Here is a 72,089-nt window from a genome sequence, read left to right as displayed (position 1 = left end):
TGTTGTGAGAACGCTGAGGCACTTCTTTATCGGTGTTTGTGGACTCTAATGGCGCGTTTCCACTACAGCCCGCAGCCCGGTTTAAGAGGGCTGTGACGTCAGCGGCCCGTCTTTGGTTGCGTTTCCACTTGGCCTAGTACCGGGCGGCGGGTCCTAATTCACAGTTTTTCTGGCCTCATAAAATCGTGGGGCCAGGGCCAGAGACAACGAGGCTGAGTCGGGCTGAGTATGCTAAACTAGAGAGAGCGTCGCTGGCAAGGGGGCAACAACTACAACAAGATGGACATATTTGACCGTGATTTAATTGTAATACACGTTTCAAAATGATGCCGAAGTAACAACATACTGATACCGGTTAGTAAAAACCATGAATTAATGCTTTGTCAAGTCTGCAGACAGACGGCAGGCGAAAAACCTTTTAAAATGCTTGTTTTCTAAATGGAGATTGGCTAAGCTAACGCAGTATATGATCCGACCGTCCACACTCACAACAACGGCCTATACAGACATAAATAAAGCAGCGACTGTATTCTCCATGACACAGGCAGTCTGTGGTTTGTACTTGTTTAACTTTTGTCTAGTTTCTGAACATATATGAGGAGCTGTGAGCTCTGAGTGCTAACAGCTAACGGCTGTGTTGTTTTTCTGGGGTCCTCTGAAGATCACGTCACGGCTCCGCCTACACTGCGTTACTATAGATACTGCCCCAGTTCCTAAACTGTAATGGAAATGCGCCATAAAGTGAGCCAGTCCTAACGAGGCCCAGCCATACCGAGCGGGGCCGAGCGAGGCCGTGTAGTGGAAACGCGGCATAAGATGTGAAATCCTTGAGGCCATGAGTGTCGGACGCAGGTGGCTCAGTGTTCCCAGCTGTTTAGTCTACTCCTTCAGAGATGTTGATTTCTCTCTGTGAACCAGTTCAAAGGTCTAGCATAGAGAGAGGTTCTTCAGAATTGACGTGGCAACTCTACCGTGTGGTCAGAACCTCTGACTCTTTGATTTGTGATGTGAATCCTCCGGCCGAATACTCTGAATAAACCCATCAGTGTTTGACATCAAAGCTCCAACTCTCACCGTGTCTCCTTCCTGAGTCGGTGACTCCATGCATTGCTACACAGAAGTTTCCTCCACAAATTGGCGTTGTCGGCAGGATACCAACAGATCTTCAGAAACTGGTAAGTGTGATTTCAAATCTACATTTGGACATTGCCTTACCAGAATCTGTGATTGACGGTATCCTAAAATTATCTGTGAAGCTAAGCGGCTGCGTTTCGTTTTGGTTAGTGAACATTTGGGGCTAGTAACCCCAGGGGATCATCCAGGGACTCTGTCTTGGCTGGTTCCCTCTGTGTGTGCTGCTCGGGACGTATGTGCCGTGCAGGCATACACGGAGATGTTTAAAAAGACCTTAATGAGGGCAGCAGTAAAGTGGAACTTCTGTGTGAAATCAAAATAGAGATTTGTAATGAACAAATCGCAGAGATTCCGGGGGTTTCAGCGGCCAACACTAGCAGTTAACTCAAGCAGCCAGAGATATTACCCCCAGCGCCTCTAAAAAAAACACGGCTCCTGCTGCGGCTCCGGGGAATGTGTGTAAAATACCTCCCCGTATCTGCATGAGCTGGTGAAGTGAACTCAGAGGGAGAAAGTCACAGCTTTTGTCTATAGCTTTAACTCACACCACCGCCGTCTCTATTAAAAACGAGACGGTTTAAAAGCACTCTCGTGGCCGTTTACGACGAGCTGGAAAGTGCGAGGTGCGTGCATTACCTGATGCGCCACAGCTCCCTACATTGCTGGAGGAGCTGGTGCCGGTCCGGGGTGCATACATAAAATGATAGGATAATTGATCATGGGTGGGCAGTGGCATGCAAGTGTAGAACAAAACTGTGTTTCATCGTTGTGATGAACATGATGGCGTGTGTATAGGCTGGTCGAGTAGGACTACAGTTAACTGTGTAGTTTCGGATAGAAAGGGTAGCGGAGAAAAAAGTCTATGCGCTCCAGATCGGGGGGGCATAGCACCACTAGAGCAGAGTCATGGGGTCGCAAGAGGATGAGCTAGTTATTGCTCTTGGACGGTCTTCAGGCACCGATCTAGGACTTGTATACAAGGGTGGGAGCGCGAGTCAAGGTGCCCCACTGGATTACCCATTGAGGGAGAGATAATTCCCTACCCCCTCTGAAACCTCTTTAATCCGGACTAAATTGAGCTGGATGAACTTTGCTGTCACGCTGGTGTTTATTATGAGTTCATGTTTGTTCGTCTAATTGCAGTGTGGTTTTTCTTGTACTAACCGCCGTCTTGTGCATGTTTTGTAACAACTAATAATGAATCAGTCCATAGCCAGGGTAAAATAAACTAAGCTTTAGTTAACTCACCAAAAGTAAATGACTTGAGAAAAATAAATAATATATAGTGTTTTGCAAAATTCTGGTAGTATAGATGTGCTGCAAAATGAAAATAAATAGCAAAAGAGTGTTTTATGTCCTGCATCTGAGTGTGCAGAGGAAATGTAAACAAGAAGCACACTGTTCAGGGTGTGCGCTGTAGGTGTAAGAAGAAGAGAAGATTATATTACTTTAAGAATACATTCTTAAATTGTATTGCTGGTATGTTAAGATATGTTTGTGACCTTTTATAAACCCTATGCCCCGTCCTGCACCCTGAGACCCTCAGAGGCATCACTGCTGGTCGTAAAGACCTGCCTGAGGAGGTCAGGGTGGCAAAATCTGTCTGCTGTTTTAGGTCAATGTTGTATTATTTGTTCCATTTATTCTTAAATCTATGTATTGTATGGTAATAATGAAAAAAACCGTAATGTATTGAACACATTCCGAAACAAAGCTGATAAGACAGAACTAGACTCAGACATAATACAAATTATTGTTGAAACATTTTGCGCTGTTCCTGCAAAATGGAAACTTTGTTGATTATCTGTTCCAACTGGCCACTGGATTCAGATAATTAATATAAGTTGAAGTTTAATTACCGTTTTAAATATAGTTTAACATTCTTTATTAAACTGCTTCAAATGATTTCTCGTATCAACCAATTGGTCTCCATAGACATTACTAAAATTAGGGATGTCCCGATCACCTTTTTTTGCTCCCGATCCGATTCCGATCATTTGATTTTGACAATCTGCCGATACCGATTTTTCCCGATCCGATCTTTATGCAATGCATTAAGAGGAAAAAAAAGGTAACAGATAACGGCTGGTCATCCAACGCGATGAATTCAGCTATCTTGGCTGTTATTTTGTTGGCCTTTTCACTGTTCTGGGGCAGTTTCTCTTTCCTTTTAAAAGTCTCTGAAAGTGTTGGTTGTTTCAGTGCCGTTACCTGAGTGGCCGCTGTGGACTCGTCGTGTTGTTGTTGGTGGTGTTTGTATTAGATTGGTCATGTTGAACGTAGCTCTGTTCTTTCCACCACGCGGAACCTCCGCCTTGCAAACATTGCATCTGGCTGTTACACTGCCTTCGCTTTCAATTTTATAATACTTCCAAACTCCTGACATTTTCTCTGTCCCGACTCCTGAGGCACCAGCTGAACGTAGCCTCTTGTTAGCTTACTGCTACTATTAGACACTGCGCCCACTGTTGCCAGATTTGAGAGAAATAAGCAACCAGGTCTATGAAAACAAGCCCAAAAGAAGCAACACATACATGATGTTGTGTAATTTTAACCCAAAACTAAGGCCTCAGGATGACTTTAAGACGTGAACATGGTCATTTTTGTTTTGTAACATTAAATAAAATGTATAAAAATATTTTATAAAAAAAATAAAAAAAAATCCGATCCCCGATTTTTTTCTCCCGATCCCCGATCACGTGAAAATCACGTGATCGGCTCCGATCCCCGATCACGTGATTGGATCGGGACATCCCTAACTAAAATGATAATAGTTGTTAAACTACTGACAAGTTTTCTGAAACCGAGCTTATGAACAAAAGAGTAAAGGTCGCTGGTTAAGCCAGGATCAATATATTTGTTGACGTTTTCATTACAGTGTGCATAATAAATGTGTTAAATGAATTGAGCAATTCTTTAAAAAGTATAATGTTGCAATCTCTTTACAATAAGTAATTACAGTTAACAAAGAAGTAGATGTTGTTTTCCAAGGGCCTCTCCTTCACAGCCCTACACTTTAAATCATGAGACTTTCAAATCATAACAGACAGAGATCGGTATCACTTTGTGTTGCAAGCCAAATCCATGTAAAGGTTCTACTTGAGCCCAATTTAAATACCATAAAGAAAGTATTGAACCCAGCTCAAGCTAAATGTCAAATGTATTTAATTAATGTGCAAGTGTTTTGATTTATTTCAAATGTTCTAATCTCAGCTTCTTTTGAGTTCAGTCTAAACAACAAATTGTTTCTCATAACATTCTCACTGCTGTCCCAAATGTTTTAACCTTGGGCAGACAAGCTGTTCACACACACACACACACACACACACACACACACACACACACACACACACACACACACACACACACACACACACACACACACACACACACACACACACACACACACACACACACACACACACACACACACAATCACACACACACACAATAAGTATTCACCTTATCCACATTGTAAATTGTTGCCTTCTTTAAAGTTATTAGTAATTTAAGTAATTAATTATTAAATTAAATGTGGTACATAAGATAAAATAAATGAAATAACTTTGACTTGATCATTTTGTTCACAACATTAGACCTGCCCTCTAATCTCTACTAGAATAAGATAAGTGTGCATGTTTGGATGTTTTATCACTCCTGTAATGTACCTAATCTTGATATACTTTTCATTACAGAGCTGGGAAAATGGTGTATTGATTAGATTCTGATCCGTGCAAGTCCAATTTTGACTGACTTTAGTTCTAATGTTAATGTTAATTTGACTTCAACCCATAAGTAATTATTTAAATTAACTCTAAATGTCACATGATGATGGATTAGTGTTCCACATTTCTTCCACTAATTTGTTTTACAATCAGGCCAAAGGTAAAGAGAGACATTGATGACCTTGTGTCCCTTTTGTTAGTACGTGGTTCCATTTTGTCTATGGCCATGGACGGCTTCACTAAAAGTCACCCAGTTCTGCCCTGCTGCAGTCCGGCTGAGTGCAGTCACAGAGATGCTATGGCTGCTCTACATGACATTAATGGTCTGGTCTGAATGGACACCATTTCCTGCTCCCAGAGAGAATGACACTCCTCAAACTGAACATTACAGCCGTTGATACTGTCTCACATGGGTCTGCTCCCCCCCACTGAGCCATGACCTGAAAGCATGACATCTGCTATGAACACTTGGAAGCCTCCATGTCACACCAGCACCAACCCTTGGGTCAGTCAGATGAGACTAACGGCTTCACTTAGGGCATTTGGTTCAGATACATGACTCTCGTTACCGCAGAGTGGGTTGTTTTTAAGGCTATTCATACTGCTATGATGCCTGTAAGTTGGCGAGCTGGTAAAAGCCCCTACTATTGTTCAAATAGGCCTAATGTCAGGGGTCTCTTAATGTCTAGTTCTACATGTATTCACAATAGCCGCGTTCACACCAAGTACTTTCCTGTACTTAGTTCCGGCACTAAGAGCCCTGGCGCTTTTAACCCCAGGGTACTTAGTACAGATCGCGTTCACACCGGAGTACTTTTCCCTGAGGGAAGATTACAAGTACAGTAGGTGGCGGTAAGCACCTTAAAGTTGTTTGCAACCCGCTACAAAACAAGAGAAGAAGAAAAACTGATACAGGATCTGTTTAATCGCCATGTAGGTTTTCTTTATTGCACTCTCAAGACATAACATTAAATAGAAATATTTTAAATGTAACTAAAGTGTCAGTTGTACATGTCAGTAAACATTGTCAATATAAAATAAAGTGTCAGTTGTACTATATAATAACAGTAATAATAATATAAAATAAACTCCCAGCTGTAGGGAGTCTCAGCAGCAAACCCACCTTTATTATATATCTTCCTGAGACCCACTGCATCCGTCTGCCATAAACACTATGCAAACATACATGTTAGTTTTGGCCCATAGTGGACTCCATGTTGTGTTGTGTGAAATGGGGGGGAATTAAAAGTTTAGGTCAAATAATATTTAAAATGATATAAATTGTCATATTTGTGTATGTGCCCCTGCCATTCCCCCACAAGGTTGCAACATTGATGATAAATAAATGACAAATAAAGCTTTGCCAGTTTATAACCGATGAAACATGATGGTATCAGAATAATCACTTACATGTGATGTATAGGATGCTACACAGGTCACTAAAGATAAAGTGTCAGGAGAAATAAGCTTAATCGCCATGTCGGTTTTCTTTATTGCACTCTCAAGACATAACATTAAATAGAACAATGTTAAATGTAAATAAAGTGTCAGTTGTACATGTCAGTAAACATTATATATAAAATAAAGTCATAACAGTAATAACAATATAAAATAAACTGTCCCAGGTGTAGGGATATTCTCAGCAGCATGCACACCTTAGTGCAACGTTGTGTGTCGTGTGTCAGTATTTACAAAAACTATACCAAATAAACTGTTATTAAATGCAGTTTGTCGCTCATCCTGCCGCTGCGCCGACGCTTCCTCATGGCGCAGCGCCCACACTTCATCCTGGTGCTGCTGGCGCTCCATCTGCTGCTTGAACACTTCTGCCTGGCGCTCCATCGAGGTGAGCATCTTGTCCTCCGTTTCCTGGGCCTTGGTGAACAGCACCATCTGATCTCCACGCAGCGACTCATTCACCACGGCACGCCGGTCCTCCAACGCCTGGGCGGTGTCAAAGAAATTCGCATCCCGTGTCCGCTTTCCTAAGAGGGGAAAATAAGCAATATACAAGATCTGTTTAGTCGCCATGTAGTTTTACAACATACTAGGAATGTGTTTTTTGTATTTTCACAAATAGAATTAAGGTTTCACAAATCTGAAACTGTGTTATAAAGAATGTTTAGACCCTCTGGGATAATCCAGTCCAAATAAATCGGCTATGCAGCGATTTAAGAGGTTCAAACACGGAGGATTGTTCCTTTTTGAAGAGTGCTTCATGTATGCTTGAACTTTGTTTAATGTTGTTGAGGCAAGTTAAACATAAAATATGATGAATATTATGAAATAAACATGATTGTGAACATCAGTTCGATGCGCAACGTTCTTTCAAGACAAAGTTACAGTGTGTGTGTACTGTGTGCTCGGGGCCGGTGTTAGCCTATTATGGCTAGCATGGCTAGCTTGATCTACTGAGCAAATAAAAGTACATCTGAGACCATTATTGTGCAGATTAAAACCCCAGTGCATGTAGTTGATTTTACCTTCGTCTTGGTCGTCATCGTTGGCCACTGAATCCGCCGTTTGTAGTCCTGCCCGAGTTTCTTTATTTTTAGCCGGTGTGCCGTGGGGCTGTGCACATTCCCAGGTCGAGTGAAAGCTACTGAACTGGCTTCAGTGCATTCCCTGGGTCACGTCCTCTGCGTAGATCTCCAGAAGCGCCGACACCTCCTCATCATTTCTTGATGCTTGCCATAACTGCTTTCAAAAACAAACACAACGCACGGAGCGTTGTGTTTTTGTAGCGAGGAAAAACAATGGCGGCTCTACACAACATTTTCAGAGTTGTACGGGCGTGGTTTGCAATTCGCCCAGCCAATCAGCACTGGGGCACTTTTGGAGAACTTTTCACCCACAGAAAAGTACGCTCTCTGAGTTGGCTCTAAAAATGGGGGTAAAAGTACCCGAGATTAAGTACGATTTTTGGTGTGAACGCGACTCACGGAACTAAAACGCGAAAAGTTCGGTGAAAGTACTCCGGTGTGAACGCGGCTATTATATAGACAATGTTTCCACTTGGTAAAACTAAAGGCTGCACGAAACTCAGGCTACAATACAACCATTCTGTTCTGCTCTAACGATTCAATATATAGATTCTACATCAAAACAATTAGCTTTTATTGTTTCCAATGATAACGTCACCTTCAGTGGAGGAATGCAAACCTGTTTTCAAATGTAAGGTCTTGATTTTGTTTGACATTTCTCAGTAATGACACCCTCAGACACCCAGTATCATTCATGCTATGCCTTCAGTAATAACTCAGATGTTAAAGGGGTGAAACTTTTCCTCCCAAATCAGATATGCTTTGTTTTTCAACAAATGTATCCATTTCCTGCATAATATATGTTTCTCACAATGGGCTTTTGTGAGCTGCACACAGGTGATACTGAGTCTTCTCGATTAATAGATTATAAACTATACCATGTTTAAATAGACTCCTAAGTTATTATTTCATATGTACCATATGTAAGAAAAGGGAGGGAAGAGTCAATTATATTGAGTAATTTATTTTATATTGGGTAATTTATTTCTCAAACCTATGTTTTATGGAAGAGACAAAATATTTCTGATAAACTAATATTTTATCAAAAGGTAAATGGTGAATTAATATACATTTAGAATCATTGAGAAGGGGTTATATCCACAGGGACAAGCTCACCTTTAACTTACAATAACATGTCTCTGCTATGGACTGATGAGTATATGATTCTTGCATGTTCAATGACTAACACAAACCTTCAAAATGATAATGTGCATGTGTCAGGAAGGCTCCCAAATCATTCTGAGGGGCCTATTTTTGTAATTAAATGATAATGTGCTAATCCATTACTTTGAGTTGTCTTCACTCAGAAAAACATCCCTATCAGGTGTTAACCCAATAACTAGGACATCTCTCAAGGCCAAGGGTCAGAGAGAGAGAGGGTCACACTCTCCGGGTGCAGAGAGCACCCCCAGCCACGTGCAAGGAAGCACGAGGTCGTTCGAGATGAGATGCTTCTCTTCACCTTTCTGATAAGATGGGATGCCTCTCTTCACCTTTCTGATAAGATGGGATGCCTCTCTTCACCTTTCTGATAAGATGGGATGCCTCTCTTCACCTTTCTGATAAGATGGGATGCTTCTCTTCACCTTTCTGATAAGATGGGATGCTTCTCTTCACCTTTCTGATAAGAGGGGGTTCTTCTCTTCATCTTTCTGCTGAGAGGGGGTTCTTCTCTTCACCTTTCTGATAAGAGGGGGTTCTTCTCTTCATCTTTCTGATAAGATGGGATGCTTCTCTTCATCTTTCTGATAAGATGGGATGCTTCTCTTCATCTTTCTGCTGAGAGGGGGTTCTTCTCTTCACCTTTCTGATAAGATGGGGTTCTTCTCTTCATCTTTCTGCTCGGTGGGCTCTAGCAGACAACCCTGCAGGACGAGCGAGGGCTTCAGAGGCTTCTATAATACAAGGTTCCATGTTTCTTGGAGGAGTTTGATGTCTTCCTAACCTCTCCCATCACGGGGGGGACACCTGGATGCATCAGGAATACGCAGTTGCTCTCAAGCAGATAGCAGAAGGAATACCGGCAGGTGAGCCTCCGTCTCACTGGGGGGTCAGCTACAGTGCTCACTGAATGAGCCACACAAAAGCAGAGCAATTGGGGGGTTGAAATATGGCGCTCTGATGAAGAAGAGTTTGAGCCAATCAGCACCTCAGTGCTAATCTACAGTATCAGGATGCCTTTACACACCAGACACTCGGTGTCATAAAGGGAGGAGGAGAACGAGTCAGGAAGCCTGACGGACATGTTCTTCCAGCTCTCGTACAAAGATGAACTTTGAATTGAATGACCAGATGTTTAAAGATGTACAATTAATGATTGTTTTTTATATTTCCAATGACCAGACATGTGTTAAATAATGGTGATAAATATATTTAGTCAGATCAGATTACACTTTCACACTAAACAAAATTAATAAATAAATATTTTCAGATTATAAGGTATTGAATAATAAGATATTTCTAATATTATAACAGATAATGTTAATATCCTTAATCATCCAGCAATCAGGCTTAACAACACTACTCTTTAATGTATTACCCATGCACAGACAGACCTAAAATGATGTTTCAAGTACTGGATTCATTTCAGTTTTGGCCCAAAACAAATATTTATAATAATTCATATAACAATTATGCAGCATATTTGATCCTCAAATTAGAGAAGTATAATTTAAAGAAATTGATATTCTATATTCAACATTAGATAAACACAGAAGAACCCTTTCCAAGTACCATAAGTAGATGTTCAGGTAAGTATGGCTAATAAGAATAATTGATAGACTTAATTTGGTACAGATCAGTGGTAGCATTTACAAATGCATGAATTAAAGTTTTAAGAATGTTTAACTTTTCCTTTTCAGATTTTGAACAATGTACTTGACTAAAATGAATGTACTGATTTTTCTAAGACTAAGTGCCTTACTCTTGACTAAAGCGTAATGAAGTAAACGTAAAGTAATCCTAAAATTGAGGACACTGCAACTTTGTGGATTACAGATTGATCAAATCACCTGTGAATTTATGCCTTAGCTGGATCTCTGATGATCCTAAGTTTTAAATGCTTTTGACTAGTGATTGCCTTAAAGCAAATCTTTAAGCTGCAAGCTGGTTTTGATTTTATAGTTTGATAAATGACATTAACTAATGGTTTAAATGATAAAAGATATTAGTTTAGAACAAATATTTTGCTATTATGTATCTGTGTTTTATGTGTGTTCATTATTATGCTTTTGACAAAAGATGCTCCAAACACTGATGAGAGATAATTGTTCCTATTATGATTGCCTGTATCAATCATTGTGATTGAATGTTTCAATCTTATTCTACTTTGTGATGTAATTGAATGTAAGGTGAGACCACGCTCGAATCTGAAGACGCCTATTGATTTAAGTATTGACCAGAATTATTAGACTAATGTTTTAAGGTTATCAAAAATGATAAAAAGAGAGGAACTGTTAAGGAATAATTCTTCTAGATATCTAACCTTTTGCTCTGTGACGTTTTATGATCTACTCTGACGTCTGTTATCTCCTTTAAGGAAAGGCCTTGGTGCCATATGTGTTGTCGTCACCAGTGTGTGACCGGTCAACTTGTCTGGCACGAAGGGTAATTGTTGTGAGAACACTGAGGCACTTCTTTCTCGGTGTTTGTGGACTCTAAGATGTGAAATCTTTGAGGCCATGAGTGTCGGACGCAGGTGGCTCAGTGTTCCCAGCTGTTTAGTCTACTCCTTCAGAGATGTTGATTCTCTGTGAACCAGTTCAAAGGTCTAGCATAGAGAGAGGCTCTTCAGAATTGACGTGGCAACTCTACCATGTAGTCAGAACCTCTGACTCTTTGATTTGTGATGTGAATCCTCCGGCCGAATACTCTGAATAAACCCATCAGTGTTTGACATCAAAGCTCCAACTCTCACCGTGTCTCCTTCCTGAGTCGGTGACTCCATGCATTGCTACACAGAAGTTTCCTCCACACTTATTATATGTTGTACTTTGGATTCCTAAAGCTTTTAGTCTACTAACCCATCATCCAAGGGTAGTTTTCACTATAAGTAAAAAAGAATTTTTGGACGGACACTATCATTTACAGTTTTTTACTATGTAAAATCTGAATTTTCATTAAAATAAAAAACATCGATATTGATTCTGACTTTTCTACATCCAACTCACAGGTTTATCATTACTTTGAGAACAAAGATTATTAATTTAACCCTTTTAGAAGGGAAGATATGGTCATTTGTTCTGGGAATGGCATTTTCGAGCCTGAGACCTGAAAAACAGGCTCAGGGCTTAACAGGTTAATGGCGCGTTTCCACTACACGGCCTCGCTCGGCCTCGCTCGGTATGGCTAGGCCTCGTTAGGACTGGCTCACTTTATGGCGCATTTCCATTACAGTTTAGGAACTGGGGTAGTATCTATAGTAACGCAGTGTAGGCGGAGCCGTGACGTGATCTTCAGAGAACCCCAGAAAAACAACACAGCCGTTAGCTGTTAGCACTCAGAGCTCACAGCTCCTCATATATGTTCAGAAACTAGACAAAAGTTAAACAAGTACAAACCACAGACTGCCTGTGTCATGGTGAATACAGTCGCTGCTTTATTTATGTCTGTATAGGCCGTTGTTGTGAGTGTGGACGGTCGGAGCATATACTGCGTTAGCTTAGCCAATCTCCATTTAGAAAACAAGCATTTTAAAAGGTTTTTCCCCTGCCGTCTGTCTGCAGACTTGACAAAGCATTAATTCATGGTCTTTACTAACCGGTATCAGTATGTTGTTACTTCGGCATCATTTTGAAACGTGTATTACAATTAAATCACGGTCAAATATGTCCATCTTGTTGTAGTTGTAGCCCCCTTGCCAGCGATTCTCTCTCTAGTTTAGCATATTCAGCCCGACTCAGCCTCGTTGTCTCTGGCCCTAGACCCACGATTTTATGAGGCCAGAAAAACTGTGAATTAGGACCCGCCGGCCGGTACTAGGCCAAGTGGAAACGCAACCAAAGACGGGCCGCTGACGTCACAGCCCTCTTAAACCGGGCTGCGCGCTGTAGTGGAAACGCGCCATAAAGTAGCTTAATTCAACTGATGAGTGCAATGTGAATACATTTAAGCTACTTGCGATGCAAGTAGCTCTTGGCCACTTTCATTTTTTCAAAGTAGCTCTCAGATGGAGAAAGGTTGGAGACCCCTGCAACATTACTTTTTTGCCAGCTTTCTTATTTCAATGTATTGAAGGCAAAGGTTATTTAACACACAGTGAGAACTGCTACTATTTATCGCTTTATATTCTGTATGTGGTAAAAGTGATGATTTCAGTGAGACAACCGAACAGAGCAAGCTTCTACAGTTGCACTAAGTTTTGATAACAGATCAATATTATTTTGATAATAAAATATATTTGAATGTTGATTAACTTCATTCATAATCTGATTGTCTTTGTAGCTCACTATTGAAAAATGGATTATATCTAAACACAAACACACCTCTTTCATAAATAACACACTTGCTCTGCAATAATGTCATGTTTTATGTTTCCTGTCATTTCTGTTAGGAAAGGACATGCCTGAAAGACACGACTCAGCTTTTTCTCTTTCTCCGAGGGTCAAGAAGAACATCCACGGGGAAAAAGGTGGATGTTATGAGATTTAAGACCAGTACAGGACATTCACTAAGACGCTACACTTTTATTGTGAAAACAAAGACCTGCACACTGAACAGTTTTGTAGTAACAGGACCATCATTTGTTTGTGACGCTGCACAAAGGTTATTGCCCATAATAAAGAGAGAGATAATAAAGAGGGAACATACCTGCTCTGTGGATCTGAAGCTGAGGCTGTAAAACAGCGTCCAGTAGTTTCCGGCGTCTCTCGTTCTCCTGTTTTGAGCGAGACAGTTCCTCCTCGTACTCTGCTATCGTTCTTTCAAACAGAACAAAGATGTCTTCAGCAGCCGCAGTGAGTCGCTGCTTCACCAACGAGAGCAGCACAACACTCATGTTTACTAAATCACCACTTCCTGTTAAACACACTGTTTCTCCGTGTGCTTCAGTCTCTGTTAAACACACCGTCTCTCCGTGTGCTTCAGTCTCTGTTAAACACACCGTTTCTCCGTGTGCTTCAGTCTCTGTTAAACACACCGTCTCTCCGTGTGCTTCAGTCTCTGTTAAACACACCGTTTCTCCGTGTGCTTCAGTCTCTGTTAGACACACCGTTTCTCCGTGTGCTTCAGTCTCTGTTAAACACACTGTTTCTCCGTGTGCTTCAGTCTCTGTTAAACACACCGTTTCTCCGTGTGCTTCAGTCTCTGTCAAACACACTGTTTCTCCGTGTGCTTCAGTCTCTGTTAAACACACCGTTTCTCCGTGTGCTTCAGTCTCTGTCAAACACACCGTTTCTCTGTGTGCTTCAGTCTCTGTTAAACACACCGTTTCTCTCTGAAGCTTCCTGAGCTGCTGTTCAGCTGGACGGCAGGAAGCAGAGGTTTGGGAGGATGATGTCTCTGATGCTGTTTAGATTTCTCCAGCACCACACAGGGTTCTGTGTTGATGGCAGCTCCTTCCTCAGCAGATCCAGTTCTCCAGAATTGTCCTAATAAAAGAGAAACAAGAGAAAAATAACAACATTAATTAATCTTAATTAATTATTTTTTTGGCAGATTGATATGATGATCTCCGCGCTACGGGTGCTCCGTGCGTGCATGCAGTGACATGTAATATCCAAGGATTAGAGACGGTTGGATGCTGCTGTTTTGCACATTGCAATATATTTATTTTCACTATGTTATTTATTTATGATTATCTTTAGGCTCAGCAAAGATTTGATGTCAGCTGTTGCTGTCTTTTTTTCTTTAGTTAAGAGCCCTGCTGTTTTGTTAGGGCTTTTTCTTGAAATACACTTTTAAAATGTCGATACAGTAGCTGTCCTACAATCATTTATATTAAAAATGTAATTTTTACTTTTGAATACTTCAGTACAAAGGATGTATTGAATAATGTAAGTGATATATGTGTACACATATAAATCATTAAGTTGAGTTAATAACTGGAAAAAGTGCCCAAGCCTCCTGGACAGCCACGAAAAGTCTCATTTTCACAGAGTGTGTTTAAAAACAAAGTGCGCTTACTTCAGTCAAACACCAGTCAACATACAGCTTGTCAAATAACAGCGTATTGAGCAGGAAAAAAGGAGAGATGGAATGATGGAGCAACTGCGCTGTCTGCAGTTTCTAACCCGACAGGGCCTAGCAATCAGGGGGCATGCCAAAAGCTAGTCGAACTCGTAGCTGAGAAAAACCCCACTCTGAAAAGCTTCTGCTCGCCGGGAAATATGCATCACATGAGACAATCAATGAAATTATACATCAAATGTATCGGGAGTCTCTCACCCCTCTCTTAACTGAAATGAAAAGCAATGCAAAACACTATGCAGTTATTGTGGATGAAACAGTTGTCTCTGACTGTACGATGGGTATCAGCTGATTATATCTACAGGCACTAGCGAGTGATTACCACTCCGCTAGTGCCTGTAGATTTAGCATTTCTTGACCATCACATACTTGGACACAATCGTGTCCCTGGAACACCGGGGACACATATTCATGTGTAAAAGACGTACAAAAGTGCATTTTGCATGATAGGTCCCTGTAGCTCCCTCCAGTAAATGACACGAGGCTGAGGTCTTGATTAAATACGGGGTTTATTCTTGTGGGACCTATTCCAACCCGTGAGAACTGGGTTGTAAGACAACAAATATATAAAGGGTGAACAACAAATAAATATGGAATATATACATATGTCATCACTGTTAATGCCGCTAAATAAACAATAAACGACACGCATATCCCACACAGCATGTAGCACAAGCTAACAATAGCATGTAGCACAAACTAACAATAGCATGTAGCACAAGCTAGCGCATAGCATACATACATATATATATAACCTGCAGCTCAACCACACACATTTACACAAACAACCAGCACAAAAACGTACCTCGTAGGCTGCTAGTCATCTATAGGGGCTGATCACTTTAAACTGCATTTTCCCATAGTTTCCTTAGATTTTCTCTGAGACCGAACCGACATTTTCTTTGTTTCCTCGTCACCGGCGCGCATTGCATCCTGGGATACGGTGGGCTACGAGGAAGAGGACTCTTCGGGAAAAGAAGAAGGCCGTATTCCAACCCGTCCCTCCCCCCTCTCTTCTGTCTGTCCGCAGAATCAGAAGTCCTTTATTGGTCTTACAGAGGGACATTAACATGGTTACAGCAACAGTGGAGATAGATGCTGCTCCCAGACCGTAGTGGAGGAATACAGGGGAGGACTCTCTGCAGTCTTCCCGGACTGAAGCACCAGGCTTCGGCTTCAATAACCCCAAGTTCCTTGGGAGGCCACTGTGTTTCCTCAGGACTTTGTTATACAGCTAACTGGAGACAGACTGATCACTGCTGCTACTCCCGCTCTCTTCCGGACACACACTACGCTCCTCTTCTTCTTCTTCTTTTCTTTAATGGCGAATTGCTTCCACTTGGAGCTATATCGCTATATAGCTATATATATACTATATCGCCACCTACTGTTGATTTATTAAATGTTTATATTAAATCCTTGTCCTCAGACCAGTGCTTTTGAGGAATTTGAAGATCAGCTTGTTTGCTTCATTTCTTGATTTACTTTCGTATATTGACTTGAAATCCATGTCCTTGACGTTGAGTTGTTCCAGTGCAGTTTTCAGAATGAGTCTTTGTCTGTTATAATCCGTGCAGCTAAAAAATACATGATGTATTGTCTCTGGTTGTTGGCAACCATCACAATTGCCATTTGTATGTTTTCCAATCAGATGCAATGATGAGTTTAATCCAGAGTGACCCACTTTTATCCTGCTGTTAATGCTCTGTTCTCTTCTACTACTCCCTCAAGTGCTTCCCGTTCCTACTTCCCTTTGTATCTGGTATAAATGTCTTCCTTTGGTGTTACTGTCCCATAGTTTTTGCCATTGTTGCTTGATAACAACTTTTGTAACAGATTTTACTTCTGCTCTACTGATGGGTACCATAATATCAATCTGGTTTGCTTTCAAACCACATTTTGCCAGTTGATCCACTACCTCATTCCCTCTAATACCCACATGCGCTGGAACCCACACAAATTGAACAACAATTCCCAGATGAACTAACCTAAACATGATGTGTAACATTTCATGTAAAATATCCTGTCGACATTCTGAAGAGAAGTTGTTTATACTCTCCAGAGCTGCACTGGAGTCAGAGCAAATGACCACTCGCATTGGCTGTATTTCCTCTACCCACTGAAGTGCTAGTGAGATAGCCATCATCTCTACTGTATATACTGCGATGTGATCACTCGTCCGCTTTCCCACTTTGACTTTTAATTCAGGAACATCAAATGCACAACTAGTTTCACCATTTTCTGGATTTGTGGATCCATCAGTAAATATTTGTATAAACTGCCCATATTGTTCATGTAGAACAGTATTCACATAAACCTGTACATTAATTTTGTTTTTCATTGAATGTAACCATTTCAATAAAGATAAATCTACTATAGGTTGAGGTAGCAACCATGGTGGAACAGCTGATAACAACACCGTCGGACTAATATTCCATTCTTTAACTTTGAATTCCTTACATAACTCCGAAACACAAACACAAAAACTTTCTTTTTTCATTTTGTTACTTTCCCAACTTGTTTTTACAGTTTGTTTAGTAGGGTGAGTATCTTTATGGCCCTGTAGATTTGCCCAGTAATTAACAATTAACTGTTTTCTCCTCAAAAAAATGGGTATTTCTCCGACCTCTACCTGAAGTGCCGACACTGGTGTAGATCTGACTGCCCCACAGCATATCCTTAGTGCTTGTGCCTGGACTCTATCTAATTGTTGAAGAGAAGAGTATGCAACTGAACCATACACTATTAATCCGTATTCTATGGCTGATCTAATTAATGCTGTGTATACGTTCCTCAAAGCAGCTTGATCAGCCCCCCACTTAGTGCCTGCCAAGCACCTCATAACATTTAAAACCCTTTTACATTTATCTACTACTTTATCAATGTGAGTACTCCATGTGACTCTCTCGTCCAACCATATTCCCAGAAACTTAAATGTCTTCACTTTCGTTAGTTCTTGTCCATAAAGTTTTACCCTAACCTCCTCACCTATCCTTTTCCTCGTGAAAAATAAAGTTTCAGTTTTTTCCACCGACAATCTAAACCCCCATGTCAGAGACCAGCTTTCAATTTCCGTAATGGCTTCCTGAATCTTACCTACAATATAATTTACATTTCTGCCCCTTTTCCAAATAGCTCCATCATCTGCAAAAAGTGACTTACCGATATCAGATCCTGCTTGTGTATATATATCATTGATCATGATAGAAAACAAAAGAGGACTAATTACACTCCCCTGCGGGGTTCCATTTTCAACTTCATGCCTTCGAGAATAAGAATTGCCAACTCGGACTCTGATGGCACGGCCAAACAAAAAATCCATAATCCAATTATATACATTACCTCCCAGACCCATAATGTCCAGTTTTATTAATAATCCTTCCTTCCACATCATATCGTAAGCTTTTTCCACATCAAAGAATACAGCTACAACACACTCCTTATTCGCTTGGGCTTTCCTAACTTCAGATTCCAGGCACAGCAGGGGGTCTAAAGTACTCCGCCCTCTTCTAAACCCACTCTGATAAGGAGTCATTAGTTCATTTTTCTCAACGTAGTATGTCAGCCTTTCTGTTATCATTCTTTCCATAACTTTACACAAGTGCGATGTCAGAGCTATAGGTCTATAACTGCCTGGACTAGTTGGATCTTTCCCAGGTTTTCTGATAGGAATAATGACAGACTCTTTCCATATTATTGGCAGCTTCCCTTTCTCCCAAATCTTATTATACATCTCCAACAGCTTTCCTAATGCAAAATCACTTAATTTGGTCAACATTATATAACATACATTATCTTTCCCAGGAGCAGTCATTTTACACTTACTTAATGCTCTTCTCAACTCTTGAATAGAAAAAGGTACATTTACAACACTCTGCGACGAATGTCTTTCTTCATATACATTAGGATGCTCATCTAACACTTCCTGCCTCCTGATCTTACCTTCTTCTGTCAAATTTTCCAAAGAATGAACTTTGACAAAATGTTTAGCTAGAATTTCTGCCTTCTCCATAGCACCTTCCCTCCAGTCTCTAACACTGGCAGGTTACTCTGCTGTCTAATTCCCCTCATCTTCTTAATCATTCCCCATACTTTATCTAATGGCGTAGTTCTCCCAATACTTGAACAGAATCCTCTCCAACACTCCCTTTTTGCTCTTTTAACAATGTTCCTTACCTGAGCCTGTGCCTTTTTATATTCTAATAAATTGTGTAATGAATGTGTCTTTCTTAGCTTTCCAAACAGCCTGATTTTGTTTCGGATTGCATCATTACATTCTTTGTTCCACCACGGTACCATCTTAACACATTTACTAAGTTTACCAGTTTTATTCCCAATAGATTGATTAGCGCTTTTAATTATATTTGAAGTAAATTGCTCATTTATATCATCAATACTTCCTGCCATATCAATCTGATCAAATTCATTATCACACAATTTAGCAAACATCTCCCAATTTGCTTTAGAAAAAGTCCATCTCATGATACCGTCTAGCTCAACCACATGACTTATATCAAACTTGATTATAATCGGAAGATGATCACTCCCAATACTGTTATTTGTGCGAATGCTGTGCCACAGCATTCCACTATAGTTCTTCAAATCTTTATTCTTCCCCTTATTATTATTTCAGCCAATACTTTGGCTCTCCATAACTTCAGCTTACTTTCAGCTACAGAAACCATTCAAATATCAAACTATTCAGCCTGTTCAGGAATCGATGGGAAACCTTCAACTTTTAAAAAATATTTTATACTTTTTGAAATATTCAGCTTTTTAAACTCTTTTTTTTAACATTGAAGTCAATGGGAGATGCCTTCAAATCCTCTTTTCCTACACTTTGCGCCAAATGCTACTCCTTCCACATACTTTCAGCTAGACACTTCATTCCAACTTTCAAATGATCACAACACCTCCAGCTATTCAAAATTGACTTTTATTTTTGATATCTTTTACACTCTTTGAGATAATTAACTTTGTTTGGAGCTTGGTAAAGAGGCTTTCTTCAGATTTTAACATTAGTGTGGATGGAGCAGCTCGTTAAGTCTAGAGTGCTTTGATCTCAAAACAGAGTGGAGGGGTGCTTCAAATTCTCCTCAAAAAATGTTTTAAACTTGCCATAATTCCCAAACCCTACACTCCTCAGACATAATCTTTCATGAAAAACGTAGGAAAACCTCTCCTAGGTTGGAAAATAAAAAAGAATTAAGAAAAAATATTAAACAAAATGCCTCTTGAGGGCATGAAGAGACTTTTTGTCCAGCTAGCTCCCAATTGATTCCCATGTTAAATCTTTCCGGAACTTTCTTCAGAACAGAGAGAAGTACACTTTAGACAAACTGCTCCCATCTCCACATTTTACACACAAAACCAAAAAAAACAACATATATCAGTTCATTGGGGTTCCCTGATGCTCACGGTCTGGTATTTTTTTGATAGGAGCCATAGTTTTTTAACAGGTGGCAAAATTGTCAGATATAATCCTCAATGCATTCTTAATGGCACTCAGTGCTGCAGTTGGTATATCGTCATAAATCGTCACCATGGTAACCTTTCATCTCTGGGTTTACACACACAGGTGTTTGTAAACATTCATTCACTACTACATTTAATGTCTTTATTTAACTCCTTCAGCCTAATTTCAGCTGCAGGAACCATTCAAATATCAAACAATTCAGCCTTTTCAGCACATGATGGGGAAACTTTCAACTTTTTCAAAATATGTTATACTTTTTAAAATATTCAGCTTTTTAAAGTCTTTTTTAACATGGAAGTCATTGCAATGCATTTGAGCTGTAACAATTCACACACCCTCTCTCTCTCTCACAGACAGACAGACAGACAGACAGACACACACTCTCTCTCTCTCTCTCACACACACACACTCTCCCTCTCTCACAGACACATCAAGAGAAGTGAGAGAGGGTGATAGAAGAGTGATAGGGTGATCAAGAGAAGAGAGAGGGCGATCAAGAGAAGAGAGAGAGAGGGCGATCAAGAGAAGAGAGAGGGCGATCAAGAGGAGAGAGAGGGGCGATCAAGAGGAGAGAGAGAGGGCGATCAAGAGGAGAGAGAGAGGGCGATCAAGAGGAGAGAGAGTGGGCGATCAAGAGGAGAGAGAGGGCGATCAAGAGGAGAGAGAGAGGGCGATCAAGAGGAGAGAGAGTGGGCGATCAAGAGGAGAGAGAGTGGGCGATCAAGAGGAGAGAGAGAGGGCGATCAAGAGGAGAGAGAGGGCGATCAAGAGGAGAGAGAGGGCGATCAAGAGAAGAGAGAGAGGGTGATCAAGAGAAGAGAGAGGGCGATCAAGAGGAGAGAGAGAGAGGGCGATCAAGAGGAGAGAGAGAGGGCGATCAAGAGGAGAGAGAGAGGGCGATCAAGAGGAGAGAGAGTGGGCGATCAAGAGGAGAGAGAGTGGGGCGATCAAGAGGAGAGAGAGAGGGCGATCAAGAGGAGAGAGAGAGGGCGAGCAAGAGAAGAGAGAGAGAAGAGAGAGAGGGCGATTAAGAGAAGAGAGAGAGGGCGATAGAAGATTGAGAGGGTGATCAAGAGAAGAGAGAGGGTAATGTAACCTCCTAATGTAATGTATAACTACTATGAAAATGTTCAAAAAGTGCTCAAACTTCACATGTGTGCTAACAGTCCAGCCGTGAACACATCTACGGGACAGTTTTGAGATTTCTTCAAATGCCGTTGCCATGGCAACACAATGCTCACCATGAAACACGGTTTTCTCATAACTTCAGTGAAAATGCTCGAAATGGCCCAAAACTTCACAGGTTTGGTAACGATGCAGCCATCAACACATCTAAGCGTATTATGGGGTGTCATCAAATGCCGTTGCCATGGCGACAGATAATTCACCATCAAGTTAGTTCAAAAGTTTGTAGTTCAAATATTCTGCTGCTTTCCCAAGCCTTTTTACTTTCTTTTCTCATCTTAATACAAATTCATTCACTACTACTTACATCTGATATTTAACTCCTTCAGCCTATTTTCAGCTGCAGAAACCATTCAACTATCACATTATTCAGCTATTTCAGGACATCAAGGCTATACATGTTTGTTTAAACCTTTTCTTTTAAATATTAAGCTTTTTCTCCATTTTTGTAGCTAAAAGCAGCTACCATTCAGCTAATAACATTCAGCTTTTTCTGCATTTTCAGCTAAATTCAGCCACAAATGTTCACAGTTTACAGCATTCGCACGCATTTTCTGCAGGAAATGCATTTTCTAGTTTGCCAATACTTCCCAACTGCTACCAGAAGCTAGTTCACTTGTTACCAGAGTTAGATCAATCGCAGACTCTGTTCCATCAGTCTTGTACCTTGCCCATTATTTAAACAAACTAATTCATTTGCCTCCATTAAGTCCTCCACCACCTGTCCGTTGTAATCTGTTGATCTCCCTCCCCACATTGTATTATGTGCATTCAAATCACCACACCATATTATTTCATTTCCTTGACAAAGACTGTCTAATTCCTCTATTTTGAGTTTATTACATGGATTATAAAAATTCAGGACACTAATTTTCCTTTTATTAATCCAAACTTCTACACCCACTATTTCTAAATCATGACTGCTCTTAAATGTTAGCCTACTATAAGACATTATTTCTCTGATAAAGATTGCACATCCCCCTCCCTGACCATCATTTCTATCTTGTCTTATAGCACTATATCCCCCAATAATGAAGTTCAAATGAGTCTTCAGCCATGTTTCTTGAATACAAATAACGTCTGGTTTTTCTTTTAACTGATATATATAGGTCTTGAATTCTTGTCCATTTGCAATAAGGCTTCTAGCATTCCACTGCAGAATGAGAAACACCATCAATCTACTCACTAATCTGTGAATCATCATTATTGGGGGCTGGCATATCATGTATCATTTCAACCGTTATATCCTTTATCCCCAAAACTTCACCTGCTGCTTCCACTATTGTTTTCAGTCTTGACCTCTTTTTTGTTTGTTGCAAAGCAACATTCACCACTTTTCCAATAAAGGCCACAAATTTGTACTTATTAACAATCAATGCATCCTCTCCTATCACGCACTTATGTGAACACTTTGTGGAGCTTTCCTTTGCCTGTGGGAGTTTGGGAAAATCTTTTGAAGAGAATATACTTGCTGCTCCTTGGGATTTCCTAGCTATGTTTAGTGATACCTTTTCTGTTGCTTCAGAATATGAGACTTTATTTTGCACTTTGTATCTCTGCACCTCCTTGGCCTTTCTCTGCACTTTGTATCTCTGCACCTCCTTGGCCTTTCTCTGCACTTTGTATCTCTGCACCTCCTTGGCCTTTTTCTGCACTTCGCAGCCCTGATACGCAGCACTATGTTCCCCACCACAGTTACAACATTTCACCTTAGCACCTGCAGCACAACTACCATATTCATGTTCCCCCGCACATGTTGGACACCTGGGCTTAGTTGCTTTGCACTTGTCTGCCACATGCCCAAACCTTTGGCATTTAAAGCACCGCAGAGGTTTAGGGATGAATTCTCTTACTGGAAAGCTCATGCAACCGATCATTATCTTCTGTTGAATTGTTTCTTCAAACTGAAGAAGAACAGACAAACTATCCACTATCTTACCCTGATACCTCGTAGGAAGACGCTTAACTACAGACACTTTTCCCCCTTTCATTTCTTTCTTGAGTTCTTCTATGCCGATTTCTATCGGAACTCCACTGATAACTCCAAGTATTTTCCGATTTGCTCCAGGAACAGGGCATTTAATTCGAACTTCATTCAGGGTCTTCATTTTCAGTAACTTTTCCTGTTGTTTTGCATTCATCATTTCAACCAACATCCGTCCTTTGCTCAGAAATCTTGCTTGCTTTATCGATCCAATTTCTTTGTGAATCGCTTTAGTCAGGGCCACTGGATGTAGCTTAGCTGCGGATTGCTCACCAAACTCCACAATCACTTTCCACTCTTCATTCTCAATCCTTTTCTTTACTTTCTTCAATTCATTCTGCGAATCAGATTCACTAAGACTGTCACTTGACATGTCTATCTTCTTTCTAGAAGTCTTTTTCCTTACTTCATTCCATCCTCCATCTCCTTCAGATGCACTTTCCATATCCTCCTCTCCAGGACTCAAAGACGCCATTCCACCAGCTGCTCTCAATCCCCACACACTACGCTCGCTCACTCTCGCTCTACACATGCACGCGCCACATGCACGCGCCACACCTCCCTCTCTCTCTTAAAGGGATAGGCGACCCCACTCTGCATCACCCTGCTATTATAAGATAGAGAGAGAGAGAGAGAGAGAGAGATAGCAGGGTTTCCGTGAGCCTGTAATTACCGGTTTTTAAAAACCAAAAATAATATTCACTCTTAATAGTTTGATCGGTGATCTCTATAAAGGCCGCTCAGGAGAGCTGGATCTGATCGATATGGACATAAACGCATCTTTACAACTGTTGATGTGCTGTGTGTTTGTAATGGTGGTGCATGTTGTTCTCTCTTCTGAGGCTGAACATATGAATACATTCTGGAAAACGTTAAGAAAGAGACAGGAGCTTCTGAGATCCACGTGTTTTAGAAATGGACATTTTCAAAAACCTCAAATAGACAGTTTGTGTATCTTTGAGTATTTTTTTAAAAGCATCGTGAGGAACAAAGTGAGGGTTGGTGTGTGACTGTTAAACTACAGTGTGTGCATGGACGCGGGAAGGAGGGGGGCACCCGCAACCCCCCCGCGCCGCACCTCCAACTCTGACTGACTTCCCGCATCCCTGAGTGTGTGTGTGTGTGTGTGTGTGTGTGTGTGTGTGTGTGTGTGTGTGTGTGTGTGTGTGTGTGTGTGATTCCAGGTAAAACATTTCATTAAGGTTATAATAATAATAATAATAATAATAATAATAATAATAATAATAATAATAATAATAATAATAATAATAATTGATGGATTAATGTCATTATGGTATTTGAGCTTGTTTCAGATTAACTATTCTATAAACTTTCTCATCTGAAGTTTTTTATTTATTTTAATTGTTGGTAACACTTTAGATTAAGGTACACAAATTAACCATCAACTAGTTGTTAATTTAACATGCATATTAGCAGTATATTGGCTCTTTATTAGTCATTATAAAACACTTATTAATGCCTTATTCTACAAGTAATAAGCCATTAGTTGAGAGTTTTTCCAATAACCCTCTGATTAGTGCTGATTTATTGCAAGTAGGAAGTTGTTGAACATGAGTTTTGGTCTTAATATGCTCTGTATAACAGATATGGGCCTAATAAGGCAGTAGTACCACAAGAATAGTAATTCTCCCATAATAACACTTAGCAAATATGATCTATTCTTATGTAACAAGACATGAAACTATAAGTGTTAATTGTGTCTAAATAACTAAAAATTAGGTATTTATATCTAAGAACATGTTCCCTATTTTAAAGTGAAGTCTTGTTCATAACCAATAAGCTAGTAGTTTGACTCTAATTGACCTGAACAGGTTCCCTATTCTAAAGTTGCCTCCTCTTCACACTGTGTAAATACATTATAGCACGCAACTACTGAAATTAACCTCAACAGTACATGAACAAAGTAGGCACACGTTGAAATATCTGTTTTATTAATGAACCACTAAAGAGAGGTTCAGACACATACCAAAACATGTCAAGTTTCTCCAAGGCTGAGAACACAGCGTGTACTTTTTAATAAAAAAAGATTTTTTAATATAGTTTATGTATTTGTGATCATACTGTGTGACCTGCTTGTATGTACTTACACCATAGGTGTACTGTTCTCTCTGTGTTGTACTGTCTCAGTGTGAACATAGATTAAACAGCCAGCCAAACTCTTTTGAGAGCCAGGGAATGAGCAGCCATGCTCCTTTATTGACTTATTTGCAGTCCACTGACATTCAAACAGCGTGAAACTATAAAACAGAAGTTACAAGGCACTTAATTATCTCATACGTGCAAGTGTAACATACACATATTAACACATAGGACCGCTAAGTGTAAACAAGGTAAATATAGCTAATGCTGTGCAATAAGCATGTATACAGGCTAGTATGGCTAACGCTAGCATGTATGGCCAATGCTAGCATGTATGGCTAATGCTAGCATGTATGCTAACGCTAGCGCGAATGCTAACGCATTGTGTTTAAAGTGTAGTCAAGTTACTAATCCTTACAGTGTAAGTGCAAGGCTTACACTTACAGTCATTGCTTTCTGTCATTCTGCCGGGCCGGCTCAAATGATTGGTCGTGCTTTTTACAGTACTACAGCTTCCACAGATGACATTTTTTAATGGATTTTTTGTCAAAGCACTTCAGATATTCATTGCTATCGGGATGTTAAGAGCATTCCATGGAATATAACAAAAAGTGTATCTCGAGCCGGTTTCTCAAACTTACCTACCCCACCTTTAAATATGAACAACCTTTAAGTGGAGGGAAAGGAATATTCTGATTTAAATAAAGTATCTGAGGAAGTATATTCATTTGTATTATATTTATTATGCCAACCAAAGATAGAGGCAGGGTAATCCATCAATCAATTGATTTTGTTATTTTATCTATCAAAGGTTTGTAGTTCATGTTAACAATCCAATCTAGTTTGGGTCCAGTTTGTATTCCCAGATGTGTGAATTGATCTACCTCTTTACATGTAGAAGCTTCTGGAGAGTTCTCCTTGTCCGTCTCATTAAGGAAAAGCATGGAGGATTTAGTGTGATTGATTGTATACCCTGATATGGCGCCGAACGAGCTTATTAATTCCAACACAGCAGGAATTGTTCTATTTAGGTGCGAGACAAACAAAATGACGTCATCAGCGTGTAAGGAAATCTTATGTTCTGTCTGCCCAATTGTTATTCCCACAATGTCTGTATGCATCCTTACAGCTACTGCAAGTGGGTCGATTGCTAGAGTGAATACAAGTGGGGGCAGGGGGCAGCCCTGACCGCATCCTCTTTTAATTAGAATCCGTTCTGATGTTTTTGTTAGTTAATATTTCTGCTGTAGGATTTAAATACAATAATCAAACCCATTTAAAGAATATATTCCCAAATCCAAATCTTTCCAAAGTATTTAATAGGTAGGGCCATTCCACCTTATCAAAAGCCTTTTCGGCGTCTAAAGATAGGAGGGCCTTATCCCAAGTAACCTGCAAGCCTTGAATAATATTAAGGACCCTCCGAACGTTGTGGAATCCTTGGCGACCCAGAATAAACCCATTTGATCCCTGTGTATGACACTGGGTAGTGTTCCTTGTAGCCTTCTCGCTAAAACTTTACATAGATTTTTGAGGTCAGAATTTAGTAGACTTATCGGTCTCATATGTTCACATCTGTTGCTAGGCTTTCCTGGTTTTGGCAGTAGTGTTATTAACGCACCTGACACTGGGTAGGCTACCACTAAGGAATGCTTCCGAAAATATTTCCAACAGTGTTTTAAGTCATTTTGTTTTACATTTTGTATACAAGTCTATTGGTATACCATCTGGCCCTGCTGCTTTTCCTGCTTTCATGCCGTCAATAGCGATTGTTATTTCTTCCTCATTAAGATCTGCCTCTAGCATCTCTGCAAACTCCTTAGAAATAGATGGAATATTCAGCCTGTCAATAAATGTTTTTTGGGTCTGGGGGTCATATTTGACTTGGGATTGATACAGATTTTCATAATATTTCCTAAATTCCCTGTTTATTTCCGTAGGGTCTATTCTCGTGTCATCGTTATTGTTAATAATGGAAGTGATGTTCTTCCTTGTTTCAAGCTGTTTGATCTGCCACGCTAAAAGTTTGCAAGGTTTTCCCCCATGCTCGTAGAATGTTTGGTTGAGCCTAAGCATACTGGATGCTGCCCTGGCTGCCGATCATTTATTATATTCGGCTAAGAGCAATAGTTATTTTTCTACTTCAGGGTTTTTTCTCCTAAATACCTCGTCTTGAAGAGTTTTAATTTTGGACTCTAGCTTCTGTCTTTTCTGGCGTAACTCTCTGGATTCGGATGAAGTATAACTAATTATGTCCTCTCAAAAAGCCTTGAAGGCATCCCACTTGATACATGCCGTGTGTAGTATTATCCCTGAAATAATTATCTATCTCTGTCCCCACATATTTAATGAATTCTTCATTTTGTAGCTGGGTGGATCTCTAAAAAGGTTCTCGTCCATACCATACAACATATTCCATGGTCTGATATGAATATACTGCCATAGTAACAGTCCTGTATTTTTTAACATAACATTGCAGAGATTAAAAAGTCATCTATCCGCGAATATGTCTGAAAAGTACTTGAGTGAGACGAGTAAGTAATATCGTTAGGTGTCAGGTGTCTCCAGATGTCTAACAAATGTAACTCTTGAATGAAATGTTGAATAGTTGTTGTACTTCTAGTGTGAGTTTGATCAACACCTGTAGATCGGTCTCTGGTTGGATCTAGTGTACAGTTCCAGTCCCCTGCAATTATATTCTCCTGGGAGAGATGCAAGTGTAAGAAATACATTTGTAAGAAAGCCAGGCTCATCTGTATTGGAGCCGTACATGTTAACCACATTCAAGGTAACTGAGAGCAGTGATCCCTGGATAACCAAATATCTACCAAATGTATCCTTAATTACATTAGAAACTTGAAAGGGCACTGATTTGTGGATAAGAGTCATGACTCCCCTTGCTTGTGATGTAAATGACGATGCATCAATGCTCCCCAGGTTGCTTCACTAGCGGCCTTCAGCTCGTCTGCATTGTTGGCTCTCCAAATTCTAACTATTATCTCAAAATGTCTAACTTTTTTCTGCAAATCTCACAATTACTTTTTTCTCCCAATTTTGACTTTTACTAAAATGCAGAATTTTCCAGAAAAGTTCCAAAACTCTGACTTTTAAGAAAAACTCAGAATTTAACTTAAAAAAAAGTTTGACTTTTTTTCTCAAAATCCTCACTTTCAGAAAAATCTCATAATTCTGACTTTTTTCTGCAAATCTCATATTACATTTTCCCCCAGATTCCCAATTTTTCTCTCCAAAATCTGACTTTTTTTCTGAAAAATGTCAGATGATAGAAAGGCAACAGTAACTCAAATAACCACTTCTTACAGCCAAGTTATGCAGAAGACCATTTCTGCTGCGACATTCAGGCGGTAGGGTCAGAAGACATGAGAGCATGGATCCATCCTGCCTTGTATCAACGGTTCAGGCTGGAGGTGGTGGTGTAACGGTGGGGGGGATATTTTCTTGGCATACTTTGGGCCGCTTACGACCAATTGATCATCATTTAAAAGCCACAGCCTACCTGAGTGTTGTTTCTGACCATGTCCATCCAAGCTCCCCCTAGAGGCGAGAGGCCTCCAATCATCCCATTTTTTATTTGTCTTATTATTATTTTGGTGGGGATTGAAAATTGAGTGTGTGTACAAATCAAGTTATACCTACTTAATTATTTTGCGAATACAAATATTATTGATTTGTTTGCTGAATGGTTGTATCATGCCACGTGACACACAGTTCATCCTCCCTCTCTCTCTCTTCCTCCCTCTGCCTCTTCTTCTGGCTGCTGTCCATATATCTGTTGTTGTTGTAAAAAGTTCTTACATGAAGCCTTTTTCTAGTGTTTACATCCTGATTGCTGAGTCAACAGTAAAGCAGTTTTGGTGTTTATGGTCATAAGGCATGTGTATTTGTTGATTGGTTCATGTGTGTAGCATTTTTAATGGCAGTGTTTTGAAAATGGCAAACAAGTGAATATGTCAGATTTCTGTGTCTTACTTAGAGAACCGTGTGCAGTGTTTTGCAAAAAGTGCCAAGTTGAATTGCACATTTGGTGCAGAGCTGAGAATGTGTTTAGAGTTTGGGAGATTTGAGCTGAGGTTTTTCTCTTTGAGGGTGAGATTAAATCATTTTGCTTCATGTGAGATTTTAGTTTGTTAGCAACTGAAAAAAACTGTAATTGTGTTTTAGGAAATGATATGTGAGGAAATATGTCAAATAATAGGGTATAAGGTTTCTAAAAGTAGTTTGGTACTCTATTTATGTAAATTCACTGAGGAAATTATTGCAAGTGACAGATAGTTGATCAAAATTATGCTAATATCCAGCAAGAAAGCTTTCACTAGGACATCTGGGGTGAGGACGCACCACCAACGAAAAACCAATGGGCAACAATCATGGAAGAAATCTTTTTGATGGAACAACTGATTCATAAATTGAGATTACAAGAAACTAAACAGAAAGTGGGAACATTGGACTCAAAACAAAGACATTTGACTGGAACAATAGCTAACAGATACATGTATCTTCAAGACTATAATAACATGAAGACATATCTCTAGTCTTTTATTTTTTAATTTATTTTTTGTTATTGCCTTGCTGGCCTTTCGTTGCATGATTATTATGTTGTTTGTAAAGAGCATGTTAATGCCATGTATATTGGGACAATTAAGATATACATTTAAAGGGCCCATGTCATGGCCATTTCCACTGATCATAATTACATTGTTGAGGTATACTAAAATAGATTTATACTGTGCAATTTTCCAAACTCACATTGGTTTCGCATACAGCATCTCTGTCAAGCATGTGTATTCAGCAGTATTCACTTTCTCCACTAAACGACTCGTTGGAGCTCTTGCCCCCCCCTCCCTGTGAGCCTAGTGTGCTCCGATTGGTCAGCTCGGCCACTCGTTCTGATTAGTCAACCACCAGAGAGGCTGCGCCCATGTCAGTGCTTTTCCCGGCTGCTCTCAGCGTAACATCAGTCTTATCATGGCGTCGGTACAGCGGTATATTTTATATACATATATATTTTTAACTGTTGTTATAGAAGAGTGTGACGGCCCCAGGGCCTTTGTCTTACGATGGGGTGGAGCTGAAGAGGCTAATCAGCACGATCACGGACACCTCCGGACACTACGGCCCCAGTCTCTCTCCAAAGCGGCTGCAGGAAGACTAACTCTGCGATCCTCTCAACCACCTGTCTCTGCATTTACCACAATAAATGTGCCGTGGTTTTGTAAACTCGTGTATGTCTCCTTGTCTTTCCGTTGTGGCCTACGAGCTACTCTCATAACAAAGAGTAAGTTATTTTTACCCGTTATAAACTACTACTGTTTGATGAGAAATCAAATCATGGTTTGCTATATATGAATTCAGGGAAGAAAGGATAGGCCTACTAAGTATTTCCATTAAACTTTATTTTTAGAAATGTACAAAATGAACATAAATATACATATATACACGGTATATCATCCATTCCTCCTCCTCTTGCCTGCGCACAGCCGGTGCGGTGCGGTGCCTTTTAGCACGAGGCCTCAGTAGTAGTAGAATCCCTTCCCCGTCATGGATTGTCCGCCAGGATCTGGCTGGACGAAATCAAATGCAAATCACAAAATATTAGAGAAACTTAGTTGTTTTAGATTCGTTAGTAGTAGTTGTGTAATGAACAGCTTGCCTGCTAATATGCTAACCTAGCTTTGTTTACCTTGGTAGCTAACACGATATGAACGTTAGCTTGGAGGAAAGGCAACTATAATGCAGTGTAATAAAACTACTATGAACAAAAGCTAGTGGTTCATATTAGGCTAGCAATAACGTGTTTATAATTGCAATCGTATACGGGTATTCTGCTACCATACAATGTAACTTGCATGAATACATTGTTTTGCGCTAGCATACAGCTAGCCTCGTTAGCTACATGCAGTATATGTACGGTCACAATGTACGGTAAACCGGAGTATACTGTATGAGTATTCCGTGTGTGTGACTGCAGACATTCTCCTGCCATGACAAACATGTAAGGCCATCTGCTGACATTGTAGTTGATATATTTAAACGCTAGCAACGTAGCATCACAAAAATGTTTTTCTGACCAAAACTAGCTCTAGCTCCGTGTGTTAGATCGCTACGCCAGCTATAATGTAATTACGTTTCGCGACTGACCGGCAAATCACCCGCAGTATACTGTCAATAGGTATTTTGTGTGTGAATGCAGACATTCTCCTGCTATGAGATACATGTATGCAAGGCCATCTGCTGATATTAGAGTTGATATATGGAAACTCTAGCAACTTAGTTAGCACAGTTAGCACTGTGTCAATGGCTTAGCAGTCCAACACAGTTTACACATTTAAACAGTCTTGTTTGATAAATACACAAATAACAATGCAAACTTACAGGTTGTATACCCAGATCTTCCCCTGCTCCAAACGGTCCAAACAAGCTGTGCATATCCGGCCTCAAACTGGGCAATGTTTTGGAAGCTTTCGTCTGTGAAATGCCGGTTCTTCGAACCTCTGGAGGAGGAACACGCCGCTGCTGGTGTGGCCATAGCTCTTCGGGATTGGTCCATTTCGTTCCGGGTACCGCATGACATCATGCGGTACCCGGAAGAATCAAATGGGCAGTGACGTATCTCCAACGAGGCGTTTTGGGGAGGTATTTTCTGTGTTAGAGTTTTACTCGCTACAGGGTGTACTTTGAGGGTTTTGACTCTGCACACCGTTTACATGCATAAAAACCTTCATAACACACAAGGGGACGGGTAATAACCGGAAAAGCATGACATGGGAGCTTTAAACATATATATTTTACATTGTGAGTTTAAATCCAGTTATCCAACGAGAAGCCACATCAAAGAAGAGTGCACTGGCAACAACAGACTGGCAGAAGATCTCCAACAACAGACTGGTAGCAGATCTCCAACAACAGACTGGTAGAAGATCTCCAACAACAGACTGGTAGAAGATCACCAACAACAGACTGGCAGAAGATCTCCAACAACAGACTGGTAGAAGATCTCCAACAACAGACTGGTAGAAGATCTCCAACAACAGACTGGTAGAAGATCTCCAACAACAGACTGGTAGCAGATCTCCAACAACAGACTGGTAGCAGATCTCCAACAACTTGCTGCAGCCATCCCGTAGGATTCTAGTACCTGTAGTGAGGTGTGACCCTACCTAAGTGTCAGTGTGGCAGTCGTGCAATCTTACCCTAAATCAGAAGAGGACAGCGCAGAATTCATTTAGGTTACCCCAGTCCAAATGGGTGGGATGGTTTTATTTGAAGTTTAAACCTAACAATAATTACTGTCTTCAGTGTCAGGTTCAGAAGAGTCTTCAGTGTCAGGTTCAGAAGAGTCTCCAGGGTTGTCCTCAGTCTCTGGTTGTAAATGTCTCTCTGGATCTGAGTTCCTGGCTGGTTCTGATCCTCCACAGTCCTCTCCATCAGCTTCTGTTTCCAGGTGTTCAGCTGAGCTGCTGGCTGGAGGCTCTGCCTCTCTGTTCTCCTCAGTTTGATGAAGCTGTGAGGACTGACGACCAACACACTTATGGCTTTTGAGCTGATAGCTCTGTGTGAATCTTTTTTCACAAACACTGCAGCTGAATGGTTTCTCTCCGGTGTGGTTTGTCATGTGTCGATGGAAAGGTTCTTTCAGGGCAAAAGCTTTCTCACAGACTGTGCGGCTAAATGGTTTCTCTCCTGTGTGTATTCTCAAATGTCTATGGAAATTTGTTCTCGTTGGAAAGGATTTTTTACAGACTGAGCAGCTGAATGGTTTCTCTCCTGTATGGATTTTCATATGTTCCTTTAAATGTCCCCTCTGTTTAAAAGACTTATCACAGACTGAGCAACTGAATGGTTTCTCTCCTGTACTACGTCTTGAATCACTGACAGGGTCTTGTTTATTTTTCGGAGAGTTTGAACCTGGTTCTCTGGTCTCCTTCGAATCTCCAATGTCTCCAGTGTCAGGTTCAGACGAGTCTCCAGGGTTGTCCTCAGTCTCTGGTTGTACATTTCTCTCTGGATCTGAGTTCCTGGCTGGTTCTGGTCCTCCACAGTCCTCTCCATCAGCTTCTGTTTCCAGATGTTCAGTTTGTCTTTGACGAAGCTGTGAGGACTGAGGTTTCTCTTCATCAAATGCATGTTTCAGAGAGTTTAAATCTGACAGGCCTTCACTGCTCTGTTTCCAAAAATCATCCTCTTCACTGTCTTCAGTCTCTGAAGAGTCTCCAGGGTTGTCCTCAGTCTCTGGTTGTAAATGTCTCTCTGGATCTGAGTTCCTGGCTGGTTCTGGTCCTCCACAGTCCTCTCCATCAGCTTCTGTTTCTACATCTTCTGTTTGAAGAGGCTGTGAGGACTTACCCTCACATTCATGGTATTTCAGCGTAAATTGCGAAGGGAACATTCTGTTACAATATCTGCAGCATAATTTCGGCCTTTTGTGGACTTTCATATGTTTAGTCAGAGATCTTCTCCATGCAAATTCTTTACCACAAAGTGAGCAACTAAACTGGGTTTGTCTCGTGTGGATCCTCATGTGTTGTACTAAAGCCTCGCTGTCACTGAAACCTGAGTTACACACAGAGCAGCAGAAAGGTTTCTCCCCAAACTGACCAGGCATGTGAGAACTTTCAAGATTGGAAAAAGCGATACCACAAAGTGAGCCATCATTCGGTTTCAGACTTTTCTGAAATCTGCTGGTAACCGGCAGCTGGTGCTTTCGGTCTATTACTGTTCCACACTGAGAGCTGTCGAACAGTGGGTTAGAAGTGTGACAATGAGAGGGCTCGCCGACACACTCGTGGTTCAAGAGCTGCGACTCCACACAACTGGGTGGTTTCTCCTCTGTGTGGACACATATGTGCCTGGTCAGATTTCCTTCTGTTGCAAACCATTTACCACAACATGAGCAACTGAATGGTTTCTCTCTTGTGGGAGATGTTTTGTGCGTCAGCTGACTGTCCTCATATTGATCTTTACGCTCTGAGGGACTGAATGGATTCTCGCTGATGGAAACGTCCTCAGTTTCCAAATGGTTTGGACCTGAATGAGGTTGCCTGGTCTGTGTGGAAAAACAAACACCATCACCAGTCCTGGGATCTGTTTGAACCTGGTCATCAGAGCAGCTGACTGCTGTCTTACTGGTCATATATCCTTTACTTATAGATACTTTTTTATTTCTTCGATAAGTGAACCCAGACTGATGCTGCCTGGTATCTTTCCAAAACTCAATGTCAACATTGTCATCAGGTTCTAGAGATGGTTCGCCACCTTTATCAGTCTCTGGTTGTAAATGTCTCTCTGGATCTGAGTTCCTGGCTGGTTCTGGTCCTCCACATTCCTCTCCATCAGCTTCTGTTTCCATATGTTCATGTTGTCTTTGATGAAGCTGTGAGGACTGACGACCAACACACTTATGATTTGTGACCGAACGACTCCAAGTAAATCTTAAGTCACAAACACTGCAGCTGAATGGTTTCTCTCCTGTGTGGACTCTCATGTGTAATTTTAAATTTCCTCTCTGTGCAAAAGATTTCATACAAATTGAGCAGCTGAATGTTTTATTTTCTGTGTGGATTCTCATGTGTACTTTTAAACTTCCTCTCTGTGCAAAATATTTCATGCAAATTGAGCAGCTGAATGGTTTCTCTCCTGTGTGGATTCTCATGTGTTCCTTTACATTTCCTCTCTGTTTAAAAGATTTCATACAAATTGAGCAGCTGAATGGTTTCTCTCCTGTGTGGATTCTCATGTGGTCCTTTAAACTTCCTCTTACTGCAAAAGATTTCATACAAATTGAGCAGCTGAATGGTTTCTCTCCTGTGTGGACTCTCATGTGTCTGTTTAAAAATCCTCTTACTGCAAAAGATTTCATACAAATTGAGCAGCTGAATGGTTTCTCTCCTGTGTGGATTCTCATGTGTTCCTTTAAACTTCCTCTCCGTGTAAAAGATTTCTCACAGACTGAGCAGCTGAATGGTTTCTCTCCTGCACTACATCTTGATTCACTGACAGGGTCTTGTTTATTTCTCTGAGAGTTTGAACCTGGTTCCCTGGTCTCCTTCCAATCAGCACTGTCTTCAGTGTCTTCAGAAGAGTCTCCAGGGTTGTCCTCAGTCTCTGGTTGTAAATGTCTCTCTGGATCTGAGTTCCTGGCTGGTTCTGGTCCTCCACAGTCCTCTCCATCAGCTTCTGTTTCCATGTGTTCAGCTGAGCTGCTGGCTGGAGGCTCTGCCTGTCTGTTCTCCTCAGTTTGATGAAGCTGTGAGGACTGACGAGCAACACACTTATGGATTTTTACCTTATGACTCCAGGTGAATCTTTTGTCACAAACACTGCAGCTGAATGGTTTCTCTCCTGTGTGGTTTCTCATGTGGCACTTTAAATTTCCTCTCTGTGTAAAAGATTTCTCACAGACTGAGCAGCTGAACGGTCTCTCTCCTGTGTGGATTATCATGTGGTCCTTTAAACTTCCTCTCTGTGTAAAAGATTTCTTACAGACTGAGCAGCTGAACGGTGTCTCTCCTGTGTGGATTCTCATGTGTCTCTTTAAATGTCCTCTCCATTTAAAAGATTTCTCACAGACTGAGCAGCTGAATGTTTTCTCTCCTGAATCACTGACAGAGTCTTGTTCATTTCTCTGAGAGTTTGAACCTGGTTCTCTGGTTTCCATCCAATCAGCACTGTCTTCAGTGTCAGGTTCAGAAGAGTCTCCAGGGTTGTCCTCAGTCTCTGGTTGTAAATGTCTCTCTGGATCTGAGTTCCTGGCTGGTTCTGGTCCTCCACAGTCCTCTCCATCAGCTTCTGTTTCCAGGTGTTCAGTTTGTCTTTGATGAAGCTGAGAGGACTGAGGTTTCTCTTCATCATCTTCACTCTTCACAGGGACAGGAGTGAATGTGGACTTGGTGATATCAGCCTCCTCCAGCCCTTGAAGCTGCTCTCCCTCCTGACTGCTCCAGAGTTCCTCCTGCTCCTCTTTAATGTGTGGGGGGGGCTCTGGGTCCTCCTGGTCCAGACTGGAGCTCCACTCCTGCTGCTCAGGGGGAACCTCTTCTTTAACCACCACCAGCTGCTGGACGTCTGCAGGAAACAGGAAACACACACAGAGACGTTACAGAGAACAGCTGTTGTGTTCATTACGTCACCGCTCAAAGCCCCGTTTTGAACCCCTTGTTTGTATATTCCTAATTAATATCATGAATACCTATGGCTAATATATTTTTACATTTATGCACCAACAACTATCGCAGAGAAAGGTAAGTGTAATTATAATTGGAGTGGTTTGGTACCCCTACATGTGGATACAGCTTGGGACCCGGATTGCCTTTTGTGTTTTTAAGGCAGCTCTAAATAGAGATATGAATGATTTAGAAGAGTAACTAGAGCGGTCAGTCAAATGAAGTGCAGTCATGGCCTTACCCCCCATTGAACTCAACGAGGTCCGGCCCTCTGTATTTTTTCTGAGGTGTAATAAAATAAAACACTGAAATGAACAGGGCTCTATTAGACTAAGTCGTTCCTTACTTACACTGCAGAGCTACAAGTTGGTTTCACTTGAGTGAATAAACGAGCAACATAGCTAAAGTTAATTACATTCATCAAATGTCTTGACATTAAAGTTTTCACCCTTACACGTCCAGATAAAAAAAGGATTGCAAGGTTTTACTGACTCTCATGCATAACAACTTAACATATCATGTATGCTGCTGCCCTCCAGAGGGAGCTTCATAGGTGTTTGCATGAATTGCTCATTCAATGTGATCTGATCTTCATGTAAGTCACACTTATAGACAATCACAATCCGCTTCATCTTGTAGAACACACATGTATTCGTGTCCATTTTGATTCAATCCCTAAAAGTATGTGACCTCCTAGAATTTAACAAAAACTAATTGAGTCAGGAGTTAAAACACTTTGTTTTAATCGGTGAAACACGATAAGAAGTGCTGCTCCAGCGTTAACTTATAAAAATCCTTCAAACATTTGTATTTTCTATTCACAAGTTTTAACTTCTGATGTGAACCATGCCTCGCAAAAAAAAGATATCGGAAGACCTACGAGGAAGACATTTAGATTTCACCAAAAGTTAGGGATGCACCGATAGGAGTACGAGTACATGAGGACAGCATCGGCCTGATACCCGTTAATGGGATCGGTATCGTTGCATCCCTAATAAAACACAGAGGGTTACAAATTAATATCAAAGAGTTGAGATATTGATGAAGATGCAGGTTATGTATAATGGGTTACAGGGTTAACCCTTGGTTGTGCAGCCTGATGGCTACAGGCACAAAAGATTGTCCGAGAAGCTTAGTGCTGTGCCGAGGAGGGATGAGTCTGAGGCTCCTCATCTTCACCAGCTCTGCATGGAGGGATGAGTCTGAGGCTCCTCATCTTCACCAGCTCTGCATGGAGAAGTTAGCGCTAACATCATTGTTTTTAAATCTGATGGAAAAATTCTGAATTCAAGGCATCATTTTAAAGCAGGGGAGGGGAACCTCCGGGCCATATACGGTCCGCGAGACCATTTGATACGGCCCTCGAGGTAATTTATAAACACACGAAAAAAAGCAAAAAAAAGCATCTGGTTAGCTAGCTATGCTAACGGATATAAGGAGCTTTTTCTACAACCAGGTGGAAGAGAGCTCTCTCCTGACAGACTGAGAGGATAACCTCAGCTCAGTGAGGTAAAGGCACACCTTCATATGATCATTAAAGTTATAAAACAATAAGAGAATAAATGAAAAACAGGTGTAAAATACTATATTACAGTAAAAAAAAGTTGTTATTAATAAACAAGAATAAAGTTTGAAAAAGGGAGGGATTTGTAAAATATCCATAAAGAAAAGGAAAATCAGTTAACAGTTCTGTTTCATATGAATGTTGAGAGATGTGTCCATAGATCTCTTCATGTTGCTCTCAAAGTGCACCAGATTGATGCTTTGAACTTCAACATTTAATAAAACAATCTTCCCAGGGGGGGCATGTCCCCAGACCCCCCTAGAGGAGGTGAGGTCCACCCCCCACTTAAATCATGTTCACATGGATAGGATACTAAATACATTTTCATGCGTGTGCGTGCATGAAAATGTATTGTAAGTGCATATATTCTTGCCTGGTTTGGTTCTTGGTGGGTTAATGTTCATAATGCAAAGCCGCGAGGTGCGGCCGCACCAGGCGACGCTCCCTCACCTTGCATAATGAACAATGTAACGCCCAGTTGATGCAGGGCCAATGTATGCAGTGTTCTTTATATTATAGTCGTTATATAGATTTCATTGTGTGCCTTCCTGTATATTGTTCATGTGTGATTGTTTATAATAGTTCATTACTTAATTGTAATAACCTGTCATTTCAATCGTCATTCTGTGGAGGCCTTTGGCCAATAGAGGGCAGTATAGGCCAGCTAATTGTGCCATTTCTTTATCTACCTGATTTACTGTCTAACAATGTCACTGGTCATTATCCCATTTTTGACTTTTTTTAAATTAATTAATTTTTATTTAAAATTTAATTTTGAACTTGTTATCTCTTACATTTAATTATGTAGTCTGTTGTGAAGCGCTTCGGGATTTGTCTTGGCAGATGAGAAGCGCTAAATAAAATGAATTTATTAGGGCCCGAGCACGGAGCGCTAGGACCCAACGGTGTCCTAGCATGAAGTGCGAGGAACCTATTGTCACACACACACACACACACACACACACACACACACACACACACACACACACACACACACACACACACACACACACACACACACACACACACACACACACACACACACACACACACACACACACACACACACACACACACACACACACACACACACACACACACACACACACACACACACACACACACACACACACACACACACACACACACGGGTTCCTGCAGGTTTCGCCAACTCAAATTTAAGACTTTTTAAGACCTTTTTAAGACCACTTCGAATAGAATTTAAGACCTATTTCACGGCAAGAAAGTATGAAGGAAAATTGCTATGAAAGAAGAAATACGTCCCATAATTACTTACAAATCAAATGTATTCATGTTCAACATAAGAACAATGACTGAACATAACAGCATAACAGTACAGAACTGTGTTAGCCAAAAAGTGTGTATGTGTCTCTGTGTGTGCTTGTGTGTGTGTTAGGGCTGTGCAATTAATCGTATTTTAATCGCAATTACGATTTTGGCCTGCCACAATTACAAAAACAACATAATCGAAAAAAACTATTATTTTGCTTTGCTAGGTTGTGACAGTGCACTACGACATATTTGATCTCATTAATTTTAGTCTAATTTATTTTTATTTATCATATTTATATATGTTTAGTAGCTTGTGGAAGTGCGCTCCAAAATATTTGTTGATCTTGTTTATTGGTATTTATTATTTTGATATTATTTATTTAAATATATCATTTATTTAATTAATTTTTGTATTGGTTTTTCAGTTGAATTATACGTTCAGGGTAATCAACAGTTAAAAAGATACTGTTCAAATTATTATTTGTTTTAAAGTTCAATAAATGGATGTTTTCAAAGTCAATGAATAATCGTATTTAATAATCGTGATATCAATTATTGACCAAAATAATCGTGATTATGATTTTTGCCATAATCGAGCAGTGTGTGTGTGTGTGTGTGTGTGTGTGTGTGTGTGTGTGTGAGAGAGAGAGTGAGTAACAAGAGCTATATTCAGAGCTCTGCTGCCTTGGCTACAATCTTTCATCGTTGCTGTTGTATGATTGGTGTTTAACTACGGTATTTAGCGTATACACTACAGCACCTCCGCTTTTAGGGTTGACGTAGACCCAAACGTCGCCCGGAGGTCCAACGGTGTTGTTGCGGGAGCTGCTGGACTAGCTAACGCTGCACTAGCTAACGCTACATTAGCCAAACAAACGCTAATTTCTTTTGCAAAGGGTGCAGCAGGCTTCAAACACGTTCCCCTCCACTGGTTTCAACCAAGCACTAAATTCGATGTTTTCCAACCAAATACGGTTGAACTTACACTTCCCCATATTTATTTGTAAGTAGATTCGAAGAGACATGAGTTTCTGACTGCCGCTAGCTGAAGCTTGGTTGCTAGGTTACTAGCTGGGTGTTCTCCGTTAAGGGGCCGGGGGAAACAAAGTTAGTGATTACTGGTTCCATGTTGATTTATTTCAATACAAATTGTTGGGGGGAACTGAAAGGCTATTACCGTACTTGCAGCCCGGACATTTCCCCCAAAACACATTTTAGACGCGATCGCAACACAGAAGTACCTTTCAAATCCCATCATTTTAAGACCTTCTAAATCATATTTAAGACCTTTCTTATTTTTTTGGTCATATTTAAGACCTTTTAAGGCCTTCAATTCAGATGATGAAATTTAAGACTTTTTAAGACCCCGCGGGAACCCAACACAACACACACACACACACACACACCACACACACACACACACACACACACACAACACACACACACACAACACACACACACACACACACACACACACACACACACACACACACACACACACACACACACACCCACACACACACACACAACACACACACACACAACACACACACCACACACACACACACAACACACACACCGTTTATTTGTAGATATCTCCTAAAGCCTACAAATAAAGTGTGAAATGTACAGTAGGCCTGTTACATATATTATTGAGCGATATATATTATACACGCTGTTCTGCACTGACCTCAGCAGCTGTTCTCACTGTAAACATCGCGTCACAATGAAAGCAGTTGTATAATAAATACATAGCCTACCATCCAGGGGAGATGTGATTAGTGAGTAAACAAACGGTAAAGGGCAGAAAGTCTGATGCACATTTCATCATCTCAAATAACTTATAATCACAACGGGAACAGTTTGCAGAGCTGTGCTTCGTTGACATAAGTACAGCCATGCGTCACGCCTCTTTTAAACATCACTGTTGGCTGAAATGGACTCCGGAGAATACATCAGTGTACCCTCGGTTATAGCTCCTCCAGAGAGACTCCTCTCTCCTCTCTCCTCTCTCCTCTCTCCTCTCTCCTCTCTCCTCTCTCCTCTCTCCTCTCTCCTCTAAATCAGTGTATCCTCGGTTACGGCTCCTCCAGACAGCCTCCTTGATAATCGATCCTCGACGAGCCTTTAGAGAAATTTGTTTTCCTTCGAGACGGCGCGCCGACATCCGTTTCCGGGTCTTTGCCGGAGGACCTGGGACGCGAAAATTATAGAAATGACAGATGGCTCATTTCCGAGGACTCGCGTCGCGTCTGCGTGACGCCGGGATGACCGGCCGCCCTCCCCGACAGGCGCACGGACGCGAGGGCCCGCTCATCACTGCGCGCACTTCTGTTTTAATTAGGGTCTGAGACCTAGGTCGGCGAAGACCCTATTGAAATCGGTCGCGCAGCGACCGATAAACCTTTGACCCCCGCAAGATATGTGAAAACTCACCAAATGTTGCACGCGCGTCAGAAGTGGTGCAACTTCAGATGTGTAATTGGTTCCGGAACTTTGCGTCAAAAATTGTGTAGGCCACACCCACTTCCGTTTTTAAATGTAAACTCCCCCCACTTTAACTTTCACGTAAACTAACGAAACTCGCTACGCATATCTAGGGTGCGGAGACAAACCAAAAAGCCTCTTGGAGGTGTATAAAATAACGTACAGGAAGCCGGCCATTTCTAATTTGGCGTCGGAAAAACGCGATTTATCGCGTTTTTCGTCCTCCGCACGAAATCTATCTTCTCCCAGGGACTTTATCCGTACGAATCGAAATTCGTCGGGTAGCGTCTCGAGACATGGGCAATTCAAAGTTATCACGGAAGTCTTTTTCTTTCGCACGGCGTAGCCGTGATTTGGCGCCAAAGTTCGCATTCGCTCGATGCTAGGCGATCCCTCGCCATGGAACACGATGATGTCATAACGCCAACTGACATACTCAGAACGCCACCAAACTTCACGTGATGGTTAACACTGCGGCCCTGAACAGCTCTACGTGAAATCTGAGATCTCACCGTATGCCGTTTCCATGGCAACGCATCCCTCGCCATAAAACACAATGTTGTCTTAAATCAATGGAAAATGGTCCAAACGGCACGAGACTGCAGATGAAAGTTAATGGTCCTGCCCTCAACACCTCAATATGACAATAGTGAGTTTTCCTCAAAAGTTGTTGCCATGGCAACGCATCCCTCGCCGTTAAGCACCATATTGCTTTAACTCCTGTGTAAATGGTAAAAAAGTTTCACATGTGTGCTAACCGTCAAGCCCTCGAGACATATATGTGTCAGTTTTTAGATTCGTCAAATGTCGTTGCTTTGGTAACAAAATGGTCGCCGTGAAACACCTTTTTTTCATAACTCCAGTTAACATGCTCCAAACGGCCCAAAACTTCACAGGTTTGATAACGATGCAGCCCTCAACACATCTAGGCGTATTATGCGGTGTCATCAAATTCCGTTGCCATGGCGACAGATCACTCGCCATCAAACACAATGTTTATGATACTGCTGTAACTCCTAAATACATTGTCCGATCGGCCTGAAACTTCCCACGTTTGCCAACGGCCGAGTCCTCGAGACACCTAGACACACACGTCGACGTGCGGACAACAGCCTGCGGAGCGTCGAAGACCCGCTCAACGCTGCTTGCAGCTTTAATTATTATTGTTATTATTATTATCTATTATTTATCTTTATATTACAGATTCCACACCCAATTACTATTGCATGTTCAATTCACTACCCTGGAGAGCCAATAAAGTTATTAAAGTTAGAACAGCCTGTTCTTCCTCGCAGACAGTCACCGTCACCTTCTCACAGAGGACAGGACTAGCTGCAGCACCACCCGTATATTTTCGCACGCCGTGTTTTCAACCCGGCTCTGGGGGCCGGAAAACTGGCTGCCCATTCACTCTCCTATCCTGCATGGGGTTCAGTTTCGGCATGTGTTCATGTGTGGGTACAAATAAAAGTTATTTCCCCGTTGGGGATAAATAAGAGTAAATGTTGTATCTTCAACAAACTTGGTACAGTGAAGGTAAAGAGTAATGAAAAGAATAAAGACTATAACTAAAAAAGTAGAGAAACAGGAGAACTGCTTAAACAGCCAGCCACTCACGGTGGCGTCAACACGTTGTACATGATAGGCTAAGGGACGGGACATCGCTAAGTGGTCGACCAATCACAACAGAGCCGGCCAGCTAACCAATCAGAGCAGACTGGGCTCTGGTTTCAGACAGAGGGTGAAACGAGGCAGTATGAGAAAAATAAAGATATTTTTCAACCTTAAAGCATGGAGACATGTCCCAGTGAAGACAACATACTAATACCAACCTGAAAATGAACAGAATATGTCATCTGTGTTGTTGTCCTCAGTCTCAGGTTGTAAATGTCTCTCTGGATCTGAGTTCCTGGCTGGTTCTGGTCCTCCACAGTCCTCTCCATCAGCTTCTGTTTCCAGGTGTTCAGTTTGTCTTTGATGAAGCTGAGAGGACTGAGGTTTCTCTTCATCATCTTCACTCTTCACAGGGACAGGAGTGAATGTGGACTTGGTGATATCAGCCTCCTCCAGCCCTTGAAGCTGCTCTCCCTCCTGACTGATCCAGAGTCCCTCCTGCTCCTCTTTAATGTGTGGGGGGGGCTCTGGGTCCTCCTGGTCCAGACTGGAGCTCCACTCCTGCTGCTCAGGGGCAACCTCTTCTTTAACCACCACCAGCTGCTGGACGTCTGCAGGAAACAGGAAACACATATTCAGAGAAACTGTAGAGTATAAGAATTGAAAATCTAACCACGAGTAACACTTCATTAACTTTGCAGCCCTTATCCATTCCTTATTTTAAATGCTTGCCTATTGATTTGCTAAGTCCCGCCCACTCTGTGTTTCTGTTGGCTCGATTGTCTGTCAATTACACCTTTTTTCCAGATGCTCTGGAGAGCTTCAGGACAACAGGTGAGTTAGTACTGTAGCTGATCTAAATCATAGTAACATTGCTTAGTTTGGACAGGGAGAGCGTGGGGGCGAAGTTTCTACTTTTCTGTTTGCAGATATGAGTTTCTACATGTAGGTTTGAGTCATTCATGCTAATGTTAGTTAGCAGGGTTAGCTCTGTATTTACTGGCTGCATGAGATGTTGGTCTGTTTTTAGTGATTGTTTTAGACAGTTGGAGGGGGCTCCTATTAAGGCACTGCTAGCTGTGCCCTTCATTTAACACTTAGACAATAGGCAGGAGTTGTACTGTTGAGGAACCGGTGACCTACGTTTGCATAGCATAACTACACCGTAGTTGTGTATATGATATGACAATATCACCAAGGGGGGTCCTGTGTGGGTGGCAGCTCCTTCCCCAGCAGACCCAGTCCTCCAGAATTGTCCTAATCACAGAGTAAATGATAAAAATAAAAATTAATTGATCTAATTATACACAGGGTGGCAAAATTATGATTGCAAAATGTAACTCAGCATTACAGACAAAACCATATTTAAAATGACGTACTGTTTTAGTTTAAAAAAGAAATAAGAAGTGACAGTCACAGCTAGCATCCCTTTGACAGCACTCCAAAAACTGAAATCAAGCAAAAGTCTTCTGTCCATTTCTGATGGTCTTATTATTATGGGATAAGGATACATATTTCCTGGATTATTCGAACCACGCTCCGAAGCCTCTGCACAGTACTTAAAGGTAGGGTAGGTAAGAATGGAGAAACCAGCTCGAGTGCGCTAGAATTTGAAAGAACACAACCGAAAGAAATCTGCCCCTTCCTTCAGACTTCCTCACAGAGCCCCTCCTCCAACACAAACAAACGCGCACATGACCAATGAGGGCACGAGATAAGTTTGTGCACAGATGGTAGGCCATCCAATCATCTGCCGCGGGCCGAGGCCGATGGTCGTGCTTTTTAAAGCGCCACGGCTTCCACAGATGAAATATTTGTATATATTTATTGTCAAAGCATTTAATATATTCATTGCTATCGGGATGTTAAGAGCATTCCATGGAATATAACAAAAAGTGTTTCTGAAGTGAATTACCTACCCTACCTTTAACATCACTATAGATTATGTTCCAAACCACATCAAGCATTATTTCTGAAACAGTATGGAGCTCAAACGCTTTCTCTATGCGGGTTTAGCACAAGGTGAGTTCCTTTAATATCCGGCTTCTTCACACATACTCCCTCCAGTACAGCGTTAGCTCTCAGTGTTAGCGATGCTTGCTAATGTAATCAGACCATATTACTCCCAAAACACGTTGCGCATTATTCTGATACAGCGATGTTTCTGATAGGTTGGGGCAGAACGTTTATTCAGTGTTTACCACTAGAACAGTGCCATTGTATGTATTAGTATTGTCACGATACCAACATTTTTGTTTCGATACCAAGTCAAGAATTGCGATTTCTTAAAAAAGGGAAACTGTCTTAAATGTCATTATTGTGCTTTATTTCAAACCTGGAAAAATGTTTCAGTCATAACACAAACCTTTGAACAATGAGAATAATAAATTAAATAAATTAAAGCAATGGCATTCAAGGTAAAATGACAAGTGCTATGATATTAGGGTCATGCCGAGTCAGATCGCTATCTCTTTAAGAGAGAGAGAGAGGGGTGTGGCGTGTGTGTGTGTGTGTGTGTGTGTGTCAGAGTTCCCGTTAGCCGGTAATTACCGGATTATGACCGGTAAAATATGCTGAAGACCGGCAAATCTAAATCTCTCCGGTCAAAATAATTTCCCTTAGTGCAATACCGCATCAGTTGCGCCACTTATGTGACAGACAAGAAGAGTCTGTGACAGACAAGAAGAGTACGTGACAGACAAGAAGAGTACGTGACAGACAAGAAGAGTACGTGACAGACAAGAAGAGTACGTGACAGACAAGAAGAGTACGTGACAGACAAGAAGAGTACGTGACAGACAAGAAGAGTACGTGACAGACAAGAAGAGTACGTGACAGACAAGAAGAGTCTGTGACAGACAAAAAGAGTCTGTGACAGACAAAAAGAGTCTGTGACAGACAAGAAGAGTACGTGACAGACAAGAAGAGTACGTGACAGACAAAAGAGTACGTGACAGACAAAAGAGTACGTGACAGACAAGAAGAGTCTGTGACAGACAAAAAGAGTCTGTGACAGACAAAAAGAGTCTGTGACAGACAAGAAGAGTCTGTGACAGACAAGAAGAGTATGTGACAGACAAAAGAGTACGTGACAGACAAGAAGAGTCTGTGACAGACAAGAAGAGTCTGTGACAGACAAGAAGAGTACGTGACAGACAAGAAGAGTACGTGACAGACAAAAGAGTACGTGACAGACAAGAAGAGTCTGTGACAGACAAAAAGAGTCTGTGACAGACAAGAAGAGTACGTGACAGACAAGAAGAGTACGTGACAGACAAGAAGAGTACGTGACAGACAAGAAGAGTACGTGACAGACAAAAGAGTACGTGACAGACAAGAAGAGTCTGTGACAGACAACAAGAGTACGTGACAGACAAGAAGAGTACGTGACAGACAAGAAGAGTACGTGACAGACAAGAAGAGTACGTGACAGACAAGAAGAGTACGTGACAGACAAAAGAGTGCGTGACAGACAAGAAGAGTATGTGACAGACAAGAAGAGTACGTGACAGACAAGAAGAGTATGTGACAGACAAGAAGAGTACGTGACAGACAAGAAGAGTATGTGACAGACAAGAAGAGTACGTGACAGACGAGAAGTGTGTGACAGACAAGAAGAGTATGTGACAGACAAGAAGAGTATGTGACAGACAAAAGCGTATGTGACAGACAAGAAGAGTCTGTGACAGACAAAAAGAGTCTGTGACAGACAAAAAGAGTCTGTGACAGACAAAAAGAGTCTGTGACAGACAAGAAGAGTACGTGACAGACAAGAAGAGTACGTGACAGACAAAAGAGTACGTGACAGACAAGAAGAGTCTGTGACAGACAAGAAGAGTACGTGACAGACAAGAAGAGTACGTGACAGACAAGAAGAGTACGTGACAGACAAGAAGAGTACGTGACAGACAAAAGAGTACGTGACAGACAAAAAGAGTCTGTGACAGACAAGAAGAGTACGTGACAGACAAGAGTACGTGACAGACAAGAAGAGTACGTGACAGACAAGAAGAGTACGTGACAGACAAGAAGAGTCTGTGACAGACAAAAAGAGTCTGTGACAGACAAAAAGAGTCTGTGACAGACAAGAAGAGTACGTGACAGACAAGAGTACGTGACAGACAAGAAGAGTACGTGACAGACAAGAAGAGTATGTGACAGACAAGAAGAGTCTGTGACAGACAAAAAGAGTCTGTGACAGACAAGAAGAGTACGTGACGGACAAGAAGAGTACGTGACAGACAAGAGTACGTGACAGACAAGAAGAGTACGTGACAGACAAGAAGAGTACGTGACAGACAAGAAGAGTATGTGACAGACAAGAAGAGTACGTGACAGACAAGAAGAGTATGTGACAGACAAGAAGAGTACGTGACAGACAAGAAGAGTATGTGACAGACAAGAAGAGTACGTGACAGACGAGAAGTGTGTGACAGACAAGAAGAGTATGTGACAGACAAGAAGAGTATGTGACAGACAAAAGCGTATGTGACAGACAAGAAGAGTCTGTGACAGACAAAAAGAGTCTGTGACAGACAAAAAGAGTCTGTGACAGACAAGAAGAGTACGTGACAGACAAGAAGAGTACGTGACAGACAAAAGAGTACGTGACAGACAAGAAGAGTCTGTGACAGACAAGAAGAGTCTGTGACAGACAAGAAGAGTATGTGACAGACAAAAGAGTACGTGACAGACAAGAAGAGTCTGTGACAGACAAGAAGAGTCTGTGACAGACAAGAAGAGTACGTGACAGACAAGAAGAGTACGTGACAGACAAGAAGAGTACGTGACAGACAAGAAGAGTCTGTGACAGACAAGAAGAGTACGTGACAGACAAGAAGAGTCTGTGACAGACAAGAAGAGTACGTGACAGACGAGAAGTGTGTGACAGACAAGAAGAGTATGTGACAGACAAGAAGAGTACGTGACAGACAAGAAGAGTACGTGACAGACAAGAAGAGTACGTGACAGACAAGAAGAGTACGTGACAGACAAGAAGAGTATGTGACAGACAAAAGAGTACGTGACAGACAAGAAGAGTCTGTGACAGACAAGAAGAGTACGTGACAGACGAGAAGTGTGTGACAGACAAGAAGAGTATGTGACAGACAAGAAGAGTACGTGACAGACAAGAAGAGTACGTGACAGACAAGAAGAGTACGTGACAGACAAGAAGAGTACGTGACAGACAAGAAGAGTATGTGACAGACAAAAGAGTACGTGACAGACAAGAAGAGTCTGTGACAGACAAAAAGAGTCTGTGACAGACAAGAAGAGTACGTGACAGACAAGAAGAGTACGTGACAGACAAGAAGAGTACGTGACAGACAAAAGAGTGCGTGACAGACAAGAAGAGTATGTGACAGACAAGAAGAGTATGTGACAGACAAGAAGAGTACGTGACAGACGAGAAGTGTGTGACAGACAAGAAGAGTATGTGACAGACAAAAGAGTACGTGACAGACAAGAAGAGTGTGTGACAGACAAGAAGAGTATGTGACAGACAAGAAGAGTACGTGACAGACAAGAAGAGTATGTGACAGACAAGAAGAGTACGTGACAGACGAGAAGTGTGTGACAGACAAGAAGAGTATGTGACAGACAAAAGAGTACGTGACAGACAAGAAGAGTGTGTGACAGACAAGAAGAGTATGTGACAGACAAAAGCGTATGTGACAGACAAGAAGAGTATGTGACAGACAAGAAGAGTGTGTGACAGACAAGAAGAGTATGTGACAGACAAGAATAATCAATTCTAATGTCTAACACGTGGAGAAAGAGATGTCCTGTATGGGTTGATTGTGCGTTGATCTGTTGGTAATGCCTCTGGGTTCCGGTGGGCATGTAAACAAATGCATAATGCTGTGCTATACTTTGTGGCCTCACCCGGTTGCATAGCGACGCTTATTGTTTAGGTGTCTTTTAATAAGCAGGTAGTCATATCATTAGCTAGAACTAGCTGGATCTGATCGATATGGACATAAACGCGAGTATAGTCTAATCTGACGGGAGAGATCAGCTGCTGCTGACGAGTCGACACGCAGCTCTGCATGATCACCTGCAGCGGTGAGCAGAGCAACACACACTTCAGGTTAGAATATCACACGTAGATATTTTAATGACCTCTCAAACTACCTAAACTAGTTATAGATATGTTTAGTTTTACTGTCGGGTCACTCATTACTGGATCCGCGAGCTGCATGATACTGACGGGCTGTCAGGAGAGAGAGAGCGCTCCGTTTATTATTCCCGTGTTATAAGTTACTGAACACTTTTGAATAATGTAGTTAATCTACTATAATTAGTTTGTTTAATGTCGAATCATATCAATTTGTTTAAAAGCTCAATAAATAACAAAGAAGACCTTTGACCGGCACTTTTCTCATTTTGTCCGGAAAATTTAAACTTTAACGGACATGTTGACCGGCAAAGAAATATTCTAACGGGAACACTGGTGTGTGTGTGTGTGTGTGTGTGTGTGTGTGTGTGTGTGTGTGTGTGTGTGTGTGTGTGTGTGTGTGTGTGTGTGTGTGTGTGTGTGTGTGTGTGTTTTGAGGTGAACGAAGCAGCAGCAAAATAGGTCTGTCGAGTGTCTTCAAAGTTAGATCTGTAAGAAAGACCTTAATAAATTCAACGGCCCCCAAAGAAGAGCTCGCCGTTCTGCCTTATTTCAAAGTGGGTTATTGAACCCGAAGTTTGTTGCTTCGGGTCTGGAAGACTGCAGAGAGTCATCCCCTGTTTTCCTCGACTACGGTCTGGGAGCCGACAGGAAAGTTTGTATCAACTAAAATAGCAGCATCATCTGAAACAACAAACACAGTCTCTGAGAGGAGCTGACAGGCTGCAGGGAGTGGAAGCAGAGCGCTGAACACACACAGGAAATACGGCTCTTATTAAAACAACGTCAGTCTTAAAGTACCGATACTAATGAAATGGAGGAATCGTAACATTTTTAACAGCAGGGTATTGCGATACCTTTCTAATATTGGTGCACCGTGCAACACTTGTATGTATTATATATATATATATATATACAACTCAACTCTACTCTAAGTCCCTCTCGTAAACTGAACACACAGACACACAGCTGAGGGAGCTGAGGGAGGGGATTCAGCTAGCCGACTGTATATGGAGACGATAGTTTGGGACGTGGGCACAACGTTGCCAGGAGTTCAATGTAAAGCAGCCCCCTTTTTAGTAATGTCATCATGACCGCAGCAAATCTGGATCAGCTCCGTTGTACCCCAATTTTTACAGATGTGGGTACGTTTTATTTTCTGACATTTGTGAGTCTCCTTACACACCGCACATATTTATGTATAAAAGACATCAAAAAGTGCATTTTGCATGATACCTTCAAGATAAGATGATAAAATCAAATGGATATACTTCAAATATAAGCACATTTTTTTTGGTCCAATGTTTTCACTTTGATCTATTTATGAACTTAATATAAAGTATAAGTTATCCATAACAGAGTCGAGATCTCTGTCTGACATTAGGAAGCTTCTGAGTTGATTTCAATATAAAATAGTAAACGGCAGCACGTGCAACTTCACTAACGTCACGTGTTTATCCGTATTATTTAAATGCAACATGTTAATGCCCCTGGGTTTGACTTTAGGTATTAAAGGGGACCTATCATGCAAAATGCACTTTTGTACGTCTTTTCTACATGAATATGTGTCCCCGGTGTTCCAGGGAACTCACCAAGTGTCAGAAAACACAACCCTCTCTATTTTCCTCCATACCCAAATCTCTAAAAAAGGGGCTGCAACGGATCTGATAAAAACTGATCCAGATTTGAACACTTTACTGACGTCGACATTTCTCGCTACGAAGTACGCCGGGCTCGGTAGATTTCCAAGTATGCTGGACATTGGAACAGTACTTCGGTGGCACTGGATGACGTAGTATGCTTGAAATAGTGGCTCTGCAGCAGCTTTACTCGCGATTGAGAAACACCCTGTATGAGCCAGCCAAGGCGGAATATTACTGCCAAAAGTCACGTGACTTTTGGCAGTAATATTCCGCCGTGAGAAGAAAATGGTTTGTAGTTGTAAAAAAAAGTTGTGTATAGAGATGTCCCGATCCGATCACGTGATCGGGGATCGGAGCCGATCACGTGATTTTCAAAAGATCGGAATCGGGAGAAAAAAATTGGGAATCTGGAATTTTTTTTGATATAAAATTTTTTTTTTTTTAATTTAATGTTACAAAACAAAAATGACCATGTTCACGTCTTAAAGTCATCCTGAGGCCTTAGTTTTGGTTTAAAATGGTACACAACATCATGTATGTGTTGATTCTTTTGGGCTTGTTTTCATAGACCTGGTTGCTTATTTCTCTCAAATTTGGCAACAGAGTGGGCGCAGTGTCTAATAGTAGCAGTAAGCTAACAAGAGGCTACGTTCAGCTGGTGCCTCGGGAGTCGGGACAGAGAAAATGTCAGGAGTTTGGAAGTATTATAATTGGCAGTAATATTCCGCCGTGAGAAGAAAAAGGTTTGTAGTTGTAAAACCTATGCTGAATTTGTCTGAGTTTGTTTGATAGATACGTTTTTTCTTTGCAAAACTAAATGCATTAGTTTGTAGATGGTGTTTTGTATTTGCAAACCACATTGTGTTGAGGCATTTGTAAAACCTGTTTAGTTTGTTTGTGGAGTTATGGCAGGAAATTAGCTCCATACTCGCCTACATGAGACGTTGAAATCTCGCGGGACAAAGACGCCCGCAGACTTGAGAGCGAGGCGCGGCGAAGCCGCTGAGTTTCTCTCCACGGGCTGCGGAGGCGAAATGCTTGATGGGAAACGACTCGCTGGTATCTCGAGCCGAGCGCTCATTGGTGGGTTTTACCCCGTGCTGGAGATGAAACTCTCCAATTGGCTCGGCAAAAGTTTGTTGTTGTTTTGTGTCAGTTTTACGTCGCCACTTACATTCACATTTTTCATCATTGTTCCACAATGTTTATCATCATTAAATGAATATCTATATATTTTATACTATACTTGCACTGCTTACCGTTTTCATACTTTATATATCTTAGCATATTCATACACACTGTTCATACTGCTCACAGGCTACTGTGTATATCTCGTGTATTCATACCCCTCACTGTTTATTCATCATTCAACTCATTCTATATTTTATTCTGTAGATTGTGTACATTACTTTTCACTTTACTGCTTGTTGCACTCCTGGTTAGAAGCTAAACTGCATTTCGTTGTCTCAGTACCTGTAATCTGTGCCATAACAATAAAGTTGAATCTAATCTTGAGCAGGAACAAATGTATTTACTTCGTACATATCTGACATTAACGATTAAACACATTTGTGCATTCTTTATAAATGCAAACTGGTCAAGACCACTGACGGAAGTAGTTTTGAAAAGTAATAAGTGGTTCTGTCTTTGTAATGTAGGATTCAACCCCCCTTGTATTGATTTGTTTTAAAATGAACAGACACTTGAGTCATTCATTTGTAGTGATATAATAATTATGGGATTTCTATTGCATCCACTTCATCTGCAACGAAGAACGCCAACGCAATTTCCGCCATTGCAAACAGAGTCAAGCCGACTCCGACCTTTCCGACTTCAGGCGAGCTTTTTGAGACCTCCCCCGGCTGCAATCGGCTATTCTCGTCAACTTTCGAGGCGAGACGCAGCTCATCTCAAACAAGCCTAATTTTTTTTAATGATTGGCCGACGTGACGTGACCAGTATGCGTGCGCAGCCAGAGAGTTGATTGAAGTTCACCTTCCTACCAGACATGAATGTCTACGTCTCCGGTATAACAATAAACGTTGAATATAGCACGTCGTAGTCTGGAGTATTGATTGTAAATACAGTACGAGAACAAAACACCCAATACTCACAATCAGTGGCGACTGGTCATTAGGGGCAGGTGGGGCACAGCCCCACCTAGTGCCAGCAGAAAGTATTACAAATAATGATTACAAAAATGCAAAAAAAAAATAAAAAAAAATATAAAATATATTTTAAGATCATGTTTAATCATCTGATTCATCTGTACATTGCTGTTTTAGTCTGTGTTCTTCTAATTAGTGTGTCTACAGTCACAGTGTGTGCCTATTGAGCTGTTTAGAGCCATGTGGGACAAAACCTGATTATGCCCCTTCCTCTCGCTGTGAAGTCAACGGTGACTGTAAAAACTTCACTGCGCATGCTCAGAGTATTTTGTAATGAAATGTGTGTGGCAAAAAAATAATGACCAGAGGGGCACGGAGCTACCATCCCCACGATACGTCATCTCAAATCATTCAGAGCTGATTGGCTGTAAGTACGTGTGCCGCGAAAAGTGTGCTGTGTGAAGAGGAGACGAGAGAGCTGCAGTGGCGTGTCCTAAAACCAGGAAGTAAGCACAAAAAAGCAATGAGATTTCTCCAGAGGATTTTAGAAAATAGCTCGAAATAAGATCTGTGGGAAACGTACCTGTTAGATAAATGCACGTTTTGATTAGCCGGATAACATCCACATGTCTACCCTACTTATATAATTTTTTTATCATAAATCTATGGATTAGATTTATTATAGACTTTTGAAACTACAAGAACATAAGGAGGACTTTTACAAAAAAGTTATAGACATTTTTGTCCAGAAGGATAGGCAAATGGACTTCATCTTCAAGTCAAGGTAAGACCGCCATTTTATTGAAAATGGGATCTTACTAAGAGAGAACAATTCAATATTTAAATGATAAAATGACATTTTTTGGGTATCCTTTTGTTGAACTGTCTGTTTAAAATTAATCGAAGCATCAGACAAAAAAAGCTTTTGAAAATAATATTATATTTTGGTTTAGGTCAAAATATAATATTTGTAAACCTGAAGAGTCAGTGCCAGTGCCTCAGCAGCCATGAACCTCACTGCACGTCACTGCAGAAACTTATATATAGACATATAAGTTTTTTGTGCCCCACCACTTTTGTACATATAAAAACGCCACTGCTCACAATTATCAGTTATTAAAGTAAATTAAACCCAATACTCACAATTATCAGTTATTAAAGTAAATGAAACCCAATACTCACAATTATCAGTTATTAAAGTAAGTTAAACCCGATACTCACGTTTATCAGTTACTCCTCACGTGCTGCTTTCTCTCTGAGACCGGACCGACATTTGCTTTGTGTCCTCGTCACTGGCGCGCATTGCATCCTGGGATACGGTGGGCTGCGAGGAAGAGGACTCTTCGGGAAAAGAAGAAGGCCGCTCTCCAACCCGCCCCTCCCCCCTCTCTTCTGTCTATCCGCAGAATCAGAAGTCCTTTATTGGTCCCACAGAGGGACATTAACATGGGTACAGCAACAGTGGAGATAGATGCTGCTCCCAGACCGTAGTGGAGGAATACAGGGGAGGACTCTCTGCAGTCTTCCCGGACTGAAGCACCAGGCTTCGGCTTCAATAACCCACTCTGAAATGAGGCAGACAGGCAGGCTGTTCCTTGGGAGGCCGCTGTGTTTCCTCAGGACTTTGTTATTCAGCTAACTGGAGACAGACTGATCACTGCTGCTACTCCCGCTCTCTTCCGGACACACACTACGCTCGCTCACTCTCGCTCTACACATGCACGCGCCGCGCCTCTCTCTCTCTTAAAGGGATAGGCGACCCCACTCTGCATCACCCTGCTATTATAGGATGGATGGATGGATGGATGGATGGATGGATGGATGGATGGATGGATGGATGGATAGATAGATAGATAGATAGATAGATAGATAGATAGATAGATAGATAGATAGATAGATAGATAGATAGATAGAGGCTGTTCAGTAGAGCTGATGTTACTCTAGCTATCCTGAAGGTGGCAGCAGAGGAGGATATATATTGTTTTAATCTCTCTAAATATTTATACAAATAGAAATAAAGCAATGAAGTCATTAAATAAATAAAATAACAAATAAAATGATGTTATTTCACATGGAAGTTGGTCACCAAGAAGAAAGGACACAGGGAAAATGCCATTTGAGGGGGGGGCTCACCAACTATTTGATATTTAAAATAATATTTGTAATCCTCTTTTCATACAACTTTATTTATATTTTGAGGACAAGTTTATCCAGCAAAACAAGTGCATGTATTATTTACATGTTGGATTGTTTATTTCTAGTCTTTTCATTTCTCTAATGTACAATGTCTTGTCTTTTTATGCTGCCACGCAAACATTCCCCTAATTGGGATGAATAAAGTACTTCTTATCTCATCTTATGTGATCTTAGTAACACGCAGGCCCGTTCCTCTTTGACTGCTATTCGGTGCTTTTATTAACATGTATTGTAGTTTTAGAGGTGAAGGTGCTGCTATTTGGATGTTGCTATTTGCTTGTAGATGTGTCTTTACAACTGTTGATGTGTTGTTTGTAATGGTGGTGCATGTTGTTCTCTCTTCTGAGGCTGAACATATGCAGGGTTGGGAGGGTTACTTTGTAAATGTAATCAGTTACTGATTACTGAATACATGGCTCTGAAAGTAATCCGAATACAGTTACAGTTACGTGTCTTAAAAAAGTAACATAATCAGATTACTTTTAGATTACTTTTGGATTACTTTTGGATTACTTTCTTTTTCCATCATGCAGCTTGGGATGTGAGGAGTGAGGGACACGGCTTAGAACGGGCGTGTCGCCTTCTGTCCTGCCAGTGTTGGCAGGACATGAATTGAAATGTCGAACTCGGACTTCATTTTAAGGACATGTCGGCCAGAGGTGTGGAGCTATATTTGTTTAAGCACCGGATTGGCAAAACAGGAGAGTGTGTGCACCAGTCTGCCTTTATCTATGAATTCATGTCCGCGACACTCACAGTATCTGCTGCCCACAGCTGGTTTATAGAACCTCCTTCACTTCATGACATCTCTGCGGCACCAGGAGGCAGTATTATATTGTATTATAGCAGCTATCGGATGGAATCAATACATGGGCTGCACAGGTTGTCATGTCCGACTATCACAAGTAGAATCATAATGACAAATACGCCGGTAAAATGTGCCTGTAGAAAACGGCTTATGCCACAATAGGATAGTCAGTTTAGCTTCGGTTGCTATGCTAACATCACCCATTTTATACCAGAGACACTTTCATAACAGCGTTGTGATGCCAAACAGCGGGCAGCACTGCAGCTTTCGGTAAATGCCGCTGAACACATTAATAAACAATGAACCACGGCACTCTGGAGAAAAGTATAAGGGTCGATAAGTAGTTATGTAATTTAATCTGACTTCGTATGATTAAAGCAACACGATCATCGACCCGACGCCGTTGGGGAGAAAATCAGCGACGTAAACGGTGACGTCATGACGCAGCAGCGGCAGCACCAGTCGGGCTCTGAGCGGTGTGAACAAAACGGGGACTGAAAATAAAAAACGGTTCCGAACCAGAAAAGCTCTAGCACGGAGCTAGAACGGGAACCGCGTTGGTGTGAAAGGGGCACTAGAGTAGGTGATGGCACAACACAGGGAGAGTTACAAGGATTTAAAAGACAACTAAGAGTGGTAAAAAGGATCTGGGGCCTATTTCTGTTGTTGGACACAAGATTTGAAATAAAATGTGTTTTTGCACATTTATGCTCCCCAACGCCGAGTTATTTTAAGTCGAGGCTAAAAACACTACTTTTTACAGCTGCTTACCCAGAAGTCTTTTAACTTGTTTTAACACTTACCGTATTTACAAGGTTGTTTTTAAACTATTCTGTATCTCTTTTATGCATGTATTTTATGAATCTGTTATTCCATTATGTTTTATTCATTTTATTGTGTTCTTTTCTGCTGTGTTATTGTTGGTAAAACACTGAATTTACTCCTCCAACATGAGAGTAACATGATAACAAAGGTATCAACTGTAGCTGTGAACATGACAGGATGTATGATTACCTAGAAGAGCATCAGGACTGTTTGAGGCATATGATAGCTATGTGATTAACATGATGATTCAGCCTCTATGGAGATAGACATATGACAAGCATGCTCATTTCTGACGTGGAGCTAATCTGAAGTAAACATTGAATACTGCTTTCTATTCCTCATCTTGTGACTGTGTAACTCCCTCTCTTGGATATCAGCATGTGAAGGACACTGTTCAGGAACTAGTTGATGCTCTGTATGTGATGACTACTTCCATTCTGGAGAGGATCACAAATACATGGATCCTGAGATTGAAGCTCAAGCCGGTGACCAGGGATTATTATTATTTTTAAGTATTCAGAAAAAGTCAGAATCTTTTTAGATTTTTGAGAACTCAGAATATTTGAGAAAAAGTCAGAATATTTGAGAAAAAGTCAGAATATTTGAGAAAAAGTCAGAATTTTGAGATTTACCAACAAAAATACCAACAAATTCTCTTTTTTTATTTTGACTTCCATTCTTGAGAGGATAATAAATACATGGATCCTGAGATTGAAGCTCAAGCAGGTGACCAGTGATATTTTTCTAACACTTATTATTAAGTGTTAATGATGATGTAAAGCACTTTGAATTGCCTCTGTGTCTGAAAATGTGCTATACAAATAAACGTACCTTACCTCTTTGAAGCGTCTTTGAGCACCTGATAAAGCGCTTGATAAATAATATGTATTATTATTATTTATTTATTTTTAACAATGTTTTTATTAATATTTTATACAAAAAAAAGACATATATACAGTGTACAGTTCCACACATACAGAAGTGCACTTCTCAAGGTCAAATTACACTGAGGTACAGGTGCAAATAAAAACACAAATAAAAAATAGAAAACACACTACCCTTCATACAAAGACACATCTTACATACATTTCAAAATTGAATGACATTTCCAGCCACTTTGGTTCAATTCAAGGCAGTTTCATGGAACATAGTCTGAACTCAAAATAATCATATTATGAGGTTTACACTCGTCAGTATTCAATCATCCTCACCATCTGCTAGCTCCATACCTTCCACAAACAGATTCAATGGTTTCAAGAATCATGTCAAAAAAGTCTTGTTTTTTTTTTTAGTATATATGTTATTCTGTCCAGAGGAAAAGTTGTTCACATTTGCCAGACCCAATATGTGACGCTTGGTCTGCTGGTCTTTTTCCAAAATAATGCAATCGAAAAAAAAAAAATCCCTGGCTTCAATCAACCGCTGGTTATTAGTCTTCATCTTCTCCATCCAGCTCGGCATGGATCTTTTCAAGTCTCTCCTTGAGGCGTCTGCAGTTTTTGAGATTGTGCAGAAAAGCCTCCGAAGCGCCTTGGATCCTCCATTCAGCCGTGTAAATGTTTTTATCATTAAGACTCTGGTCAATCGCAGTAATGAAGTCGGCGAGCCAAAGTCTTTTCATTAACGCGTTGTAATTGTTTCTGAAGAAATATTCTGGAATGTCATTCAGACAATCGTGTTGCCTCTGGCCGGGGTGACTGACTCGGCATCCATTGCAGATTTCTTCTCTGTACCGATGCAGCACCCTCTCCAGAATATCAACCAACTCCGATTTCACTATGTTCAAAAACAGAGACCTCTTGGCCCCAAGGAGTAACATCAGCAGCAGTAGTACTGCAAGATTTGGGTGTCCACAATGGTGGTGACGATGGTAGTCCAGGAGTGTGTTCCTGTCTGCAACTCTCGGGGGGAGACTTGGTTTTTCTCAGATCCCTGGCTAGTTTTCAACGGTCGTCTTAGTGGGGTCCTTCGTTTTAGATGATTTGCTGAGTGGGGGGTGGACTTATTGCATTGAGTGGGGGGAGTCATCTGTAGAATTGAGAGTTTTTAGAAAGTTCTTTAAGCTTTGTAGCTTTTTCATCTATCATTTCCAACCAAGCAGCAAGAGGTCAAATTTAAGAATAAGTAATAGTTTGTCACGATTTTACGGAAAAAGTCAAAGTATAGTTTGTCAGAAAAAATATATACATATGGAAAAGTCATTGTGTACAATAGTATGTTGAAAAACAAAAACAAAAAAGAAAACTCAATTCATTACAAAATAATGAATATTAAACCAAGTTATAAAGTTTTGCATCCATTAAAGTGTAACTATAAGTATCTTTGTAGGAGAAAAAACAAAAATAATTTAAGTTACTTCCATAAAACTGGATTGTCTTACCTTTAACCTGTTAAGCACCTAGCCTGTTTTTCATGTTTCAGGCTCGAAAATGACATGCCCAAAACAAATGACTACAACTTAACTTCTAAAAGGGTTTTGTGAATAATTTCTTTTATCAAAGCAAGGTTCCATCTGTGAGTTGGATGTAGAAGTGTCAGAATCAATATAAATGTTTTTTATTTTAAAGAAAACTCAGATTTTACATAGTAAAAAACTGTAAATTATAGTGTCCGTCCAAATATTCTTTTTTACAGATAGTGAAAACTACCCTTGGATGATGGGTTAGTAGACTCAAAGCTTTAGGAATCCAAAGTACAACATATAATAAGTACCCTGTATCAAGATTGATGCAAAACAAGTGACATTTGATCTTTTTAGAGAGGTTTAGCCAAAACCACCCCACCTCTGAGATGATTTGGGTGAAAATGGTTTTTCTTTCTATATCTCTGGCCCCCCTTGCTCGATTTTGATCGTTGACACACCTTTCTGACCATTAGAGCCAATAGAATCGAAGAGGGAGGCCCACATACACACTCATTGTAAAGAGAAAAGGTGGGGGCTGCGCGTCTGGAAATGAAAGCAAAGTGGAAGAATCTCTCCTTCTGGAATTTGGAAACTAAAAAGCAGTTTTATTGCTTATGGATTATCAGAAATAATTTCAAGGAAGGCACAGATACATAGGATGAACCTATGGATTAACTGCAGCATCATTTTTTTATCGTTTTAATGCCATTGAAGACCAGTTTTGACCAAGGTAAACCATGTTAGCGTTTCTAGCTACTTAGCTCCACATGTTATGATGTACACTTTTGTTTATAGCGTCGCAAATGTTTATCACTGAATGTTGAGGAGGGCACCACTAGATTCAGTGTCTCCAGGACACCAGAAATGAGTGGTTGGTTGTGCATCTAGGATAAGTAATAAGGGAGTTATGAGTGAGTTTAAGTGCCGTTTTAGGTTAAATCTTTTCGCTCGTGGATAATTCAGAGGCTGAGTGCTAGCATTGTGGGGTTTTTTGATTTTTTTTTAAAAAAAGATCAGTTAGCTGAGTTTCTTCCCGTTACATGGATATAAAACATTCATAGTTTTATTCAATATTAAGATTCCTTAGACGTTGTTTCCTGTAAATGACGCGTTTATCCACCCGGTACCGGGCGGGCCGTGCGTAACAGGTTAAGAGACACAGTCTTAAAGAAAATCTGTTCAGAAAAAGTACTTAACTTTCTACCAGTTGTAAAGTTGTCATACATAAAACTGTATCCAAAAAGTAAGTGAAAGACAACGGGAGAAAAAATAAAAGTGTTAAAATCACCAACTCCCCTTTTAGAGTCACAGTCTTTAAGAAAATACATTTGTTACAAAATAATTGACATACTATCAGTTGCCAAATGTTCCTACATAAAAATGTATCAAAAAAGTATCTTGGTAGCTGAAAATAACTCAAATATCAGAGAAAACCTACATTGTTTAACTGAACAAGTGTTTTTAAAAAAACGGGGTATTAACCTGTTACGCACGGCCCGCCCGGTACCGGGCGGATAAATGCGTCATTTGCAGGAAACAACGTCTAAGGAATCTTAATATTGAATAAAACTATGAATGTTTTATATCCATGTAACGGGAAGAAACTCAGCTAACTGATCTTTTTAATTTTTTTTCTCCAAAAAAACCCCACAATGCTAGCACTCAGCCTCTGAATTAGCCACGAGCGAAAAAATGTAACCTAAAACGGCACTTAAACTCACTCATAACTCCCTTATTACTTATCCTAGATGCACAACCAACCACTCGTTTTTGGTGTCCTGGAGACACTGAATCTAGTGGTGCCCTACTCAACACTCAGTGATAAACATTTGCAACGCTATAAATGAAAGCGTACATCATAACATGTGGAGCTAAGTAGCTAGAAACGCTAACATGGCTTACCTTGGTCAAAACTGGTCTTCAATGGCATTAAAACGATAAAAAAACGATGCTGCAGTTATCCATAGGTTAATCCAATGTATCTGTGCCCTCTTTCAAATGATTTCTGATAATCCATAAGCAATAAAACTGCTTTTTAGTTTCCAAATTCTAGAAGGAGAGATTCTTCCACTCTGCTTTCGATTTCCAGACGCGCAGCCCCCACCTTTTCTCTTTACCATGAGTGTGTATGTGAGCCACCCCCTTCGATTCTATTGGCTCTAACGGTCAGAAAGGTGTGTCAACGATCAAAATCGAGCAAGGGGGGACAGAGATATAGAAAAAAAAACATATTCACCCAAATCACCTCAGAGGTGGGGTGGTTTTGGCTAAACCTCTCTAAAAAGATCAAATGTCACTTGTTTTGCATCAATCTTGATACAGGGTACTTATTATATGTTGTACTTTGGATTCCTAAAGCTTTTAGTCTACTAACCCATCATCCAACGGTAGTTTTCACTATCTGTAAAAAATAATTTTTGGACGGACACTATAATTTACAGTTTTTTACTATGTAAAATCTGAATTTTCTTTAAAATAAAAAACATTTATATTGATTCTGACACTTCTACATCCAACTCACAGATGTAATCTTGCTTTGATAAAAGAAATTATTCATATAACCCTTTTAGAAGTTAAGTTGTAGTCATTTGTTTTGGGTAGGGATGTCCCGATCACCTTTTTTTGCTCCCGATCCGATTCCGATCATTTGATTTTGACAATCTGCCGATACCGATTTTTCCCGATCCGATCTTTATGCAATGCATTAAGAGAAAAAAAAGGTAACAGATAACGGCTGGTCATCCAACGCGATGAATTCAGCTATCTTGGCTGTTATTCTTTTGGCCTTTTCACTGTTCTGGGGCAGTTTCTCTTTCCTTTTAAAAGTCTCTAAAAGTGTCGATTGTTTCAGTGCCGTTACCTGAGTGGCCGCTGTGTACTCGTCGTGTTGTTGTTGGTGTTTGTATTAGATTGGTCGTGTTGAACGTAGCTCTGTTCTTTCCACCACGCGGAACCTCCGCCTTGCAAACATTGCATCTGGCTGTTACACTGCCTTCGCTTTCAATTTTATAATACTTCCAAACTCCTGACATTTTCTCTGTCCCGACTCCCGAGGCACCAGCTGAACGTAGCCTCTTGTTGCTACTATTAGACACTGCGCCCTGCCCACTCTGTTGCCAGATTTGAGAGAAATAAGCAACCAGGTCTATGAAAACAAGCCCAAAAGAAGCAACACATACATGATGTTGTGTCATTTTAAACCAAAACTAAGGCCTCAGGATGACTTTAAGACGTGAACATGGTCATTTTTGTTTTGTAACATTAAATAAAATTATTTAAAAAAATTATTAAAAAAAAAAAAAAAAAAAAAAAAATTCCGATCCCCGATATTTTTCTCCCGATTCCGATCTTTTGAAAATCACGTGATCGGCTCCGATCCCCGATCACGTGATCGGATCGGGACATCTCTAGTTTTGGGCATGTCATTTTCGAGCCTGAAACATGAAAAACAGGCTAGGTGCTTAACAGGTTAAAGAAACCCCCATTCCTTACAAAGTACTTCATATTATACCCTTTTGTTAAGTGTTGCATACATCAAAGTGTATCTAAAAGTATCTTGGTAACACAAGAAGAGAAAAAAGTCCAAATCTGCCTTGTGTCAGTAAATAAGTGTTAAAAATCACAAACTTGCCTTTTAGAGAAACAGTCTTTAAGAACAAATCTAATCAGACAATGTACTTCATTTTCTAGTTTTAAGGTTTTGCATACCTCAAAGTGTGTCTAAAAGTATCTTGGCAAGAGAAAAAAGCCCAAATCTGCCTTGTGTCAGTGAATAAGTGTTAAAATCACAAACTTGCCTTTTAGAGTCACAGTCTTTAAGAAAATAAATGTGTTACAAAGTGATTGACATTCTACCAGTTGTAGAGTTTTCAGACAACAAACTGTATCTAAAAGTATCTTGGTAGCAGAAAAAAAGCAAAAATCAGTAAAGTCATCAACAACGACATTGTTTAGCTGGATTGTCTTACTTAAATCAAAAAGCTGCCATTAAGAGTCACATTCTTAAATAACATCTATTTAGACCAGGGGTCTCCAACCTTTCTTCATCTGAGAGCTACTTTCAAAAAATGAAAGTGGCCAAGAGCTACTTGCATCACATCGCTTACATTTATTCACATAGCCCTCATCAGTTGAATTAAGCTATACTTTTGTACACGTGTGAAATTGCAATACCTAAAGCTTATCAAAAATAAGGTCCAAGAAAACGAAGATTTCTCACATATTATTATGGCCCACATAATAAGTACATCACTGAACATTCACATAAGTGTCCTTAATCACCACCTTACAAGCATTTCACTCTTTTGTTAGTGAGATTAATGGCACTGCATACAGTCCACCATAGAGGTGTATGCTGGACCCACTTAGGTTCACTTAATAGAGTCATTTAAATGTTCATCAGTCGGTCTTGTTCTGTATTTAGATTTCATTCATGTCAGAAAAAGCTGCTTCACAAAGGTATGTAGAACAGAACCAAATAAAGCAGACATTTTCAGTGCTGCTTGGTGAATGTTCTTATAGTTTTCTGGGTCTACAAGGCTCCAGAAATGTTGTGAGTTTTGCTGAGACTTAAGCTGAACATTATTTTGGAGATCTCCACAGGATTGACACTGAACAGTTGTTCAGCCATCTTTTTCTTCTTCGTCTTCGTCTTGACATTAAATTATAAACCATAATAAATCAATTGTATAGGTCTAGCCTCCCTATATCTGTGTGTGAAAATGGTTCCATCCTCAAAAACAAAAAACTAATACTTCTGCAGTCTAGCTGCAGCTTCTAGCTACGGTCTTCTGTTAAAAAAAAGACACACATGACTTGAGTCTGAAAACAGCAGGAGTATTTACAATAGCATTATAAAAACAAAAATAGTGCATGTGGGTGCACACTTACATTCTCTGTCTTACTGTTACATAAATCCCATGAATGTATGAGATTAAGTTAGCTTCATCATATCTCAATCAGTGATTAAGTGAATAATAAAGTTTCTATCGGGTCACTATCAGCCTGTCACTCATTATTTTCAGGGAGGGGGCGGGGTTTGGAGGAACGGAGAGGAGACGGTGATCGCGGAAGCTTTCCTCCTGCCTTCACAAACTTTACACAAGTATTTATCAACTGAAAATAGCAAGAGGACATTCATACTCTGCAATCCAAGACTTGATTAAATCCACCAAAAACCTGACATGACGATAACGAGTGTTTTTCAAAAAACACAAATCCCTCCCTGTGTGTCTCTGAGGCGCAGCGACAGGGCCTGATTCAGAGCGGGTCATTCTGCTGTTAGTTCTGGACTCGTGCTGGTGGAGAAAGCAGACTGCTCCGTGTGTGTTGTCGCTGTGCTGCTGTCACGTCTGTTCCTTGATCTCTGCGTCACCGACCATTTGATATTCGTGTGACAGAAAAAAATCTAAAATAAAAAAACGTTATTGTCCAGCCGCGGCCGAAAAATCAATAAGCAACCTTACTACGCTATAATCGATAATCGAGCGGCGAGCTACTGAAAAGCTGCCCGCGAGCTACCGGTAGCTCGCGATCGACGTGTTGGAGAGCCCTGATTTAGACAAAGTATTTGATTTTTCTAGTTTTAACTTTTTGCATACCTCAAAGTGTATCTAAAAGTATCTTGGCAAGAGAAAAAAGCCTAAATCTGCAGAGTGTCAGTAGAAAAGTGTTAAAATCACAAAACTTGCTTTTAAGAGTCACAGTCTTTAAGAAAATAAATGTGTTACATCAAAGGCTAATTAGATTAGACAACAAAGGATCGATTACAGGGGGGAATATCACACCTCACCTCACCAAAAATACTATGACCAAGTATGCCTGTATTCACCCTCTGACCTACAAGCTAAATCTGCCTAGTGTCAGTAGAAAAGTGTTAAAATCACAAACCTTTTAGAGTCACATTCTTTTTCATCTATCATTTTCAACCAAGCAGCATGAGGTCAAATTTAATAATAAGTAATAGTTTGTCACGATTTTACGGGAAAAAGTCAGAGCGCGATGTCACATCTTAAAGACAGCTTGAATTGGATAGATGGTTAGTCTTTTTCAAACATACCATACTTTCTGCATGTTAGTTAATGTTAGGCCCTACTGCCCTACCCCCTCAATAGGGAAGTCACGCTTTGGGAAGAGGTGTTTAATTTGACAGATCTGACTTGATTGTTGTTGTGATGGCTGAAGGAAGAGGGACGGGGAGGAAAATTCAGAGGGTGAAGAAGCAGAAAAATAACGTGTTTGTAAAACGGACAGCACGTCAGTTTCAGGAAAGATGACACCGGTTTTATGCATGGCATGCCAAATATCCTGAAGCCCTACAAAAAAAAAAAAAGGTACAAGTATATTGTGTTGAAAATATCGCAAAAAGTCGTAATATTGTATAATGTAATAGTTGCATGTTGTATTTTGATAAAAATCACTGTATATTCAAAAATATAATGGAAAAAGGAGAGAAAAACAAATATCACAGTATGTTGAAAAATATGAAAAAAGTAATGTTGTGTAAAATAACATGAAAGAAATCAAAGTAAAGCATCTAAAAACATATATTTAAAAAAAGTAATGTTAGTCAAGTAATTCATTACAAATGAATGAATATTTTACCAAGTTATAAAGTTTTCCATACATAAACGTGTATCTTACAGTTCCTTTGTGAGAGAATTACGCACAAATCTGTCATATCAAAACATTCTATTGCAGTATTTTATCTGTTTTATGTGCTCTATATGTATATATATATATATTTGTTGCACTGTAGGAGGAGCCTGTGACCTATGTTTTTCATTGACATATCTACACTGTAGCTAATGGGCATATGCCATAAAGCCATAAAGCCTTGAAACTTAAAATGATCAGAAACTGCATTGACTCACTGAAAACAGCTCTAAAGAAAACCCAATTCCATACAAAGTACTTAACTTTCTACCAGTTGTAAAGTGTTGCTCACTTCAAAAGTGTATCTAAAAAGTATCTTAGTAACAAAAACAAAAGCAAAAAGCATTAATGTTAACAAAGCCTCAAAGGGCGGACTCCTGAGTTCCGTAATGTCCCCCTACCATGGCACTTGGACTATTTACATCATCCAGGGCCCAACACCAGTGAATACACCTCTCTTTATCCGCTCTCCAAGCCTCCAAGGGCGGACTCCTGAGTTCCGTAATGTCCCCCTAACATGACACTTAGACTATTTACATCATCTAGGGAAGCACACCAGTACATCTTCCTTATAGTTAACAAAGTAATTAAACAATAAAAAGACAAGATCAAGGGATCATTAAGATCTTTAAATTATTATTACCCTCTTCAAAGAGACTTTGTTGTAGTTAAAGTAATTAAACATTAGTTCACAAGCCATACATTTTCAAAAGAACATCCTTAGTTAACAACAACTTCATAGGGGCTTTTAAAGTTGTGTGAAGTAATTAAACATTACAAATACAATATCAACATCACACCTACATGTTACAACACCTCACCCCCCTTACATCAAAGGACTGACATCAAAGGGCTAATTAGATTGACATCAAAGGCTTATAACACTCCGGTGTGATATCACACCTACATGTTACAACACCTCACCCCCTTACATTAAAGGACAGACATCAAAGGGCTAATTAGATTAGACAACAAAGGGCAGACATCAAAGGCTAATTAGATTAGACAACAAAGGATCTACTACAAGGGGGAATATCACACCTACATGTTACAACACCTCACCCCTCACATCAAAGGATATCACACCTACATGCGATAACACCTCGAACAAAGGGAACTATTAGCATATCAAAGGGGCTCATTAGCTTAAGTAGTAGTAGGTGTGACCTGTCACAGCACCTGTCACTTTTTATGCATACTAATGTGATTGAAACAGGATTTGTATAACTACTGATATTTGATAGTTGCTGCTTGAGAAGACTACACATTTATCTGCAGATCCCTATAAAGTATATTCATTACTCGTTATTCTCTACTAATATTTAATTAAAGACTGTATATAATGGCTATTTTGCATATCCCTTTCAAGATTTCAAGATTTTCTAAGGTTTATTGACTTATCATTATGCACAACTAATTCAATAACGTGCTTTAACCACTAGGCGGTGCACACAAGGTACACACAGCCATAATAACTTTGTATTATTAGTGTAGGACACTTGTGTATGTATAACATCTGAAGATGTGTAGTTTATTCATGTTTTCACATAATTGTACAGAATATTGCTATATTATTTCACATGTTTTACTTCTAATATCTGATTTGTAAAACATCACAGACAGAAAGGTGTAAATATAACCTATCTACCAATTGGATCAAATATAAAAGTCTATGATCCACACACATGGATTAACATCGATTTAATACATTAATGTAGCCTTTGTTTCTGCTAAAAGAGGTGTCGACCAGCTAGGGCAACAAGAAAATCGGCGAAATCGAGTGTGACGATTAAAATATAAATTTAAAACATCTAATTTTGACAATAAAAACCGACCAATAGTCTTGGTAAACCATTTGCTTGGCACTTCCGGGTATTTCTCCACTGGTTGGGCCATGTTAACAATACCGTGTAACTGTCACGTTTGAAGGGACGAAACCGTGACATATTCACGTCTCCCAGCATGGTAGATCGTCACATGTTCACGTCTTGCCGTGATACCGGGTTGTCAATAATACAAGCTGAAGTGTTCTACCTGCAGTCACCAGAGAGGATTAGCCCACCCCCCATCTCCTTCAGTTCTCGGATGATCCCAGCCTGCTCATTTTGCCAGGCCTGCACGATAGTAGGGATTGTGTACAGGCGTTGATGGCGGAAGAAGGTGCTGGCACTGATGCACTGAAGCCCAAACAGTTTCAACATCCTTATTGTCTGGGTAGCCATGCAACCTGAAAAGTGGATGGCCCCACTCAGTAACAGGTTGCAGGCTGGCATGTTTCTGTGCAGCATTGGCTGGTTCTGACAAAAACGCTCATACCCACATGTTGCACAGAACTAAGAGATGTGAAAAGCAGAACATTGCCAGTACAACTCTTAGTCAGTCAAAAATCAATTATACCATAAAACTAATGAAGTATATACACAGTGAATTGATAAAACATAAAAATAAAACAAACATTTACACACAGGTTATGATACAACCTTTATTTTTACATCAGTGGAATTCACACATATCCTCTTGTTTTATCTTGATATACGTTCCCTCTTGCCGCTCCACATAACCCTGGGTTTCCCTACAACAGGCAGGGCAAATGGTGAACAAGGACATCAGCTGGCTTTGGCACACAATGAACTTGTCAGCAGCACTGAAAAAAGAAAAAAAACACTTGCTATTTCTGACTGACACAATTCGGTAATACACATCATCTCAAATTAAAAGAAGCCTTACTTGAGATCAAAATGAGTTTGCTGCAGTGGCTCTTTTGATGGTTCCTCGTCAGACGACTCGCTCATCATTTCCTCCTCTGGGCTCCATGGCATATCCCCAGGGTGGTCCATGGAAACAGAGGATGACTCATCATCACTGTGTGCAGGACTGGGCAGTGGAGATTCTGTCTGACACCCCACACTGACCATCCTGGGCTGTACCTGGACAGCTAGGATAAAAATAGGTTGGCCTTATATAATTGTGAAACATCATACATTCAGTGGCCACTTTTATACTGAAGCAAGATAGTTTTAGATATTTAATAAACAAAATCAAAACACAGTAACTATGGATCTGCCAGGAATCTCCTGGCACGGTGGCCGGGGCTGTAGCAGCAGTATCTCATGGTGGAGGCCGCGTTGGTGTTACACCAGGTGTTCAGAGTGCTACGGAACAGGCAAAACTTTTCACCATGCCTCAGTTTGACTCGTTTTCGGCAGGGTCCTCACCTACGGGGTCTAAATTAGATGCCAGGGTAAAAGTGCGTGTGGCTCGTCTCCAGTGGGACAAGGAGGAGCGTGATAGGGATTTTCAGCTCAGGAGGGAGCTGGAGATCAGGAAGTTGGAGGCAGACACTGCTGTCCGGATGTGTCAACTAGAGCTTCAGGCAGCTGGGGGGGCAGTGATTCTGCCATTACATATTTTGGTCCTGCTGCCTCCTTCAACGTGAGTAGGCATATTTCTTTGGTCCCTGTGTTTCGTGAATCAGAGGTGGAGATCTATTTTGGTGCATTTGAGCGCATTGCTGCTGCTCTGCGCTGGCCAGAAGACGTGTGGGCTATTATTTTACAGTGTAAGCTAGTCGGCAAGGCTCAAGAGGCTTGTTCTTCTCTTTCTGTCGAGGATAGTTTAGTGTATGAGAATGTTAAAGGTGCTGTTCTCAGGGCATATGAGCTTGTGCCTGAGGCCTACAGGCAGCGTTTTCGCGGCCTGAAGAAAACTTCTGGCCAAACTTACGTGGACTTCGCGAGGGAGAAGAAAGTCCTCTTTGACAGGTGGTGTAGAGCTTGTAAAGCTGATGACATTACTTCAGTGTGTGAGCTGATGATGTTAGAGGAGTTTAAAAACTGTGCACCTGAGCGTACGGTAGTCTACCTGAACGAGCAGAAAGTAACTACCCTTCAGCAGGCTGCCACTCTGGCAGACGAGTTTGCACTGATACACAAGAGCGTTTTTTTTCAGCGTGATCCTCCTCAGCGAGACACTTATCGTAGAGCTCCTGACAATTACGTTCCCTGTGCCAGTGTTCCAGTGTTGGATCCCAGGCTAAACAGAGCTTGTTTTTTTTGTCATGACCCAGGTCATGTGATAGCAGACTGTGCAGCTTTGAAGCGACAGCGGGCAGCAGGTGGCAAGCAACCAAAAGGGGTGGGCTTGATTAAAACAGTGTGTCCTAGTGGTCAGACCACTGTTAAAACGGGGCCTGATGAGTGTTTTAAGCCATTCATCTCCACTGCTTTTGTCTCTCTATCAGGGAAGGTGGAGGACCAGCGGCAGGTTACGGTGTTACGAGACAGTGGTGGCTCACAGTCGTTCATTCTTGCCAGTGCTCTGCCCTTGAGTACTGAGTCCGCCTGTGATGCAAGTGCCGTGGTAAGAGGTATCGAAATGGGTTTTGTGCCCGCACCTCTCCACAATGTCCATATCCAGTCCAAACTGGCTACTGGTTTCTTCACAGTTGCCGTACTCCCCAGGTTTCCAATCGACGGTGTGGATTTCATAATGGGAAACGATATAGCCGGAGGTAAAGTGTATCCTACTCCAGAGGTTGTTGACGTTCCAGTTCCTGGTGCTGTAGATGATAACCTAGCGCTGACTCATCCGGAGGTATTTGCAGTTAGTGTTTTGACCAGAGCTCAGGCCCGTAAGCAGGCTCAGGATGTGGATTTGTCTGATTCTTGGCTTGTTTCTGCCCTATCTAACGACAGGTTGACCTCTGTTGATGGATTAGTGGAGGGTCCTCCAACAGTGTGTGATGGTGAAATGGAACCTGTCGCTATTGCTCCAGAGGTGGCTATACCTTTGACCCGTGAGGCGCTCATCACGGCACAGAGAGATGATCCTATCTTGATCAAGTGTTTCAACGCTGCTGAGAACCCTAACGAATGCAATAAGAAACAGTTGTTTTTTGTGGATGATGGGGTGCTGATGCGCCGGTGGGCTGACCAATCAAGTGATGCAGAAGTTGGTTCAGGTGTTGATTGGAACAGCGTTTATCAGTTAGTGGTTCCTGTGAGTTGTCGGCAGCAGGTTCTGGCGTTATCACATGAGCACATGTGGTCTGGCCACTTAGGTGTGACTAGGTTCAAGGTTCAAGGTTCAAGGTTCTTTATTGTCAATCTGACATAGCTACAGAGTAATTATGTAGTTGAAAATCTTATGTCACAGGCTTCTCCAACAATGCAACATAATAACATAATAACAATAAGAGCAAGAGTAATACAAAAAGAATAATAGTTATAAAATAAAATAAAATAAAGTTATGATGTGGAATAGTGCAATAGAGTCTATATACAAGTTATTGGAATGATATATATATATATTAGGTATTAGATACATACTACTGAGTAGCAGATGAATGTTTGAAGTTGTTTCAACAGTTCAATTTTTTAACAGTCTCACTCCCCGCGGGAAGAAACTGTCTCCAAATCTTCTTGTCCTTGCCAGGATGCTGCGGTAACGTCTGCCAGACGGCAACAGAAAGAACAGTTTGTGGCTGGGGTGATGGGGGTCTTTGATAATCCGTAGTGATTTCTTCCTGAGCCGCTGGGAGTAAAGGTCCTCCATGGATGGCAGCTCCGTCCTGGTGATGTGCTGTGCAGTTTTCACCACCCTCTGTAAAGCCTTACGATCGAGGTCGGTGCAGCTGCCGTACCAGGCCGTCATGCTGCCAGTGAGGATACTCTCTATCGTGCACCTGTAGAAGTTGCAGAGTATCCTGGAATCCATTTTGAACCTCCTCAACCTGCGGAGGAAGAAGAGTCGCTGTCGAGCTTTCTTGGTGATGGTGGTGGTGTGAAGAGACCATGTCAGGTCCTCAGTGATGTGGACCCCAAGGAACCTGAAGCTTTTGACTCTCTCCACCGTAGTCCCATTG

General features: G+C 40.8%; 2 protein-coding genes across 3 annotated transcripts in view; both read right to left on the bottom strand.

Moving 5' to 3' along the window:
* The window catches only part of LOC117485360 (zinc finger protein 2 homolog), a 23,333-nt gene extending 9,857 nt beyond the window's left edge, over positions 1–13,476 (bottom strand). The window contains exon 1 of the mRNA XM_034133872.1: positions 13,211–13,476. Within this exon, the coding sequence (XP_033989763.1) occupies positions 13,211–13,397 (187 nt within the window). The 5' untranslated portion in view covers positions 13,398–13,476. The remainder of the gene's footprint in view (positions 1–13,210) is intronic.
* Positions 13,477–32,570: 19,094 nt separating this feature from the next.
* LOC117485352 (zinc finger protein 629-like) lies at positions 32,571–55,036 on the bottom strand. 2 transcript variants are annotated; one of them, XM_034133863.1, is made up of 3 exons: positions 54,561–55,036; positions 44,614–44,727; positions 32,571–36,414 (listed from the first exon to the last, which is right to left on the bottom strand). In XM_034133863.1, exons 2-3 carry the CDS (start codon positions 44,624–44,626, stop codon positions 32,627–32,629), a joined length of 3,801 nt encoding a protein of 1,266 aa, XP_033989754.1. In that variant the 5' UTR covers positions 44,627–44,727; positions 54,561–55,036; the 3' UTR covers positions 32,571–32,626. The 2 variants fall into 2 exon arrangements, 1 of the variants encoding a protein (XP_033989754.1); XR_004556216.1 differs by lacking the exon at positions 32,571–36,414 and adding an exon at positions 44,047–44,081.
* Positions 55,037–72,089: the final 17,053 nt, after the last annotated feature.

This window comes from Trematomus bernacchii, unplaced genomic scaffold (genome assembly GCF_902827165.1).
Source record: "Trematomus bernacchii unplaced genomic scaffold, fTreBer1.1, whole genome shotgun sequence".
NCBI lineage: Eukaryota > Metazoa > Chordata > Actinopteri > Perciformes > Nototheniidae > Trematomus > Trematomus bernacchii.
This window is presented reverse-complemented; position numbering and strand designations above follow the sequence as displayed.